Genomic DNA, 67513 nt, shown 5'->3' on the forward strand with positions numbered 1-67513 from the left:
ACTTTTTTATTAAAAACTAAGACATACACACACACAGCCTAGTCCTACACAGGGTCAGGATCACCAATATCACTGTCTTCGCCTCCACATCTTGTCCCACTGGAAGGTCTTCAGGGGCAATAACACACATGAAGCTGTCGTCTCCCATGTTAACAGTGTCTTCTTCTGGAATTTCCTGAAGGACTTACCTGAGGCTGTTTTACAGCCAACTTTTATTTTTATAAATAAGAGGATAACACTGTAAAACAACAATTAAAAGTATAGTAAATACATAAACCAGTATTTTTATACACAGTATAGTAAATACATTATCCCAAATTTTCCAGCTCCATTTTAATCTAATAGGACCACCATCATATATGCAGTTTGTCGTTGACTGAAACGTCGTTAGCGGCACATAACTGTAACTAAAAGAAAAGAATTGGCAACCCTAGATACTACATCTGGTGAAATAATCATCCAAGAATGAAGGGGAAATAAAGACATTCTCAGATAAAGGAAAATTAAGAGAATCTGCAGCAGCAAATCTACAAAAGACTTTTCTTCTCTTGGGTGTTCTAAATTATGTTTGACAGTTGAAGTAAAAAGTAGAACACTGTTTGATGTGGCTCCCCATATATGTAAAAGAAATATTTAAAACAATAATATTGTAAATGAGGAAATGTAAAGAGACTCAAGGAAGGTAGATTTTTCTACACTTCATGCAAACTGGTAAAATGTCAACACCAATAGACTGATAAGTTACATATCTATAAGGTCATGCAACCGCTAAAAAAAAAACTATATGCAGAGATACGCTCAAAATCAAAATGGAATTCTAAAAATTATTAAAGAAGCTCACAGGAAGGCAGAAAAAAAAGAATAAATGAAAAATAGAGAGACAAACAAAAAATTAAATGGCAATCTCAGCTCTAACATATCAATAATTATATTAAATATAAATTATCTAAATAAATCAATTAAAAGATACTTTAACAATGTGGATTTTAAAAAAAAAAACGAAGACAAAAACATGACCAACTATATGCAATGACACCATGCTGAATTTTTAAAAAGCCAACTTCAGAAGGTCACATACTATATGATACCATTTATATAATATTCTAGAAATGACAAAATTAAAGAGATGGAGAATAGATTAGTAGTTGCCAACAGTTCAGGATGGTGAGAGGAAGAAGCAGAGTGTGAAACCAAAGAGATCTTCATGCTGATGGAACAGCTCTGCACCTTGCTTGCAATGGAGATCATACAAATCTACACGTGATAAAACAGCAGATATACAGAACTGTATTTAGAGAGAGAACTATATTATACCAGTCAATTTCCTGGTTTTGATATTGTATTATACTTACATTAAGATGTACATGGGATCTCTTAGTACTATCTTTGTAATCTCCTGGGAATCTATAATGATTTCAAAATAAAAATGGTTTAAAAAGAATAAACTCCATATGCCCCTTCAGAAATGAGATATTCTGCATATGATGGATTTTAGAAAGCTTCCAAAGCTGGAACTTGTCCATGTACTTTAAGATCAAAGTATATAGTATATGTACATGTACTGTATTTGCAATGTTCAAATTGTAATGTCCTATTACAATATCCTTTACTTGTAGCTATCAAATGAAGTATTGTTTTGCCATGTGTTTTATTAAGAAATTTTCTTAAAAGTAATGAACTATTGATACCCATGATAAAGTGTATAAATCACAGACATTACACTGAGATGATAAAGCCAGGTACTAAAGGGATATGATATATGACTTCATTTATATATAACTCTAGAAAAGACAAACCTAATCAATAATGACATAAAGCCGAGCAGTTGTTTCATAGGGCCAGGAAGGCTAACCGGTACGGGCACAAAGGAATATTGGGGTAATGAAAATGTTCCACATTTTTATCAGGTGATGGATACATGGTTGTATCAATTTGTCAAAACTCAGGAATGTAACATGTAAAATGAATGCATTGTTTTGTACATCAGCTTTGCCTTAGTAAAGTTGATTTAAAATCCCTCCACAATAAAACATTAAAAATATAATCAAGCTGGGTGTGGTGGCTCACGCCTGTAATCCTAGCACTCTGGGAGGCCAAGATGGAAGGATCTCTCGAACTCAGGAGTTCAAGACCAGCCTGAGCAAGAGTGAGACCCTGTTTCTACTAAAAAATAGAAAAATTAGCTGGGCACAATGGCGTGGTGCCTGTAATCCCAGTCACTAGGGAGACTGGGGCAGGAGGATCTCTTGAGCCCAGAAGTTTGAGGTTGCAGTAAGCTATGATGATGCCACTGCACTCTAGCCAGGGCAACAGAGCAAGACTCTGCCTCCCAAAATATATGAATAAAAAATATATAATCAAATCATAATTTTATGAAAAAGAAAAGAACAAAAAACTCTTAAGATGTAGTAGAATATATAGTTAACTGTATTTTTTGTCATAAAATATGGTATGCTTGGCCATTTGGGTTTAAGATAGCCGAAAAAGTCAAATCCAATTTTAAGACATACTTAATACAACCACAACAACTTTACTAACATTGACACTTTGTATATAACAAAATAATGGTCATAAATCGTGCACTCCCATATTATTCTCAGAGTCTGATAGGTGGAAGTTTAAAGGCCTATTTGCACTGATAGATCACTTCGCTGACTGTGCAGAAGTATATCCTACCAGAAACCAGAAAGCAGCCACAGCCACACAGACGTAATGAGGGGAAAATGCTTCTTCAATAGAAAGGTTTCCTGATATAATCCACTGAGATTCTGAGACAGACTGAGATCCAGCTACTATCTGGAAAGTTTCTTAGCCATTATGCAAAAGTACAGCGTCACCAACAAATAACCCCAGAGAGAACACTCAACCTAAAAATTTTAAAACCAGTTTCACAATCTTAGTGGCAAATCCTCTGTACTACCTTTGCAATTTTCCTGTAAATCTAAAACTATTTAACATTTAAAGTTTTTTTTTTTTGAATTCTTTGTACTATATTGTTTTCAATATAGTACTTTATCTTTTTTTTATTTTTTTTTTATTTCGGCATATTATGGGGTAAAGTTTATTTAAAAAAAAAACTATTATTTTGCAAAATAAATCACTGATTTTTTTTTTTTTTTTAATGTTGGTGACACTGTGGCCTGAGCAGAAGTTGTGACATTTCTGGAATATGGATCAGTGAAATCTCGATGTCACTGACTTTACATGCCACTTTTCTCTCTCTCTCTTTTTTAATTTTAATAGATTTAGGGGGTACAAGTGGTTTTTTTGTTACATGGATGAATTGTATAGTGGAGAAGGCAGGGCTGTTAGTATACCCAACACCTGAATAGTGCACATGGTACCCAATAGGTAATTTTTGATCCCTTTCCCCTCTCCTACTTTCCCCCTCTCTGATTCTCCAAAGTTCATTAGACTACTCGGTATGACCATGTATACCCAATGTTTAGCTCCCCCTTATAAGTGAATACGTGCAGTATTTGTTTTTCTGTTCTGAGATACTTCACCTAGGATAATGGAGTCCAGTTTCATCCAAGTGGCTGTGAAAGACAGTATTTCTTTTTTTTTTCTTTTCTTCCTTTAACGGGGAAGGTAGATAGTATTTCACTTTTTATGGCTGAATATATACCTCCATGGTATATATTTACCACATTTTCTTTAACCACTCATAAGTTGATGGGTACTTAGGTTATTGGTTCCATATCTTTGCAATTTGTAATTATGAATTGTGCTGTGATAAACATATTAGTGCCTGTGTCTTTTTGATATAGTGACTTCTTTTCTTTTGGATAGAAACCCAGTAGTGGGATTGCTGGATTGAATGGTAGGTCTACTTTTAGTTCTTTGAGGAATCCCCATACTGTTTTCCATAGACATTGTACTAATTTACATTTCCACCAATGGTGTATAAGCATTCCCTATTCACCACATCCACCCTAACATCTATTGCTTTTTTAACTTTTTAATAATGGTCATTCTGACAGGAGTAAAATTGTGGAGGTATCTCACTGTGGTTTTAATTGCATTTCCCTGATGTTTAGTGATGTTTAGTATTTTTTCATATGTTTGTTGGCCATTTGTACATTTTCTTTTGAAAAAATGTATGTTCATGTCTTTTGCTCACACTTCAGTGGGGTTGATTTTTCTTGCTGATTTGTCTGAATTCCCTGTAGATTCTGGACATTCATACTTTGTCAGACATATAGTTTGCAAATATTTTCTCCCATTCTGTAGATTGCCTATTTAGTCTGTGGATTATTTCTTTTGCCATGCAGACTTTTTAGTTTAATTAAGTTCCATTTATTTATTTTTGTTTTCATTGTATTTGTTTTGGGGGGGTCTTAAATTCTTCTTAATGAAAGAAATAAGCAATAAATTCTTTGCCTAGGCCAATGTCCAGAAGAGTTTTTCCTAAGCTTTCTTCTAGAATTTTTATCAGGTCTTATATTTAAGTCTTTAATCCATCTTGATTTTATTTTTGTATATGATGAGAGATAGGGATCCAGTTTCATTTGTCTGCATGTGGCTCTCCAATTTTCCTAGCACCATCCTTTCCCCAGCATATGTTTTTGTCTGTTTTGCCAAAGATCAGTTGGTTGTAGGTATATGGTTTTATTTCTCGGTTCTCTATCCTGTTCTATTAATCTATGTGTCTACTTTTATACCTGTACGATGCTGTTTTGGTTACGATAGCCTTGTAGTATAATTTGAAGTCAGGTAATGTGGTGCCTCCAGATTTGTTCTTTTTGCTTAGGATTGCTTTGGCTATTTGGGCTTTTCTGATTCCACATGAAATTTAGGATTGTTGTTTCTAATTCTATGAAAAAAAATATGGAACACTTCATGAATTTGTGTGTCATCCTTCCTCAGGGACCATGCTAATCTTCTCTAAATCATTCCAATTTTATTAATAGTAAATGTGCTACCAAAGTAAGCACACAAGCCCCTTTTAAGTGATTTTTATTTTTATTTTTTTAATTTTTTTTGCTGCTAGGAATACAGTGTTGAGACACATGCCACTTTTCAATGTTAGATGGTGACCACAACTGCTCACAGATTAATGCTCTAGAGGGATTTAAGATTTAGAAAACCCCAGCCAAAATACATCCCCCAAAAAAGCATTGCTGCTGCTCACAAAAACACCTCCAGATACCAGGAATTACTGAAAAGATAACAAATGTTACTATAAAATGACCATACACTAGCTGGCCAGTAGCAAGGTGCTCTCTGTATAATGACAGAAAATTTTGGAATATTATCTGTGAATACAAGTTGAATAGAAGATGCCAAATCAAGGTGACCTACTTTCTCTAGGAGAACTGGTAGATAGAATTTTCTTTTCACCCTCCTAAGCTTAGTGGGGAGGCACCAAGACAAAATTGGACCAAATAGAAATGATAAATTCTCCAGGAAAGAAATAGACTTGCTACTTCTAACTACCTAAGCAATAAAGAAACAAATATTAAATAATGAGTCTAAGTGAAAACATAAGGCCAGTCACTGGGCAGACTTCCCATATCCAAATGTAGTTTCCTTTAAACTGACTAATTCACCCAGAGAAGGTCTAGAAATATGAAAAAATCTAGGAGGTGTCAAGTTTTCATCCCTGAGGGGTGAAGGTCCCAGAAATTCAGAGAAAAGTACCATCTGGAAAAGGCCCCAGATGTGAGGATAGCAAGAAATTCACTCCACATCCAAACTCACTTGCACAGATAGATCTTGGACTGCCTGGGAAGAATGCCACTCACAGGTTGGCACATTGTTTTAAGTCACTATTTCATAGACCCAGTCCCCAGTTGCCCAGGGGCTCCAACCTAGACACTGTACCTCTACCCTTGCATTATTCAGGACAGGACTCTTTTGTTCACATATAACAGAAAGTCAATTCAAAGTGGCTTTTAAAATAAAAGATATTTATTGGTTCCTGTAACTTAAAAGGTCAAAGTTAGTATGACTTTAGGCATGGCTGGATCAAGGAGTTCAAACAATAACATCAGGCCTCGGGCTGATTCACTCTCTCCCCCACCACGATCCAGCTTTGCTTTCCTCTGTGTTGGCTTTATTCTCTGATAGGTTTTCTCCAAGGGGGCCACTGGAGTCCACAGGCCTATAGTCTACTATCTTGGCAGCCACCATGGAAACACAAAGACTTCATTCTCTCTATTTCTATCAAAGTCCCAGAAAAAGCTTCTTTGGCTCTGATTAGTCCATCCCGGTCATGCAGCCACCTCTGGACCAACAACTGGCCAACACAGTGTAATACTCTCATTGACCAGTGTTCAATAGATTATTTAGCAGGAGCAAAATTACAAGCAGCCTGATATTCGCCAGAAAAACCACATGTGGTTAAAAGCAACAACAGACAAAGAAAACGAAATTTCTGGTTGACTGAGCGTTTTCAGATTGTGTTCTTCCCGAGATAGTAAGTACCAATCCACTAAACTTAATAAGCCTCCCTGAGGAGTCTGAAGTTGCAGAATTAATCCACATGAAAAGCACTTAGAAGAATGTCCGGATCAAAGTAAATACCATAGAACTGTTAGCAACGCCACGGAAAAAGGATCCTGGAAAAGGAGGAAGAACACATCCTAACAGGCAGGGTGGAGGCACAGAATAGTTTAAGCTAAATATTAAGAAGAGTGTAACCTAATTTTGTAACAAACTGGTAAGGCAGGATATATGGGTTAAACTACTCTTTGCTTCTTTGATTCATAGGCTGAGAATCACAAGACTTTCATTCTCATAGTCTGAGAACCACCAATACAAGGGCATTTGAATGTAGAATAAACACCCAGTGCTGGTCACAAGATGGTAGACTTATAGGTACTAAAGTCTACCCTTCTATGCCAATTCTAACCATAGAAACAACAGGGAGTATATTATAAATAAATTAACAACTGTGCTCTAAAACTATAAATGCTCGCTGAAATGGACAGAGAGAACTTGCTAAAAGACAGAGATCATACTAGATTAGATTGAAATGGGAAATTGTAGCCTAGAACACCAGTGGGAATACACAGTAAACCTGTCCCTTAGGAGGAAGCAAGACCATGCCCTGAGGTGTAGTAGCCCCATGGAAGCTCCCCACAGGGAATAGGGAACAATCACACCCTGCACACAAACTTCCCATGTACCTCACAAGCAGCACAACCCACCCACTCCCAGCTCTCAGTGAAAACAAACACAGAGTGTAACCCTGACAGCAGTGGCAGCCCCTTACCCCAGGTGGGCTGTAAAAGCCAAGATGGCAGATAATCTAGTAAATAACATCAACTATAAAGAGATGTGCACAAAAAAAGAACCACCAAAGGGTTGAGAAGTTTCTAACACCATCAGAGAGGAACAAACTCAAAAAATTGGAGGAGACCGGGTGCGGTGGCTGACGCCTGTAATCCTAGCACTCTGGGAGGCCGAGGCGGGCGGATTGCTCAAGGTCAGGAGTTCAAAACCAGCCTGAGCAAGAGTGAGACCCGTCTCTACTATAAATAGAAAGAAATTAATTGGCCAACTAATATATATAGAAAAAATTAGCCGGGCATGGTGGTGCATGCCTGTAGTCCCAGCTACTCGGGAGGCTGAGGCAGGAGGATTGCCTGAGCCCAGGAGTTTGAGGTTGCTGTGAGATAGTCTGACGCCACGGCACTCACTCTAGCCTGGGCAACAAAGCGAGACTCTGACACCAAAAAAAAAAAAAAAAAATTGGAGGAATTTACACCCAATGAAATAAAATTAATAAGGTATCACAATAGGACTTTAAGCATTTTTTGTATCTTCTTCAAAGAGACAAGGGAGTGTAGTACAATCATGAAACAGGAACTGGAAGTTATTAAATGAACCAATGAGAGAAATTAGAAATAAAAAGTGATTAATCGTTGAAATTAAAACTCAATGGTAGGATGGACACAGCTAAAGAGCCAACTTGTGAATTGAAAGACTTGGCCAAGGAATTCTCTGAAAATGCAACACATAGAAATAAGGCTTTGTGAAGTGAGGAAGAAACATAGAGGGATGTGAAGAATAGATTCAGAAGTTCTAACATCTGTCTAAAGGTTCAAAAAGAGAGAGACTAGAGAAATGGAGGAGAGGCACTATTTAAAGAAATAATGTTCTTGCAGTGAATCATGAAGGACTGAACCTCTGCTCCCTTCTTTGCTCTCCTGCCCTCTCCCCCTAACATGCCAGCTGATGGATTAAAAAGGAAGGCATAATTCTACCTACTCAAGAGATTGGAGATGATGCAAGAGTGGATAAGAGATTATGTCTATATTTTAGAATCTGAAAGCAGATGGACAGGTGATAATTAATTCAGCAGACCAGACCAGAAAGTTAAAGGGCAAATGCTTACAGTGTACGAGAGGGCCGATAAACACAGGAACTAGAGTACAGTAGTCTCCTTTATCCATGGCTTTGCTTTCCGGGGTTTCTGTTACCCACTGTCAATTGCAGTCCAAAAAATAAGTGAGTTCAGTATAGTACGATATTTTGAGAAAGAAAGAAACCACATTCACATAACTATTATTACAGTATATCGTTATAAATGCTCTATTTTATTATTAGTCATCGTTGCTAATATCTTACTGTGCCTAACTTGTAAATTAAACTTTATCACAAGCACATATGTACTGTATAGGAAAAAAAACATAGTATAGTCATCCCTCAGTATCCATGGGGAATTGGTTCCAGGACCCCCCCCCCACAGTCTAAGAGAGGTCCCATCTCTCTTCTACCAAAATTCCCAGTTGCTCAAGTCCCTTATATAAAACGGTGTAGTCTTTGTATATAACATAGCACATCCTCCCATATGCCTTAAGCCATCTCTAGATTACCTATAATGTCTAATAAAATGCAAATGCTATGTAAATAGTTCTTATACTGTATTGTTTAGTGAATAATGACGAGGAAAAAAACACCTGTACATGTTCAGTATAGATGCCATTTTTTTTCAAATATTTTCAATCCACAGATGATTGAATCCATCTGTGGGCCCAACTGTATACATAGGGTTCAGTATTTCTGTGGTTTCAAGCATCCACTGGGGGTCCTGGAAGTATCCTCCACCCATAAGGGGGACTCCTGTACAAATAACCCCTAAAGGGAGGGGTACACATGAGGCTGAACACAGTAGGAATGTTGAAAATCTGTCTGAAAAGCAAATGGCCCCCATATTCTTTTATCACCCACTCAGGCTGTTCTCCCTCCTTCTCCCCAACGAAGATGGAAGTTTATCATCTGATAGAGCAGGAGGACTCTGGACTTAGGACATCAGGTGGACATGCCCTATTAAAACTAGAAAAGCTAATGAATGCCAGCACACTGAATGGTGATCCCCCAGTCTTTTTCTCCCAAATACCGTCAAGAATACTGATGGTTGGGCTTCCACACCCCACACAGGAAACTAGAAAGTTGGTCTCTGGAGAAACCAGGCATTCCAATAGAAAAGACCTACAGATAACTGATCACAGAAGGGCCCATACCAAATGACCAGATCTCTGCCCATTACTTTGAGAAACACACCAGTAGTCCCAATTACCTTTTTTAGTGCCTTGCTCTTAAATATGAAGAGAAATTCAAGGATCACCAGACATTTAAAAAGGTAAAGGAACTCATAGAAAACAGGAACAATGCAGAAACAGATTTTTTAAACTATAATTACTATGTTCAGAAATATCAGAGAAGAGGCCAGATGTGGTGGCTCACACCTGTAATCCTAGCATTCTGAGAGGCTGAGGCAGGTGGATCATTTGAGCTCAGGAGTTCAAGACCAGCCTGAGCAAGAGCAAGACCCTGTCTCTACTAAAAATAGAAAGAAATTAGCTGGACAACTAAAAATATATAGAAAAAATTAGCTGTGCTTGGTGGTGCATGCCTGTAGTCCCAGCTACTTGGGAGGCTGAGGCAGGAGGATCGCCTGAGCCCAGGAGTTCGAGGTTGCTGTGAGCGAAGTTGGGCTAGAGTGCTGTGGGTCAGGTCAGCCAGAGAGAAATTTAGGGTGGCAGGAATTTGGTTGCAAAAACTGTTAAGAATATTTATGGCTAATATTAAGCTTCACAACTGATCCTGTCTTTATTTAAAATTTTGTGTTTGTTTATTATGGATTTTTGCATTAATTTCTATTTTTTAAACATTGCAGTAAATCATTATTTATCTTGATTACTGGTTTTTTTGGTGCCTCCTTAAATGTTGCACCTATGGGGAGTGCTTCACTCACCTTGCCCAGTCCCTGCACTTTTAAACCTTCAGGGAAATTATGTTCCGTGGAACAGCTCTGTGCAGATGATAGCTGTCAAGTACAGTTCAGCACAGCGCAGAACAAAAAGGCCATCAGCAGTAAGCAGGATGTTTAAATTCTCTACAAGTCAGTGTAAAAAATATGAACAACATAGAATTACAAGGTAAACATTAGAGCAAACAGAAAGATAAACAGTATGGAACACTTACAGGGTGTTGGCAGGGATCCCAGAGAAAGGGTAGAGTTTTACATGCCCTATGGCCTCCAATGGGCCCCACAAATCAACTGTATTTAAGTTGTCTTCTCCGAGATAGAATAAGAAGTGCAGGACACACTGGGGCTGGACGTCCAATTCAGTTCTGAAAGGAGCCCAAGGGTCAGACGCTGGGCCCCTGAGGAATAGAGATTAGCAGTAAGAGCTGGAGGGAAGAACCAGCATGAACTTCCCAAGGGCTTTACAGAAACGTTGAGCAGAGCCAGGCCCAGAATAAGCAAATGGAAGTAGCTTAGAGATGCCATTCAGTGGGCAGTGGGCCTAGCAGGGCTGTCTTAACACCCAGTTTGCTTAAAATGCAAACTCACAGCAAATAAGAACGTGGGAGGGGCGCATGCCAGCTTCTGCCAGGCAGAGCCTCAGGATACCTGTTCCACCCAAAGATGTTCTGGATGAATCCAAACTCTTATTTTTCCAGTGTCAGCAGGCAAGCGGTGAGTGCTACTAAGGAATCACACCTGTGAACAAACAGGACACTCCATGCTCACCTTCACCTCTGTGCTCAACCACGCCCAGCATTCCCACCCAATCCCCAATCACTCTCCTATTTTCCTCAGAATCTACTCACACCTTCTCCACTCTCCATCTCTGAAATGCCCCTACTAGTCCCTTGACCCTCAGAAGCGAGCTCCTTGCCAACCACTTCACAGAGAAAATACAAGTCATCAGATGGGATGTTTCCCCACACCTAATTTTCAAATTTATCTGCCGCCTCTCTCATTTGTTTCACTTTGTTTCCTATTACAAAGAGTTGTCTCCTATTTAAAACCATGTTTCTCAGCCGGGCATGGTGGTTCACGCCTGTTATCCTAGTACTCTGGGAGGCTGAGGCAGGAGGATTGCTCAAGGTCAGCATTTCGAAACCAGCCTGAGCAAGATCGAGACCCCTGTCTCTACTAAAAATAGAAAGAAATTAGCCGGACAACTAAAAATATATAGAAAAAATTAGCCGGGCATGGTGGCGCATGCCTGTAGTCCCAGCTACTCGGGAGGCTGAGGCAGAAGGTTTGCTTCAGCCCGAGACTTTCAGGTTGCTGTGAGCGAGGCTAATGCCACGGCACTCTAGCCTGGGCAACAGAGCCAGACTCTGTCTCAAAAAAAAAAACAACAAAAAACATGTTTCTCTACCTTTTTTCCATTACTGCCCCTTTATGGGAATGTTAAGACATTCTTTTCCTGATTGCTCCCTGCCCCCACCTCATGAAATTTTAATACCTTAATATATCTGTTTATGTACTCTGGCCCCTTGGCAGGCCACAAACCATCGTAATATCTAATGTGTGGTTGCCCCCTTTGAGAATGCGTGATCTGTCTATGGCGATACCACCCTGAACGTGCCCAGTGTCCTCTGATCTTGGAAGCCAAGCAGGGTGGCCTGGTTAGTACTTGGATGGCAGAGTGCATGATCTAAGGCCAGTTCCTTCACACAATGTCCCCCAGGGTCCTCCCCCTCGTCACTTACACCCTCGGTTTCCAGGATCTCAACCTCTTCCTCTCACTGGCTCAACTGGTCACCATTTCCAGCTGCGGCCCCCTCTCTATGCCCTTCACAGCCTTAGTTCTCGCCAGGCATGCCACAACCAGGTCTGCATTCTGCCCCATCTCTCCACTGAACCCATTTTCCATGATATCACAAACTCTCTGTGCCCATGCACAATTTCACCCAATAATATAATACCATGGAAAAGAACTTTTAGCAGCACTTGCCTAGGAGACAGCAAAACTGAATTCTGTGTTTCACCACAACAGTTTATAACCAGATAAAACTTCTTTTTCCCCAGTTTTATTGAGGTATGACTAACACATAAAAAGTGGATATCAGCTGGGCATGGTGGCTCACGCCTGTAATCCTAGCACTCTGGGAGGCCAAGGTGAGTGGATCGCTCAAGGTCAGGAGTTCAAAACCAGCCTGAGCAAGAGTGAGACCCCATCTCTACTAAAAATAGAAAGAAATTAATTGGCCAACTAAAAATATATAGAAAATATTGGCCGGGCATGGTGGCTCATGCCTGTAGTCCCAGCTACTAGGGAGACTGAGGCAGAAAGATTGCTCGAGCCCAGGAGTTTGAGGTTGCTGTGAGCTAGGCTAATGCCACAGCACTCTAGCCTGGGCAACAGAGTGAGACTCTGTCTCAAAAAAAAAAAAAAGAAAAGTAGATATCTTAGGGTATACAACATGAGGATTTTATATATGTATACATTGTGAAATGATTGCCACAATCAAGCTAATTAACATAACCTCACATGGTTACTTTTTTTTATTATTGTGGTGAGAACACGAGAGCAAATTTCAAATATACATTATTAACTATAGTCACTGCTATGGTTTGGATATGGTATGGTTATTCCCACCAAATTACATGTTGAAACTTGATTCCCAGTGTAGGGGTGCTGGGAGTTGGGAGGTGGGGCCCAGTGGGAGGTATTTGGGTCATGAAGACAGATTCCTCATGAATGGTTTGGTGCTGCTCTGGCCGTAATGAGTGAGTTCTCACTACCTTGAGACTGGACTGGTTCTAATGGGAATGGATTCATTTCCATGACAGTGGGTGGGTGGTTATAAAGCCAGGATGCCCCTCAGGTTTGGTCTCTCTTCACAGGTGCCTGGTTCCCTTTGACCTTCTCTGCCATGTTTTGATGCAGCACAAAAGCCCTCACCGGAAACTATGCAGATGTCTGTGCCATGATTCTTGAACAGTCTGCAGAACTGTGAGCTACATAAACCTCTTTTCTTTATAAATTACCCAGCCTCAGGTATTCCTTTAGAGCAATATAATGTGGACTAAGATAGTCACCATGTTGTATATTAGGTCTCCAGTACTTATTCAGCTTATAACTGATGGTTTATATCATTTGACAAATACCTCCCCTTTTCTCCCAACCCCCAGCTCCCAGTAACCATCATTTTACTGTTACTATGAGTTCAACTCTTTTAAAGATCTCACATATAAGGCAGACCATGCAGTATGTGTCTTCCTGTGACTGGCTTACTTCGTTTAGCACGTGATCCTCAAGGCGAATCCATGCTACTGCAAATGGCAGGATTTCCCTCTGTAGTTAAGGCTGAATATTTCATGTTGTATACAGACATACTTCATTTTATTGTTCTTCATCTGATTATTGCACTTTGCAGATACTGCGTTTTTTACAAATTAAAGGCTTGTGGCAACCCTGCATTGAGCAAGTCTATCAGTGTCATTTTTCCAACAGTATGTTGTCACTTCATGTCTCTGTGTAACGTTTTGGTAGTTCTCAAAATATTTCAAACTTTTTAATTGTTATTATATCTATTCTGGTGATCTGTGACCAACGTTCTTCATGTTACTACTGTAATTGTTTTGGAGCACCATGAACCACACCCATATAAGATGGAAAACTTCATCAGTAAATGTGTGTTCTCACTGCTCCACTAACTGGCCATTCCCCCTCTCTCTCCCCCTCTCCTCGGGCCTCCCTGTTCCCTGAGACACAATAACATTGAAATTAGGCTAATGAACAGCCCTACAATGGCTCTAAGTGTTCAAGTGAAAGAGTTGCATGTCTTTCACTTAAAATCAAAAGGTAAAAATGATAAAGCTTTGTGAGGAAGGCATGTCAAAAGCCGACAGAGGCCAAAACCTAGGCCTCTTGCACCACTTAGCCAAGTTGTAAATGGAAAGGAAAGGTTCTTGAAGGAAATTAACAGTGCTGCTCCAGTGAACACACGAATGATAAGAAAGTGAAACAGCCTTATTGCTGATCTGGAGAAAGTTTTATTGGTCTGGATAGAAGATCAAACCAGCTACAACATTTCCTTAAACAAAAGCCTAATCCAGAGAGAGGTCCTAACTCTCTTCAATTCTATGAAGACTGAGAGAGGTGAGGAAGCTGCAAAAGAAAAATTTGAAGCTAGCAGAGGTTGGTTCGTGAGGTTTAAGGAAAGAAGCTGTCTCCATAACATAAAAGTGCAAGGTGAAGCAGCAAGTGCTGATGTAGAAGCTGCAGCAAGTGCTGATGAAGGTCTAGCTAAGATCATTGACAAAGGTGGCTACACTAAATAACAGATTTTCATGGAAGATGAAACGGCCTTATGTTGGAAGAAAATATCATGTAGGACTTTCATAGCTAGAGAGGAAAAGTCAATGCCTGGCTTCAATGGACAGGCTGACTCTTATTAGGGGTTAATGCAGCTGGTGATTTTAAGTTGAAGCCAATGCTCATTTATCATTCTGAAAATCCTAGGACCCTTAAGAATTATACTAAATATATTTTGCCTGTGTTCTATAAATGAAACAACAAAGCCTGGATGACAGCATATCTGTTTATAGCATGCTTAAATATTTTAAGCCTGCAGCACTAGAAAATGACCCATTAGATTGTGCAGGACAAGGTTTCCACAGCTACACCACAGGACAACAAAAGAAGCAAGTGACTCAAAGAGGAAAGTGCCGGACTTCCTGCAAATAGAGACAGGCGGATACCCAAATTACTAATTGGAAAAATAGATGATATAATTTCTACCATGAGGCTGGGTGTGGTGGCTCACGCCTGTAATCCTAACACTCTGGGAGGCCAAGGTGGGCGGATCACTCAAGGTCAGGAGTTCGAAACTAGCCTGAACAAGAGCGAGACCCTGTCTTTACCATAAATAGAAATTAATTGGCCAACTAATATATATAGAAAAAATTAGCTGGGCATGGTGGCACATGCCTATAGTCCCAGCTACTTGGGAGGCTGAGGCAGAAGGATTGCTTGATCCCAGGAGTTTGAGGTTGCTGTGAGCAAGGCTGATGCCAGGGCACTCACTCTAGCCTGGGCAACAAAGCCAGACTCTGTCTCAAAAAAAAAAACACAAAAAACAAAAAACATTTCTACCATGAAATCAGATTCTATGGTTACATAGTTTAAAATCACAGTTTATAATGTCATGCTTGAGTGTCCAATGTATAGGTTACTCTAGGAACAAATACAAATTTATACAGCCTCATGCCAAACATGGGCTCCAAACACTAATGCAGCAGAGACAATGGAGTTATCATCAACACTGTGCAGTTTGGGCCACATTGGCATAGAAGAAAAGGATGACATTATTCTCATGTCTACAAAGACTCTTTTTTGCTATGAAACGTAAAGTCCACCCCCCCTCACCCACAACCCTTCAGGCATAACCCAGTGGGAGAAGCTTTGATCAAGAAGTTAAATTGTTCTGCAAAGAGAGGTCATGAGAATGTGGGCATTGCCTACTGGCAGCAGGGCACTGGGAGTCAGGAGAAGAAGGCAGAGTTCAACTTTGGTGTGCACGTATGCCAGTGTCATTTCCCTACTGCAAAGGGCGCGGACAAAATCACGCCCTTGGTCCTTCTTGTGGCATACATTAAGGACAAAATGGTAGTTGTAGGAACAAATAAAAATTTAAAAATAAGAGGCTTACTTTTCCCTGTTGAAAATAAGGGGAAAGACTTCTCCCTCATCTTTCTTCTTAGAGCATGTGCTTTGGAAAACTCTGTCTCTTTTCTTTGGAAAACTCTCTCTCTCTCTTTTCTGTCTCTTTGAAATGTGTGTAAATCTTTTAAGAAGCTACACAGCCTCTTGCCAGCTTTATGATCCAGGAATGTCTTTCTCAAGGACCTGGAAGCCAACTCCTTGAAACATAAAGCCCAAGGGAGACAGAGCCTCCATCTCCCAGGTCTGTGTGAAGTTAGGAGCCTAACTCAGATGGGCACTTTGCTGGAATTGCAAAACTATCACCTGGCATAAAGATAAGAGAAGTTTGTTTTTCTTTTTTTTTTTTTGAGACAGAGTCTCACTTTGTTGCCCAGGCTAGAGTGAGTCCCATGGCGTCAGCCTAGCTCACAGCAACCTCAATCTCCAGGGCTCAGCGATCCTCCTGCCTCAGCCTCCCGAGTAGCTGGGACTATAGGCACGCACCACCATGCCCGGCTAATTTTTTGTATATATATTTTTAGTTGGTCAATTAATTTATTTCTATTTTTGGTAGAGACGGGGTCTCGCTCAGGCTGGTTTCGAACTCCTGACCTTGAGCAATCCGCCCGCCTCGGCCTCCCAGAGTGTTTTTCTTTTTATTAAGCCAATTAGTTAACACAGATGGTCATTCCAAGTACCAGGTGAGCCTAGGCTGCACTATGTGTGACAAATGGTACTATTGATATATAAAGTCCTCTTACTTGAGGATTAGTTACTGTTTATCTTGAGAACATGTATGTAATGGGTTCTGTTTGGCTATATAAAAGAAGTGAGATTCTTTCTGACTTTGCAATCTGTTAGCAGCTGCCTGTGATGTATATCATATTTAGGTTTAATGCTTTTTCAACAATTAAACTGTTTCTCTTTCTTTACTACTTTTGTGGGGTTGGGAGATTTTGTTTTTAATTATATTCTCCCAATATAGTGCACGTGCTTAAAAGAAGAAGGAGGAAGAGTCTTAAGGGGTAAGAGCTCTCGGGGAAGCTGGGCCTATAGACGGACATGGGAAAACAGTATGTGGTGAGGAACGCTAGAGGGATTTCCAACAGGAGTGACGCTGCCGTTCAATTGTAAATAATAAAATAAGAGCAGCTAATACATAGAGGGACTGTGTCCTAGGCATTTGTTCTAAGTGTTTAAACATGTTAACTCATTTGGCATTTGCAGTAGCTTGGATTATTTTCTCAATTATTCATTCCCTCTCTCTGTATGTGGCCTCATAGCACACACTACAGTGGGCAGAAAAAGGAATCAAAAAACAGCAGAGAGGCAGGCTGCAGTATGGCTGGTTTTGGAAGTAGGTATGAAACAAACTCTCTTTTCCAGGCAAAACTAACCACAAAAATCATATGTGGAAAAGGCCAGGTCCTGCTATTATGGAGGATGGGCATTCAAGCCATTTTCTTTGGATATTACAGAATAGGGTGACTCCAGAAAACTGAAAGAACTGGAGGCTGGCAAATGGCAGACAGGAAGTTGTGAGCACAGAGGATGTAGGCAGGAGTGGGTGGGAAGCTGTGGCCTTAAGGCCACATGTGGCCCCTCCACCGAATCCCAATTTTATAGAACAAATCCTTTTAATAAAGGGATTTGTTCTGTGAAGTTTGTGCAGTCAAAAGGCCACACTCAAGGATACAGAAGGCTAGGCCGGGCGCTGTGGCTCACGCCTGTAATCCTAGCTCTTGGGAGGCCGAGGCGGGCGGATTGCTCAAGGTCAGGAGTTCAAAACCAGCCTGAGCAAGAGCGAGACCCCGTCTCTACTATAAATAGAAATTAATTGGCCAACTGATATATATATAAAAAATTAGCCGGGCATGGTGGCGCATGCCTGTAGTCCCAGCTACTCGGGAGGCTGAGGCAGAAGGATCACTCAAGCCCAGGAGTTTGAGGTTGCTGTGAGCTAGACTGACGCCACGGCACTCACTCTAGCCTGGACAACAAAGTGAGACTCTGTCGCAAAAAAAAAAAAAAAAAAAAAAAAAGGATACAGAAGGGCTACATGTGGTCCCAGGACAGCAAGTTCCCCACCCCTGGTAGAAGATAAGAGGGGACTGGCACCCAGTAAGGATCAGACACTTCTGGAAGGTCTAGAGGCTGGAAGGTGGGACTGGAACCCCCTCTCGCTTATCCCTTCCAACAAACGGCACACCATTTTGAGGTCTGGCTTAAGAAAGCAGATTAACCTTGCTCTGGTCTAGCCCAGGCTACCAAACACATCCACTGTGAGCCAAATGCTTACAATGACTCGGATCTAGAAGATCTAGACAGGAGCCTGTGCACCAGGCTTCATCTGATTGATTCTTGGATGGGTGATGGAGCCTGAGCCCTGAATCATCCTTCTGATGTTTACAAAGTCCCTACCCAGCACTGGCCCCACTGATGTTCCTGGATTTCCTACCCTGAGACCCATGAAGGACCAGGAAATAGCTTGGGAATAAAAATTACCCTGGAGCCTACTAAAGGAGGGGAAGGGGCTGCACTCACCTGGCAAGCACAACGTTCACGGGAATTGCCCATGTGTGCTAGGTCCCTAAGTGATTCCATACCGCACCCTAACACCCAGACTGCGTTCCCGGGTCGCTAACGTCTCCTGCACCTACTATGGAGATTGAACAAAATGAAGCTTTCTCTGCCCCGCCGCAGGCCTCTTTCCAGATGTCCGGCCCACGATGTCTGGTGTACTTGGGATCCCAATTCCTGAACGTTTTAAATAGTGTTGGGGGGTAACAAGCCTTGAGCTGTTACTCTTCCAGGTTTTAGGAAGGCTGGGGAACCCATAGCCACTTACTGAAAAGACAGGGCTCCAAGGCGACAGCGATCAGGTACTGGGGGACTTAATTCGCTGGGTCTAGCGGAAGGCATCCCTGGTGGCCTAGCGCAGCCTCCCAGAAGCTGGCCTTCCCCAAGTCCCGGCCGGGAAAAGCGGAGGCTCTCCTCTCCATTTGAAAGATGGATTCACCCGCATTTTTCCTAGCTCCCCAAAAGACCTTGGAAAGTGTCCTCATCCTTTTTCGCTCCATCCCGGAGGCTCCTGTTCCCAGGCCTCCCCCAGAGGTCCAGAAAGTCCCGCCGCACCCACCCTCCCCGGCTCACCCTGGCCAGGGTCCCTTTATCTTCTGGCAGCTACACTCCGACCTAGAGGCACAGCCGGTCCCCGCAGCCGGCTCTACCGCTCTGCTCGCAGGTTTGGGCTAGTCTGGGGCGGGGACGTGGGAGCGTCCAAAAGTTGCGAGGAGGGAGGGGCCGAAGACCTATCCTTTAAAGGCCGGAACTGGCCCCGAGGCGCTGGCGGCCCTGGGCGATCCCAGGAGTCGCGCAGGACCCGGCTCCCCTCGCCCAGCCTGCCGGGGCCACCATGGGCCGCTACCGCATCCGCGTGGCCACCGGGGCCTGGCTCTTCTCGGGGTCGCACAACCGCGTGCAGCTGTGGCTGGTCGGGGCGCGCAGGGAGGCGGAGCTGGAGCTGCAGCTGCGGCCGGTGCGAGGAGAGGTCAGCGGGGGATCGGGAGGGGCGGGGGCCCTGGGCCGGACTCCAGAGGTGGACGAGGGGCAGGAGGCTGGGGGCGAGGCGACAACGCGCGCGGACCGGGACTTCATGGAGTTGAGACGTCCGGGGCGAAGAGAGGGTCGGGACTTTGCGTCCAGGGCTGGATTCAACCCACGTCTCCCTTCCCCGACCCTTCCCCTCCCGACGTCCAAGTCCTTCTCCAAATGACCCAGAGGTAAGTACATGACCAGTGGTCACACGAGAAGCTCCTCCAAGCAGGGGCGCGGTGAGGGCGCAGTCAGCGGGACCCACACAGGTGTGATGCTCAGTCGTCCACTCAAGTCACTGCGGCCACGCACTGGGTCCCTGTCCTCCCCTGACATCGGGCATCTGAGACCCACGGGCAGGTTCTGCGGGGGAGGGAACCAGGCCCTGGTAAACTGAGGCTCCACAAAGGAGCGGCTCCGCCCTCAAAACCGCCTCTCCCAGGTCCCCGCTACTAAGTCTGGCCGGTCCGGCCCCCACAGGAGGAGGAGTTTGATCTTGCGGTTCCCGAGGACTTGGGGACCCTGCAGTTCGTGAAGTTGCGCAAACACCACTCGCTGGTGGACGACGCGTGGTTCTGCGACCGCATCACGGTGCAGGGGCCGGGAGCCTGCGCGGAGGCGGCGTTCCCGTGCTACCGCTGGGTGCAGGGCGGGGGCGTCCTGAGCCTGCCCGAGGGCACCGGTGAGCGGCCCCGTCGGGGGAGGGGGCGCAGGGACCAGGGAGCTGCGGGGGGGCGGGGGGGGGCGGGGGGGGGCTGGCGGGGGGTGGGGAGGTTGGTTGGAGGGGACTTAGAGACAGGATGGGCACGTGGCAGGATAAATGTAGGGATCCCAGGGTGCATGACAGGAAGCGGGAAGTTATGATGAACTCCCAGAGTTTTACACAGAGTAAATGAGGTTGCGAGTGAGGCTGGAGACAGAGAATGAGAGATCTGGAAATCCCATCTTCCAAGAAGGTGAGGATAGGGCTGGGAGTTGCAGTGAGGAAGGAAAACTGAGAAGCAAAGTAAAAGCAGAAAGGAGATCTCTATGGGACTCAGGACAGGGGACCACATGGAATGGAAGAGGGGGCTGACTGGTGAACAGGAGGCAGGTGAGGGAAACAAACGACACGACGTTGGAGAGCAGCTGGGGATGACGGAGGACAGCAAATATCGAATGTTCTACCATGGGAAACAAGAGAGATGAATGAAACAACAAAAGAGGACAAGGGTTGTAAGAATGGAAATATGACTTTGACACAGGTGAGTTTAAATGCAGATAAAGCAGGAACAAGTGGCCAGGCGCAGTGGCCCACGCCTGTAATCCCAGCACTCTGAGAGGCCAAGGCCAGTGGATCGCTCAAGGTCAGGAGTTCAAAACCAGCCTGAGCAAGACCCCGTCTCTACTAAAAATAGAAATAAATTAATTAGCCAACTAAAAATATATAGAAAAAATTAGCCAGGCATGGTGGCACATGCCTGTAGTCCCAGCTACTCGGGAGGCTGAGGCAGAAGGATTGTTTGAGCCTGGATTGTGAGGTTGCTATGAGCTAAGCTGACACCATGGCACTCTAGCCTGGGTGACAGAGTGAGACTCTGACTCAAAAAAAAAAAAAAAAAAAAATCAGGAACAAGTTAATAAAGACAACTTAGTAGGCCCGAGAAAGGTGAAGTCAGGTTTAAAAAGCAAATGCAAAATCTTTTGAGGACAGGCAAAGGTGTGCCAGGTGATGCTTAAGAAATGTGAAATTAAAGCAATAAAGTAATAAGGTATGGGCATACAGGTGACTAAGATTTTATCACCTTAATTAAGGTGATTTTTTTTTCCAACCATAGATATTGATGAAATAAGGTCAGGTAGGGGAAGATGAGTTAAGGAACAAGAAAAGGTGGCAAGCAACCATGACATTTCTGTCTACAAGCAAAAGATGAGGGCTGAAGTAAGTGAAATCAGGAGTGCAAGGTTAGTGAAAATGGGATAAATGTGTCTGGGGATCAACCACACGAGGCACAGCCAGAGACGAAAGCAGCAGTGCATGCCTGAAAACAAGGAGCATGACTACAAAAAGGAAGAGGAGGACAGGCAGGGATGAGCCCAGGACCAGACACAGCGGTGTGGCCAATCATCTTAATGTCTCCCCAGCCCGCCTGGCAGGAGACAATGCCTTGGATGTGTTCCAGAAGCATCGAGAGAAGGAACTAAAGGAAAGACAACAGATCTACCGGTGACCACCCACCCTTAGGCCTCCCATTTCTCCCACCCCTTCCTAACCCTGCCCCCATCACTGACCTCAACATCCTCCCTGAAGGCTTGTCCCCAACTTCTAGCTGGGCCACCTGGAAGGAAGGGTTACCGCTGACCATCGCTGCAGACTGTGAGGATGACCTACCTCCAAATATGAGATTCCATGAGGAGAAGAGGCGGGACTTTGAATGGACACTGAAGGCAGGGTGAGAAAAAGCTGTGAGCTGGGACTCAGAGTGGAATGAGGGCCGGGAGATCCAAGAATGCTGGTATATGCTGAGGGGCTGAAGGATCAATCAGCTGATGAGTTCAAACCTCAATACCTGTCCTAGGGCCCTGGAGATGGTCCTCAAACGTGTTTACACCCTCCTGAGCTCCTGGAACCGCCTAGAAGACTTTGATCAGATCTTCTGGGGCCAGAAGAGTACCCTGGCTGGTCAGTGTTCCCCCAGGTCCCCATAACTCCTTAATAGCCCCTTTTGATGACCTGTCCACCAAACTCCACAGGCCCTCATAACTTCTTGCAATAAGAGAGCTTCTCATGTCTGGTCATCTTGGAGAGGCCTGAAGAATTAAAACACAGGGGCTGGGTACAGTGTGGGTCATTTGCCTGGATGGGGACCCCAGCTGTGGTAAACACCCCCTCCCCCACAGAGAAGGTTCACCAGCGCTGGCAGGACGATGAGCTTTTTGGCTACCAGTTCCTCAACGGTGCCAACCCCATGCTGTTGAGACGCTCCACCTCTCTGCCCTCCAGGCTGGTGCTGCCCTCGGGGACAGAGGAGCTTCGGGCCCAGCTGGAGAAAGAACTCCAGGTATCTCCCCCTGCCTGGCATTGTTCTCTCCTTAGTAGTGTGGTAAGAAGAACTCGTGAGGGAGAAAAACCAAAGCTGAGTCAGAGGAAGGGAGGCTGCAGTAATCCACTGTCCCTTGCTGCAAAGTCTTACGCGGGAAAAATCTAGAAATGATAAAATACATAGGGGAAAAACTATGAGGAGCTCCTAGCATGAAGGGGGGAAATAGGGTGGATCCCGAGGGCACAGACAGGGGCCAGAGATGTTAGCAGGAACAATGACATCCCCTGGCTGTCGGTGTTCTGGACTCCAGAATTCACAGGCAGGCATAAAAGTGAAGAATGTGCCATCAGGTGGGGACAATCAGGGAGGTTTTCTATAAAAGGGGAGCTGGGTTTGGAAGAGATGAACTGTACGTGAGCAGGGCGAGCCTACGTGGGATGGGTGTGTGTGCTGTATTTGGTGGCAGTGGTAGTTAGGAGAAGCTCTGGAACATTTGGCAGCAGAGGTGAGGGTTGAGCAGGGATGAAAGGGCATTTGCTGGGCTGAAGGGAGCCAGACCATTAGGGGATGACCAGGAAGGGGCCTAGCCATCTTGACAAAGGGTCAGTTTACGATGCCTACGGTGCAAACCGGATTCAGCAGGCCTGGTTCTAAACCCAGATCTGCTGCCACATATCCATGCATAGGACATCTACCCTCACTCAGCTGTTCCTTCACTTTAAAATGAGAGGCACTGGATCAGGTGTGCTAGTTCTGCCAATAGGACTCTGGTACTGATGTGAGACAATGGCCATAAGCTTAACTAAATGTCTTGTCCTTTGCCCTGGCCCTCTGGAGGTAGAATTCTACCCATGGGAACATTTTTCCTTTCCCCAGAACGGTTCCCTGTTTGAGGCTGACTTCATCCTGCTGGATGGAATCCCAGCCAACGTGATCCGAGGAGAGCAGCAGTACCTGGCTGCCCCCCTCGTCATGCTGAAGATGGAGCCCAGTGGGAAGCTGCTACCCTTGCTCATCCAGGTGAGGCGCCCTGGGCATCCCCTCCCAACACCGCGCTCCATCCACATCACCCTCTGGTCAGGGACCCAGCCTCATGACTCTTGGCTCCCAAACCCATTCTTCACTCAGTGAGACCTGTCCTCATGTCGCTGTGTTGCTTGTACCCTGGTCTCCCCTGACTCACCCAACTGGAAGTACTTGTTCAAGAGTCATAATGGCCTCTCGGAGTTCTCATCCTGTACACAGTGGTTCTCAAACTAGTGTGCATCAGAATCACCTGAAGTGCTTATTAAAACACTGGGTCCCACAACCAGACATTCTGATTCAGTATGTCTAGGGTGGGGACTGGGAATCTGCATTTCATATAAGGGCCAGAGTAATGCTGCCACTACTAGTTTCAGGACCATACTTCGAGAATCACTATTGAATCTCTCAGTGGCCTGTAACTCTGAACACCCACTATCTCTTGAATATCTGTTCTCTCACTATGCTTCACAGTCAGTTGCTGAGCACTGTTAATAATCTTACACATCTCCTTCACATTCCACCACCACCTGAGCTCTGACCCCCATCACGTTTCTTCAAACCACGGTTAGGACCTCCTCACTGGACCCCCTGCTTCCAACTCTCCTGCATGCAACCCAACCATCACAGCACTACAGCTAGTAAGAGGGAGGGTGCAAGGGGTCTCATTCCTCCTATTAGATTATAACCTCCTGGAAGCCAATAATCTTACTTAGTCATCTGTGTTTCCCCAAGAATGCTGACCACAATGTCCTGCGTTGAGTGGGAGTTCAATAAGTGACTAATTTCTTTTTCTCCCAGATTCAGCCTCCCAAGCCTAGCTCCCAAACCCCAACACTGTTCCTGCCCTCAGATCCCCCACTTGCCTGGCTCCTGGCAAAGTCCTGGGTCCGAAATTCAGATTTCCAGCTGCACCAGCTCCAGTATCATTTGCTGAACACTCATCTGGTGGCTGAGGTCATTGCCGTCGCCACCATGAGGTGCCTCCCAGGACTGCACCCTGTCTTCAAGGTAAAAGCTCTACCAAGTCCCATCTCTCTCAGACCCCCGACAGAAAAACAGCCCAATATCAGATGGTATCGCAGCAGCAAAAAAAAAACTTTATAGCAATTTGTGAGTGAAAAGGGGGAGAAAAGAAGACTGTATCAATATCTTGAGACTTTTAGTTGTTGACTCATCTAACCATTTCTCAGGACACATTATAAGGGAGCCCTCTGAAATTCTCAGAGATCTGACAATTGAGCAATGGGCTTGCAGTACAGCTGGGATATTGTTCGTAAAACAAAAGCTTTAGGCCTGCCTTATTAGATTTAGTATTTAGCCAGGAAAACAAATGGCTCCCATAAGAACAAACCAGAGAACAATATCTGGAACTAGAGTTTGAAATCACAAGAGACAGCCTACAAACAGTATACTATTGATGGAGAATGTTCTACCCCAACTGAGGAGTCAGCTAAGTAGGAACAGATCAAAAGGCAAGGAGAGGCTGGGTGCTGTGGCTCATTCCTGTAATCCTAGCACTCTGGGAGGCCAAGGCAGTGGATCGCTCAAGGTCAGGAGTTCGAAACCAGCCTGAGCAAGAGCAAGACCCAGTCTCTACTATAAATAGAAAGAAATTAATTGGCCAAGTAAAAATATATAGAAAAAATTAGCCGGGCATGGTGGTGCATGCCTGTAGTTCCAGCTACTCAGGAGGCTGAGGCAGGATTGCTTGAGCCCAGGAGTTTGAGGTTGCTGTGAGCTAGGCTGATGCCATTGGCACTCTAGCCTGGGCAACAGAGTGAGACTCTGGCTCAAAAAAAAAAAAAAAAAAAAGGCAAGGAGAACAGCACAGCAGGCTACTCATATCTGCCTGAGAGTGAGGTGGACAAAGAGTGAGGTGGACCAAGAGTGAGGTGGACCATGTACATTACATGGTGGTGCCAAGAATGAAAGGAAAAAAATAAAGACTTGGTGAGGGGAGGAAGAAGTAGCTTCAGTGTGCCTGGGTGCAAAACGGGAGAGAGAAAAGTCTGAACTTCTGCAACACCTGGAAGTGGGTGGGTGTTTTCTACTGACCAAGAAATATTGTAATTCTATAAAACATTGAGTTCAGTATCTATTACTAGGCAGAAGGCTGCAAAATAAAACTTGTGCTTGCTTAAATATGTTCTCAAGATCTTGATGACACTCTACATATAGGGAACATGGCCGAAGGGGCACAAAAATGATACAAGCTTATGAACCAGAGTAATTATCAGAAACAGTAAAGTTAGAAGAAGCCTGTTTAGGAGCAAAAATGAAGTATTCAGTTTTAGGTATATGGAGTTTGAAGTGTTGGCAAGGTACACAATTGAGTACTTGATAAGAAGAATAACTGAATTGTTTCAGCTGGGAGCCCCCATCCAGGCCTGACCAGTATAGCCGTGACCCTTTGGAATTACCCCTTTGGTAACACAGATAAGATGGAGACCAGTCTGATTAATAGAATCTTGGATTTTAGTTCTCTCATGATGCCTCCTGCATCCCCAACTTCTGCTCTGCTTGAATAGCTGAAGCCTCTTCACACTTACAACTCCTCTCACAAGTGCAGCCCCTCCCTGTCTCTACTCACCACAGCAGCCTCATCCCATCAAAGAGCTGAGTCGTTATCGGACACACAGGAGGGTTAAGCCTGCAAATGTCATAGTAGCTACCTCTGCGGGCTCTGGATTTGGACTTCTAGGGTCTGAATCCTGAATCCTGGCCTTGGTACTTACCAGATGTCATCATCTTTAAGTGAGGATAGCAGGATCTCCATCGTGGGGTTGTTAAAGGTTATGATATGTAATAGTGTGACACATGCTAAATGCTACAAAAAACATTATTTTTTGCATTTATTGTTATTAGGGGTTGTCCTCAGGCATCTTCCCTCCTCACGTGGACTTTGGGCTTTCTAAGACATGCAGCATCTTTCATGAATTTTTTTGGATTTGAGACTAATGTGAGCTGCTTTGAAATCTTAACACCAAAAGTATCACTTGGGTCGTTCCCTGTGTCCAACATCAACAATTCAGATACATACCCAAATTGCATGAAACCTGCATATTAACTATGTGGAATGTAAGACAAATAGTCTAAGATAAAAAGAAATGCATGGGAGGATCAGGTGGCCTTTTTCAATAGCTAAGGGAAAGCAGGAGGGGGGTCTGACAGTGCCTAATTAGGGCTGGGGGCAGATTTGACAACAGCCTCTCTGCTGCTTAAGCAGGTAGCTCAATATAGCTCCTCTAATTCCGACAGAAAGTACCCTCCCTAAAAAAACCCGACAGTGAAACTAAAGGATGGAGGTGCCGCTTTGATACTGAGAGGCTAGTTTAAGCTATGAGGATATGAATGATAGAGGAAATATAGAAGAAAATCAAAAGGAGCTGATTCTTAAGATACCTACACTTGAATTGGAAATAATAGAACCGTAATAGCCACTATTTGAGGACTTTTGTGTGTACTAAATACCCTTCACACATCACTCACATAAGCATCACCATAGCCCCTAAGATAAGAGATCCTATTATTGCCCCCTGTTGACAGATGAGGAGATTGCAGGTTAGAGGCCATTAACTTGGCCAAGTACCAAAGTGAGTGATGAAGTTAAGCTTGAAATCCTGGTCAGTGTGGCTCCAGGGACCAACTCACAGGGGAGCTGGAGAACATGAGAGGGAGTGACCAGAGAAGAAGGGGATCAGCCTGTCAAGGCAGCAGCAGGGCAGAAAGCATCAAGAGGAGAGAAGGCACCATGCTGGGTGTCTGGCCCTACAAGGAAAGGACCCAAGCATAGCCTCCATTAACCTCCCCTCCCATCTCCTCTACCCCAGCTCCTGATCCCCCATATCCGCTACACCATGGAAATTAATACGCGGGCACGGACCCAACTCATCTCAGATGGAGGAATATTTGATAAGGTGAGGAGGAAATGAGGTGTGGAGCCCCCTAATCTTCCAGCTCTCTATGATCTTCTGCCACCTTCAAGATCCCAAACCAACCAATGTGAATGTCCTGACCCTCAGACCCACGAGCCCTGTCCCTTTTTTAGCCATGATCTTAATCTCACCTCCAATCACCTTTTCTAGTAAGCTGTGGTCCTCCACACGTGCTTCTATCCCTCAAGACCTGTCAACTCTCTTGTCCCAGGCAGTGAGCACAGGTGGAGGGGGCCATGTGCAGCTGCTCCGTCGGGCAATGGCTCAGCTGACCTACTGCTCCCTCTGTCCTCCTGACGACCTGGCAGACCGCGGCCTGCTGGGCATCCCAAGTGCTCACTATGCCCATGATGCTTTGCGGCTCTGGGAGATCACTGCCCGGTGGGTGAGAGGGAGCTGAGAAACAGAGGGGTGTGAGGAGAAGGGCTCTGGCCTGAGGTCAGCATGGGGCAAAAGCACAGTGCAAATGAGGAGGTGCAGCCAGGAGGAGCCGACAGCTCAACCCTGGGGAGAGAGGAGGAAGGGTGAGGACAGAGTGGGCGGGCTCTGAGAGGGAAGAGACTGGTATGGGGCAGAGAACACAGGTGAGGAGAGCTGTGGCGGGGAGACTGGGGCTTTGGAAACTCAGGATGTTGCTAGGAAGCATGGCCAGCAACCCTGTGTAGGGAATTCCTAGAACTACTGACCCTCATCTCCTTCCATTAGACACTCGTGTGTTTAAAGCACAGAGGATGTCCCCAAAGGCAAGTGTTCTGAGGTTCCTCTCCAGACACTGTAGAAGCAGCAGGACAGATGCCACAGAGAGAGGAACAGAGGTAAGAGGCTGGGGCCTTCTACTCTCAGAGAGCTCAGCTCCCTTCTCCTCTGGGCAGGTACGTGGAGGGGATCATCCACCCCTTCTACCAAAAAGATGACGTCGTGAGGGGGGACCCTGAGCTGCAGGCCTGGTGTCGGGACATCACAGAGGTGGGGCTGTGCCAGGCCCAGGACCGAGGTAAGGTCCATCCCAGAGACAGGAGATCCTGGGAGACTCTGCCAGGGCCCCTTCCCAGCCCTGCCCCTCTCGGGCCAGGACCCCAACCCTTCATCACACACCCCTCCCTCCGCATGGGAAAGCATCTGAACCCCAATCACACCTCCTGAGACTCAGGACAATTCTAGACACCCAAGGATTGTCCTCCTCAGAGACCCTGGTCATCAACCCCTATGCCAAACCTAGTCACATATGCCCCTAACCTGACACATCATGGGGCCCAGCCAAGCCAGAACTACAGCCAGTGAGGGTTTCTGCCCAGTGTCTCCTTCTCTTCATAAGGATATAAATGGGAAGATGTTTCCCACTGAAGCCTATGATGACCCACCTTGTGTTCCCTCCCTCTCCTGCCTGCTACTGTCCAGCACATACAAAGGGTCTAGGACAGGGGTCCCCAAACTTTTTAAACAGGGGGCCAGTTCACTGTCCCTCAGACTGTTGGAGGGCCAGACTACAGTTTTAAAAAAACTATAAACAAATTTCTATGCACACTGCACATATCTTGTTTTGAAGTAAAAAAACAAACAGGCAAAAACACCCACATGTGGCCCACGGGCCGCAGTTTGAGGACGCCTGGTCTAGGCATACTGCATGCTTGCCACAGTACAAGGTCATTTTAGACGCAAACTCAATACTAACCATGCTTTGGCTCAAACCCAAACTCAGGCCCCTGATCCTTGGGGCTCAGGTTTCTTTTGCCAGTCCAGCCCCCTCCTGACCTCCCCCATCTCCCAGCCAGAATCTAGCCACTAACTTTTGTCACTCCTCACCCCCCACATTTTAACCTCTGGGGAAGAAACCACCTTTCTTGAGCCCTTCCTAGGCTCATCCTCCTCTAACAAAGGCCTACCTGGACTGTTCTGAATCGTTCTCCAGTCCCTCCCCCTCCCTCTTCAGACCAACACCTCTGCCTTTGTGGGATGATACAAACACTGACTGGGGACATTACAGCCAATCCTGGGAAAGCAGATTGGAAAAAGGAAACACCTGCACCCTGGAGGGAGCCTCTCCCTGGGGAATCTGTAGGTGCACCAGCCCCACCCTTCCAGGACCAAACGTTATACTTCTCAGTACTGTACTTTAGGCTCCACATGTCCCAAAAGACATGTCCCTTCTTTCTCTCCCTGGCCAGTATCTATGTTTTGAAACATAGATACTGTTAGTCAGTTTGGGTTGCTATAACAAAGTACCATAGAATGCATGGCTTATAAACAACAGAAATTTATTCCTCACAGTACTGGAGGCTGGAAGTCCAAGATCAGGGTGCCAGCAGGTCAGGGTTCTGGTGAAGGCTCTGTTCCAGGTTGCAGACAGCCAACTTCTTCTCCTTATCTCATCACATGGCAGAAAGAGAGCAGTCTAGCTCTCTGGCCTCTTCTCATAAAGGCACTAATCCCATCTATGAAGGCTCCACCCTCATGACCTACCTCCCAGAGGCTCCACCTCCTAATCCCAACACTTTGGGGATTAGATTTCAACACAAGAATTTTGGAGGGACATATATTCAGTTCATAACACAAATTAACTTTAACCTCCACTATGTGCCTCTCATTCTTCCCTCCCTCTTATTCTCCCTCAGTTCTCATAGCTTACCTTTGCTTTATTTTTCCAACAGACTTTTTAGAGAAAGTATGCTAAAATTAAAAAGAGCATGGAATTAGCAGTCAGGAACCCAAGTTCAAGGTTGGCCTCTGCCTTTTCACAACTATGCAATCCTGACAAGCATTTCAATATTTCTGGTCTTTGATTTTCTTAATCTATAAAATGGGAGTACTTATATTTGTTCCACTTAACAAATACAATTATTGGGACTCTGAGCCCCCAAATCCACTATAAAATGAGTGGCCTGAAATAATCCTTATGGGAAGCTCCTCTTTGCTGTGACATGGAAATCCATAACTTCTATATAACACAGAGATTTATAATTGCCTGTCTGAGAATAGGGGGCAGCATTCCTAAATTCTTAACCACTTTTTGAGGCAGAGGCTATTTGATCACTCGGAACTTTTCAGCCCCCAAGCCTTCCATAACAACTAAGTGTGAGCACTTATTGATACCAGCTGATCTTGATACATTACCTCATTTATAATGTAGGTATCATCTACATTTTACAGATGAAAAACAGGTTCAGAGAGGTTAATTAGCCTAAGTTAACCAAGCTGTAAGTGACTGAGCAGGATTGAAACCCATGTCTGATGCAAATATATCTAAATAAATGAACACTTATGAATTCTAAAATATGGACATCCAAGATATCAGCCTTTATTTCTCTCCTCATATGCTATAGCCTCTAAATCCTGTTCCTTTCCCACCCAGGTTTCCCTATCTCCTTCCAGTCCCAGGCTCAACTCTGCCATTTCCTTACCATGTGTGTCTTCGCATGCACTGCCCAGCATGGGGCCATCAACCAGGGCCAGGTATGGACAGCTGAAAGCCCAGGTTCCTGAAGGCAAGTGTCTGGACCCTGGCAGACCTGAGGGAGAGATGGGAATTCAAACCTTATGTACCAGGGTCCTAGGGTTGCAGTTTCTTCCCCAGCTGGACTGGTATGCCTGGGTCCCTAATGCCCCATGCACAATGCGGATGCCCCCACCCACCACCAAGGAAGATGTGACAATGGCCACAGTGATGGGGTCACTACCAGATGTCCGGCAGGCCTGTCTTCAAATGACCATCACATGGCACCTGGGTCGCCGCCAGCCAGACATGGTAAGAGGGGACTCTAGGGAAAGGGAAATAACAGTTGGAAAGAAAACATCAGAGTGAGGTGCTGGGCTTTAGGTGCTTCTGTCTTCAGACTAAAAATTGACTGATCCTTTGTTCTGTCTCAGGTACCTCTGGGGCATCACAAAGAAAAATATTTCTCAGGCCCCAAGGCCAAAGCTGTGCTAAAGCAATTCCAAACAGATCTGGAAAACCTGGAAAAGGAGATTAAAGCCCGGAATGAGCAAGTTGACCTGCCTTATGAATACCTGATGCCCAGCCGCATAGAGAACAGTATCACTATCTGAGCCCTAAGGTGCCCCCACCTGGAAGACTTCACATCAGCTTTAGCACTGACATTTCCATCTTGAATGTCATGCTTTCCTAAGTCTCTGCTGCTAAGGTTCTATTTCTTCCCCATCCATATCCCACTAGCCTAAAGGCAGTAAACTTTTTCTGCAAAGGTCAGATAATATTAATATTTTAGGCTTCATAGGCCACAGTCTCTGTCACAACTACTCACCTGTGGTAGCATGAAGGCAGCCACGGGCAACATGTAAACAAATGAGTACAACTGTGTTCCAATAAAGTTTTATCTATAGACACTGTGATATGAGCTTCACATGTCAAAAAATATTCTTTTACTTTATTCAACCATTTAAAAATGAAAAAGTGCCTTGTTTGAGGGACATGCACAGGCTACAGGCTGGATTTGGCCTTTTAGCCTGCACTAGCCTGAGGCCCTGACCCTACTTCCAAAACATCCAAGATCATGCATGAGTAGGGGAGGGAAATTTCAGCTAATTCTCTGTTCCCAGGAACTAAACTTCATGCTTGGTGGCCAAGTTAGAAATTCCTGACTCTGTTCCCTAGCAATTTTCCCTCCACCTCCTTCCTCCTATTCACACATGTACCCCAAAAGTACATGTGAATAAGAATGGTGTTTCTAGGGCAGAATAAAAACCTTTGCCCCAAAATAGCTTTCTTCTCCAGACAGTCGCAAACAAGAGATACAAAATTCATGTTTCAAGGCCACTTTCCCAGCCCCTTTAATACTCTGGGATTTCTATGTGTTTCCCAGGTTCCAATCTCTTTCACAACCCTTTAAGAACAATATGCATAAAATAAATGGAAAAAATACCACAAAGTTATTCTAGCCAATGACCTTGAGTCCTTGTTTGGTTCTGAGGTCTCAGGGTCAAAATGATTCCTCTCAATTATGCTGAGGTCACTGTTCTCACTAGAATGGGTACAACTTGCTCCGTGCAAAACTGTGTTCTTCAAACATCCCTATTTCCCCAAATAACTATTACAAATCTGCCTCTCACCAGTGAAGTATGAGAACTTTTTTGGGGAGGGGATGATCTATTCATATTTTTAAATTTTGTATTCAAAGGACTTATATAGTATCAGTTTCCTTGGTTTGCAGCAGGGAAGCAAAGTGACATTTTTGTGTACTTATTCCTTTCTTCAGTATATTTAACAGGACTACTCGCTTTCACAACTGGCTTATCGAGTCAGCTTTCCCTGGACTTTTCCTAATTTCATATTGTTCCTGGATTTGGCATCTAGAATTATACAGTATTCCAAGTGTGATGATAAAATGTTACTTAAGCATTGCCAAAGCCAAGAACCCTCGCTAGTTTTAAAACGTTCTAGTCACAACAGCATGCTTGGCCTCGGGAAGGAGCGCCTACCTCCTTTTTTACTGTGTAAGAACATCTGTTTTAAAAGGGAGAAGTAGAGAACAGATAGAAGCGCGCTCTCTACGTATAAACCTTTATGTCTCACTTACCATTACCCCATCACAGGATACCACCCGAGACTAAGTATCTGACGGAGGAATCAGATGGTTCCAATCCTCTGATCCTAAGAGCCCCATCGTCCAAGTTATCAAGCGCTCCGCCAGGGTTACAGACTTTTCCTCCAGGCCCCGTTACAGCGAATTCCTCGTCACGTGACTCGCCAAGCTTGGTCACGTGATATACCAGCTCCTTCCATTTCAATCGGGAGTCGGGGGAACACCAGGAAACTGGAGTCCTTTTCCAATACTCACGCCCCAGCTACATAGGTCAGTAAGGGCTTTCAAACAGCTGCTTTAGTTCCAGATACCGTCTTCTCCCGCAGAAGTCCCGAGAGGACTCCGAGGTGCCTGGCGTTCCCCGCCGCCGTCCCCTCCACCCCCAAGCATGATGGTTGGGGCCGGAGGCCACTCCCTCTCCGCGGCCCTCCCGGCGCATCCAGGGCTTCCTCTCACCGCCTTTCCTCCGGCTCACCCCTAGAGGATCCCCGATCTCCCTTCTCCATGGCGTCGCTCCTGTGCTGTGGGCCGAAGCTGGCCGCCTGCGGCATAGTGCTCAGCGCCTGGGGAGTGATCATGTTGGTGAGGGGCCCCTCCGGCGAGAACCCGAGAGGGCCTGAGGGGCTCCGGGGTTGGAAGGCTAGGAAACTCCGGGCCTTAGAAGGCAGCAGGCAGGATGGAGCTGGTTGGTCTGCTGGCCGCTGGAGAACAAGACAGAACTGAGATTGAAAAATGGGAACTGGAGCGGGGTGGGGGAGTGAAGTCTGGGACGGGAGGAGCCGGGGTTGGTAAGTGTGGAAACCCCTCAAGGTAAGAAAAAGAAGAGCTGGGTTTCTGAGAGACAGATGCTTGAGTTGAATGGAAGATATGGGGGGAAGGGGAGTGCTTGTAACCGAAATGGACGGCTGGGCCTCGTTTGTCCAGGTCTTTATCCTACCCCCACTTCAAGAAGAAATACTATGAAGAAATGCCGGTTCTTCCTCATCTCTTCCGCGCTGTCCCGTGATAATGACGCCTCTGGGGAGGAGGATAACTTGGGTTCCTGGGAAAGACGGGTTGCTCACTATTCTGACATTGCTCGAGCCATTCTCAATGTCACCACCTCAATCCCTATTCCAGGTGGCCGAGTACGAATCCAGCAACAACCACCCCTAGTCCTACCTTCTTCTGGTTAATCCCAGGCCCAGGTGTTGTGGCAACATTAGAAATGGGAGGGGTTTAGGGCGTGACCAGGAGGTCAGGTGCCTGAGTTCAACAACCTTGCCATTCCCATTTTTCAGATAATGCTCGGAATATTTTTCAACGTCCATTCCGCTGTGTTAATAGAGGATGTTCCCTTCACGGAGAAAGATTTTGAGTAAGTAGTCAGGTGGGGGAAGTGGGGCTGGGCGCAGACTTGTGTCCGGGAGGCTGGGTGTTTGGGGCACCGAGGTTAGGGAACTGACACGGGAGAACTGCTTTCTTCAGAATGTAGTTAGTAGCAGTCTTGGGAACCAGACTCCCAGGAACCAGTCTTGGGAACTCATCAGCCATCCTAAACCCACCACTTTAGGTGTGGCCTCTTTGGGTATTTTACTTCTCTGTACCTCAGTCCACCTCTGCAAAACAGATATTATATAACTCATCACATAGGGTGGTCAAAAAGATTGAATAATACACGTAAAAACGATTAGATTGGTGTGTCTGGCACATGGTCAGTGCTCACAAAGCTTTGGCTGCTATTAATGTTTGACGCTTCTCTGTCTAATCCCCATCTCCAGGAATGGCCCCCAGAACATATACAACCTTTACGAGCAAGTCAGCTACAACTGTTTCATCGCCGCCGGACTTTACCTCCTCCTTGGAGGCTTCTCTTTCTGCCAAGTTCGGCTCAATAAGCGCAAGGAATACATGGTGCGCTAGAGCGTGGTCCCGTTTCCCCTCTCCAGAGCCTTCCTCTATTTAAAGACTCCTTACACCCCCTCACCTGGGTCGCGTCCCACCCATCCTAGCCCCCTCTGAGGGACTGGGTTTCCCTGGCGAGAAACTGAATCCCTTGTTCCCCCTCGGGCCCCAGTGGAGGTGGCTGGGACTGGCCATTGACTGTCTCTCCAGCTCCCTCGCTTTGTCTTGTACCACAATAAAGAAAATCTGCTCTTGTAAGCCTTGTCTGTGCTTGGGTGAGGGGGCGAGCACTGGGCTGTGGCTGGAGGGCGGCCTCAACTGGAGTCCAAACCCCTAGACGGAAGTGCAGTGAAGCCAGCCGGAAGTGAGGCGGCGGCTTCCACCGCTCCTTCCCTTGGAGCGCCTAGGCGGTCTACGACCGCGATCGATGAGACGGGGAGCGGCCGAGTATGAGCCAATCAGCTGCGGGGAGGGAGGGACTTCCTGCGTGGGGGCCGGAGCTTCAGTCGTCCAGCTCTCCGTGGTCCCGGCTCGCGTGGTGGCGGCGGCGGCGGCGTCTCCGTGAGGAGGCGCGCGGGGCCATGACGTCAGCGTCCACAAAGGTTCGTCCTCCCTCGCGGACAGCGCTCCCTGGCGGCCACGGGAGGGCGGGTCCCCCCCACTTGGCTCTGGGCTCTTCCGCCCCGGGCGGGGGGCGGGCGGGAGCCGAGCCTGGGGTGGGGCTAGGGGCTCCGGGCGGGACGGCGCGGGGGTGTGCGCCTGCCCCCCGTAACGCTGCCCCGCCCCCAGGTCGGAGAGATCTTCTCCGCGGCAGGCGCCGCCTTCACCAAGCTCGGGGAGCTGACGATGCAGCTGCATCCTGTGGCCGACTCTTCCCCTGCTGGGTACGTGAGCCCGGACGGGGACGTGGACACTGAGAGCGAAAGCATGGACTCGGTCACAGACATGGACCCTCTCTAAGACAGGGGCACTTGTTAGTTTCTCTTTGTGCCTGGCACAGCGCAGAGGAGGTGTTAATAAATGATTGTTAAATGAAGGGATGAATGACAGATAAAAATACAGACTGAGGCCCATAACCCGGACTCATGGTTCACAGTTGTACTCCGCTGCGAACCAGCAAACCACAAACCACCACCACCACCACTCACCCCAGCTCATATGGAACTCCCGCGGGCTCTGTGCAGTGTTGAGGGGTTGTTTGTCAGGCCCCTACTTGTTGAATCGTGTGCTGTTTACAGCATCAACTTCACGTTGATGGAGGAAAGGGATGTTCTAAAATAGAGGATGTTTTGATTTCATGTGGTTGGGGATCCTCAGGGTTCCCGCAGGGCCTTAAGAGCGTTTTTTGTTTTTTTTTAAGGAGGACCTCTTTATGCATCCATGGAAGGGGCCCCCGAGATTGGGAGGAGGAGGCTGGTAGGCTGTGGAATGCATAGCCTGTGGGCTGGCTCCACACCTCTCCTCCTCCCATTTTTGCTATCCCCCCTCTCCCCTTCTGACAGTGCGAAGTGGACGGAGACGGAGATAGAGATGCTGAGGGCTGCTGTGAAGCGATTTGGGGACGATCTTAATCACATCAGCTGTGTCATCAAGGAACGGACAGTGTGAGGGAGGGTGGCTGGCAGAGAAAGGGGGGTGGGTCGCTTTCTTCCTCCTTACCCAGTTCCGTCTTCCTCAGAACTCTTTTCCAACTTATCTTCCCTACTTTGTTACTAGTTTTGTTAGAATCCCCTTGAGGACTGAAAGAATAGAATTGTCACAACCGATCAGAAGTTCCTAAAATGCTGATGTAATCAGGACCTTACAAGAATTTGATTTTTGGTTGCCTGAGATAACTCAATTATTATATTTGATAATGGGAGTTTCTTGATTATTTATATAGATCTTTTGAGACCTTACTGCAGTATTCCCGGGGATACTGTGATTCTGAACTAGTTGATCAGGATCCACTAATCAGTCCCAATCTACCTGTAAATCACCAAGCCTTACCTGGTGGCCTGCAACATCCATATATCTTTCTGAGAAGAGAATTAGAGGACAGGCCTTTCCTACTATTCAGTTCAGGGGACTCCACTCTTCACACTCCATCCACCCTGAGTGACTGCAGAGCTTCAGAAAAATGAGAACCCTACCAATGGGTTGGGGCCCTGACCTGGATTCATAGGAAGGGGCTCCCAGAATTCCTTCAGAGTGGCCCATTACCCCTTCCCATCCCCTCCCTTCTTCCCTCAGTCTCTCTGATGACTAATTCCTAACCTGCTTTCTCTTCTCTTCAGGGCTCAGATAAAGGCCACTGTGAAACGCAAGGTATATGAAGACTCTGGCATCCCCCTTCCAGCTGAGTCACCCAAGAAAGGGCCCAAGAAGGTGGCATCTGGTGTCTTGTCACCTCCTCCAGCTGCCCCTCCACCCAGCAGCTCCAGTGTCCCTGAGGCCGGGGGTCCCCCCGTAAAGAAACAGAAGGCTGGTGAGGGCTGTGGAGTTGCTACCTAAGGCTTAAGGTCCCATCTGAGGTTCAGTGAGAGAATTGGGCCTGGGTGAAATAAAGACAAATCTCTCTTCCTGTCCCTGTGGAGGTCCCCAGAGAGGGGCAGAGGGGTGGGGGAGATGAAGCTTTGGGAAGCCGGGGGTGGGGGCAGTCAGGGGAACCTAGAACCTAGCTTATGCCCTCCTCCCAGATGTGACACTCAGTGCTCTGAACGACTCTGACGCCAACAGTGACCTGGTGGATATTGAAGGGCTGGGAGAAACTCCTCCAGCCAAGAAACTCAACTTCGACCAGGGTAGGAGTCCTCCTCCTCCTACACCAGCCAAAGGGGTTAGGGAGGAAGTGCTCACCTTAATGGTAAGGGAGGATCTCAGCAGGAGTCCCTCCCCTCCCCTATGCAGAGGCTTTGGAAGAGAGGGTGCTCTCAGACACAGTGCAGGGGATTGGGTCAGTAAGTAGCAGGGTGCTTTGAGGAGGTGGGTGTTGTCTTGGAAGCATGCTTGGGGCTCCCTCCATCTCGGCCCATTTTACTTCCTGTTCCAGACAGCCTGACCCTGGATTCTGGCCTTCTCATGACCTCCGCTGATCCTCCTCTACTCTCCCGCTGAGCCTGCCACCTCTGACCTCTTTCACTGTTCACCCTGGACCTGTGGATTGCCTGGGACTCTGAGCAAGGCCTGCACAAGAGAGGGCCAAAAAGCTGCTGGGGCTGTCCACTTTGCTGTTCCTGTATAAGCGTCTGCCCCCAACCCCTTTGTCCTCCATCTGATGGACATTTTTATACAGAAAACAATAAAGATTTCCCTCTCAGCTTGGTGCTGTCTGCTAAACATTATTAAGAGAGAGCTGTTCTCTGTTCTCTCCTCAGCCCTGAGTAGCTCTCGCCACCCTGCCTGGAGCAGCACAGCCAATATTGGCAGATTGGCTTCCCAGTGCCAATATTTCTGTGCTGCTAGAGCCAGGGAAGCTGGGTGTGGGCAACAAAGACTCCACTTTGCTCTCTGGTGGCAGAACTTACTCCCAAGGTCTCTGGCCGACAGTATTCCTGAGACTGCCCTGGGGATTTTAGAGGGGCTGTTTCCAGTGCTTTCACACCCCATCCCCTTCTTCCCCACTCAAAGAAGTTTGTCACAAGGCCCCAGGTGTTTTTTGTTTTGCTTCTCCAGGATGGCCTCCCAGGGCCAAGCCTCAGCGGTGCCTCCCCCACCCTCGCTCTAACACCACAGTGTGGTTTGGACGTGGCCACAGTGCCGTACAAACCACAGTGTGCTGCTGGGGCGGGAGCAGGACTGGGCTGGGTTGAGAGGAAGACAGCACAAGACGGTGGTGGGAAGATCCCACCACCACCACCAAGAGCAGGGAGATAGAGAAGGCTTACAAGGCAAACATGGCCCCAAATCAGTTGGGGAAAACCAGGAACCAGGGACAGGAACCTCAGTCCTGGAGCAGCAACTGGAAGGGGATGAGCTCACGGTGTAGTAAGATTGGACCATCTTCCCTCTGTAGGAACTCAGCTCAGGAGGTCCCTAGGGTGGGGTCAGGCAGAAGAAATAGGGAGTGACTGTAGGGGACCAACAAACTGCCTCCCGACTCAGCAAGGGCAGAGACCCAAGGCTTCCTGTGTCCGTTCCTCCCCTCCCTGGGTCAGAACCCAAGAGAAAAGCAAGAAGAGACAGAGGGCCAAGGACAGCAGGGTTGGGAGTTGGCAGTCCAGAGGTGGTGAGGCCGGAACACGGTTGGGAGAGGGGGGCCGGAAGTCGCCCTGGGCCCTGGGCCTGCCACAAGATGGAGGCCAAAGGCAGGAAATGGAGGCCAGGGAGAAAGGGGAGCAGCAGGGCCCAGGAAGAGGGCCATCTGGACCTGGGGGCCAGTACTCAACCCCCAGTGCCGTTCCCACTGCCCACGGGCCCTCAGGACCCAAGCCCCACCCTCACAACAACCTCCATCAGCCCATCACCAGGCCCAGGCAGGCGGGCCCACCCCAGAGAGCCACGTTTAAGCTGAGACAAATATGCCTCTCCCCACCCCCCACCCTAGGCCTTCACTCAGCCTTTTTCTCCTGTCCAGGACTTGATATTTAAATAGCACCCCCCAGAAAGCAAAATCCAAGGGCCAAAATCCCTTCTGCAAATCAAAATAACACCCTCTAACACCCAAAAGTTATCCTCCTATATCCCATCCCACCTTTTACCGCTCCCCCTTCCGACACACCCCCCAAAACTCTTAGCAATCAAAATGATCTAAGGTGGTGTATATAAGCAGTCATTTTAGGCCCCCAAGGATGCCAGACCCCCTCCTCCGAGACCCCTATCTGTCCTACATCAAACCCTGCCAAGGCCTCCTGCTCCTCACTTCACCCTCCTTAGCCCCCAGAACAGCTGCCCCCAGCTCCCACCCTCGGCAGAGCCTTTGTGGGGGTGAAAGAGAAATCAAACACACTCCTAACGGCTGGGGATGTTGAGGGCTCTCTGGTCTCAGCCTTTGGTTTCCATCTGGGGGCTGTAGTTTAGGGGTATAAGAGAAAGCCTCTCCAATCATCCCCCCAATTCCAAGACTGACAAAGCCCAACCCCACCCCAGCAAGCACCTCCAAACCTCCCCCCAACCGCCACGTCTCTCCTGAAAACAGGGGACACTTTCCTCCCCACTTACCTCAGCTACTCTCCCCTGAGATCCTGGTCCCCTATTTTGAAAGGAGCAAAATTTGGGGTGCATCCCTCACATTTGGGGTGCAGGAGAAAGGAGCTGCCCCAGTCGCATCGCTGGCCTCCTTCCTCTCGGCTGGCTCAGGGACTGGGGAGTGCCCTGGGGAGGAGGGACCCCCACAAGAGGGCTCAGGAGGGGGTTCCTCCACTCCCAGTCAGAATTGGGGACACCCCCCCAAAACCCGTCCCAGCCCATCCGTCTCCAACTCGGCGGGAGAGGCAGCTGCAATGCCCCAGTCAGATTCCCCCAACACTACATTCCTCACCCCATCTAGAGGGGTCCCAGGGTCCCCAAAAAATCCCCAAAAAATCTAGGGTGTTGGGAGGACGGTCCTGGACTAGCTCCCCAAATTTGGGGTCCTCAGATACCCCCGTTTTTTCAGGAAAATTCCGTCTTTTGCCTGCCTCCCGCCAGCCCTGCTCTGTCCCGATGCCAATTTTGGAAGTCACTCCCTCCTTCCTCCTCCCCGTCTCTGCAGGCCCCCCCGCTCGGGGGCTAGGGTCCAGGACACCTGGCTTCCAGACGGGGGGGGCACTCCTCAAAGGGCTAGGGGCCAGGAGGTCAAGCTCATTGCCCCTGTCTTAAGGAAGCAGGAAAGCCCGATCCTCCCTTCCCCTCCCCCCCGGCTGGTCTCGGTGGTGGTTTAGGAAAGCCTGGAGGATTGGAATCTGCCATTGCTGTTGCACAGGCAGTTTTTTTTCCTTGGGTTGGGGGGGTGGGCGGTGGGAGGGAGAGAGGGGAGGAGAGCCGAAGAGAGCAGGGACCCAGGCGCGAAGAGCTGGCCTGGCTTACCCTCTAGCCCCTGCTGCCGTTGGGAACCCCTCCCCCCTCATCTCACCCACACTCCCAGTCCTCTGCTTTCTGTTTGAGGCTCTTGTCCTAGAAAATCAGGGTACAGGGATCACCTCCTTGTACCTCACTGCCACCCCTCCTTGCCACAGTTCTAGCATCACTACCCTGGTCAGGGGTGTCCACTTTGCCAAGAGACACCCCATTTTCCTCTGCCTTCCCCCAAACTGCTGTGTGCTCCTTTAAGAAATTGGGGTTCAGAGTCTGAAACTGCCTTTTCTCCCTCAGATCTATCTAGGCCACATAGTAATAAGAGGAGATACCACCCCTTCCAGGCTTCTCCCTTTAAGTCCTGGACTTATTTGGGGGTTCAATAAAGAAAAATCTCTAAAATCTGGGGTGAGAGGGAGCTATAAGCCAAAGACATCCCAAACCAGAATTGTGCTCTAAAGTAAGTGAAGTCCCAAATCAGTCTCACCTTATGCTCCATCCCTCGGCTTCACCAAAAGTACCCAAAAAGTGACAAAACACCCCCAAAATAAGGACACCCCAAAATTTTAGTCCCCTACCCCGGGGGCCTTCACCTTGTTTCTCACCCTAGAAAAAGCTTCTTGGCTAGCCATGCATACACAGGAATATCCCCCCATCAAAGTGAGCTTCCACAAGATTCAAATATAAAACTTTGCTTCCACCTCCTGGGACCCCCCCCAATCACAGAAAGCCGTTAAGCTTGCTCACAGCTTCCTACTATGTTCCATCTCAAACTAATTTTAAAACTCCAAACTGAATTTCATGTCCCCCCAAATCTAATCTGAGCCTTAAAATGTATATAGTACCCCCAAACAGGCTGTGCCCCAAAACCAGCATGAGCACTTTGGCTCTCCTGATAGTCCATGATGACAGAGATGAGCACAATCTCCAAATTGTGGGCATCAGAACCTCTAGAATCAATGTAGCTTCAAAATCAGCCTTGTGCCTCACCAAAGGCCCTCAAGGCTGAATGCAGCCCCCAGTGCTCCTAACAATCGAATGAACTCACACCCCATAATAAATGGGCACCTGGCAACTGACCAGCTAACACGCCATCCTGATACCGAAGGGAAACCCTAGTCTAGTTCCTACCTCCAAAATGGGCAGAGACCAAAGTAACTCTCACATCTCAAAGCCCCTTCACCACCGTGAATGCTGAGTCGTCTCCCAGTCTCTCAGCTGCTCTTGCATGCACTCAAATGAAGACAGGCAGGGGAGGGCTCAGACCTGCATATCCAGCTCCAGGGACAACGGTCAGTCATTCCTGGGCCACTGTACACTCTCCTGGGCCCAAACCCCAGGAACTCCTGCTTCGCAGCTGGAGTCAGCTCCAGCCCCCTTCTCCAGATGAGACTTGCCTCCCCCCAAAGTCTCCCCAAACAAAATATGGGGGTGTGACCCACGCATATCTCTCAGATGGGGGACTTAAAATTAGGGTTGTCAGGCCTCTCCTGACCCCTCCTCCCTATTTTCCTTGCTGTTTACTCCATCCAGTTTTCATGTTCATGTTCAATAAAAATTCACTTTCAAAGACATCTGGATAGTAGTTTCTACCTTGATTAGAAAAGAAAGCCCTGTGCTCCCAGGCTCAGGCCCCGCTTCTTGTCCCACCCACTCCCCTCGCTCCCAAAGCCTGTGGACGTCTCGCCTCAGGTAGGGGCCCCGCCTGAGGGGAATGTCCCCTCGGTCCCCTCTGCCCAACCCTAGTTCCCTCTTAGGAGACAGAGGTGCAAAATAAACCGGCACAAAAGGGAGGAGGCCGAAGGTTTCAGCAGCCCAGACCGAACCGATCCTGCGCGGGGGTCTGAGGGCACCCCCAGCAGGGTGGAGGCGGCGGGCGAGGCGAGGCTAGCGCTCGCCCGCCCCCTCGTGGAGGCAGCCGCGCATTGCCGAGCCTTGCCTGCTTGCCGCGCTGGACCCCGGCGCCCCGCCAGCCTCCAAGCGTAGCCGACGGGCGGGTGCCCAGTGAGCTGGGATTGGGGGAGAGCGAGCGGGCTCGGGGCGGGAGTCCGTCTTTCTGGATCCCTAAAAGGATTCAAAAGAGAGTCAGGAGCGAGAGGCCGGACGCCTAGGTCTCCTTCGCGTCTCTCGCCTCCCCCACCTCGGGGCTTTCCCCACCTCCTCGAGGGGAAGCAGCTGGCGTAGCCGTCCGGTCGCAGGACAATGGAAGGAAACGAACTAGAAATCATATCCGCCCTCTCCCTACCCTGCCCGGCCATAGCACACACCCCCCACCCCCGTTTTGTAGGCCCCGCTGGAGGAGCCTGTCACCACACCGCATGCTCCGGCCGTCTGAGATCCCACGGGAGCCCACCACGCCCCCCCAAACCTGGTGCCTCCTGGGGCTCCCCTTCTCTCCCTTAACACAGTGCATTAGGTCGGGGAGTTTGGACATCTTCACTTTCTCCTGCGACAGGCTCCGGGCACCCGCTTCCAAAAGCGAGCACGCCGATGTTCGCTGGCCCAGGCCCTCCGACGACTCAGGCTGCCCGTATTTCCAACCTTGACGTCCCTGACCTCCCCCCAACTCCACGGCCCCCGTCCCTGTTTCCACTTCCAGTGGCCCGAGACCCCGCGCGTCACGACCACCCCGCGTTCCTGAGGTCCCGCCCTCGAGACCGGGCCCCCGCCCTGGGCTCGCCATCTGGAGAGCGAGGGAGGAAGGAAGGATACAGACCCAGGCGTCCACCCCACCTCCACCCCCGCCCCCGACATCCCGGCCAGATAAAGGAGCCCGAGGCCGAGAGGGGAGAGAGACCCCGCCCCCTTAAGAAGAGCGGCCGCAGCCCCTGCAGGACGGGGGTAAGGACGGGAGGCCAGGGAGCCGGACTCCTGGGTCCTCGAAAGGGCTGGGGCTTGTTGGTGGTAGGAAGACTCGAGTCCCAGACGTTGGGCTCAACTCGGGATGGGGGACTAGGTAGGAAGAGCAGAATTCCATCGTTCGGGGAAGAGAGGTTCGACTGGGATTTGGAGGGCGATGGACCGCTGGTCGCGTGGGGTCTCCAGGCAGGGTCGGATACCTGAGACTTGCGCGCGGCGGAGCAGGGGGCCGAGGGGTGCAGGTGGGCGCTAGGGGTCGGACTAGGGGCGCTGGGCGCCTGGCTCTCCGCGCTTCCCTGCGAACAACGCAGCAGTGTGGGAACTGGCCCCCACTGCCGTGCGATCTGGCCGAGGGAAGAGAGCGACTGTTAGTTGAGGGCAGAATGGACAAGAGGAATTAAGAGTAAGGCTGCGTGTGCCGGGGCCGGGGCTGGAGGCCCTGGCTCTACCTGCACCTCGGGAGGAAAAGGCAAACAGGGAAGGGAAGCGCCTTAGGACAGCCTGGTCCCGAGCCCTATCCATGGCATCTGCAGGCCTGCGTCGCCATGGGTTCCACCGCTACCCCGGAGGGAGCGCTGGGCTACGTCCGCGAGTTCACTCGCCACTCCTCCGACGTGCTGGGCAATCTGAATGAGCTGCGCCTGCGCGGGATCCTCACTGACGTCACGCTGCTAGTTGGCGGGCAACCCCTCAGAGCGCACAAGGCAGTTCTCATCGCCTGCAGGTTCGAGGGGTGGGGCCTCTGGGGGTGGGGCGGGACCAAATGGAAAGGGGCGGGGCCATGGGCCGCTGAGTGGGAATCCTAAGCGACGCCTTTCAAAAGCAGGAGGCGGAGCGTCCTGGAATTAGGGGCGGGGTGATAGTGAGGAGGCGGGGATTTTAAAGTGGCCGGTGTCTACCTTGGTTCCCCAGCCCCTACCGTGACCTATCTGACCTTTCTCCAGTGGCTTCTTCTATTCAATTTTTCGGGGCCGTGCGGGAGTGGGGGTAGACGTGCTCTCTCTGCCCGGGGGCCCCGAAGCCAGAGGCTTCACTACTCTTTTGGACTTCATGTACACTTCGCGCCTGCGCCTCTCTCCGGCCACTGCACCAGCCGTCCTTGCAGCTGCCACCTACTTGCAGATGGAACACGTGGTCCAAGCATGCCACCGCTTCATCCAGGCCAGGTGAGGGAACCCAGGCTCATGTTCTCCGTGGGTGGGGTGATGCCCCAGGTGTCAAGGGCAAAGGCGGAGACTAGGAAATGGCACTAATGTCCATCACACTTTTCCCAGCTATGAACCTCTGGGCATCTCCCTGCAACCCCTGGAAGCAGAACCCCCCATTCCCCCAACGGCTCCTCCACCAGGCAGTCCCAGGTGCTCCGAAGGACACCCAGACCCACCTACTGAGTCTCGAAGCTGCAGTCAAGGCCCCTCCAGTCCGGCCAGCCCAGACCCCAAGGCCTGCAACTGGAAAAAGTACAAGTACATCGTGCTGAACTCTCAGGCCTCCCAAGCAGGAAGCCTGGTGGGGGAAAAGAGTTCTGGTCAACCTTGCTCCCAAGCCAGGCTCCCCAGTGGAGATGAGGCCTCCAGCAGCAGCAGCAGCAGCGAAGAAGGACTCATTCCTGGTCCCCAGAGCAGGTACAGAATCTGGAACCCTAAGAATGTGTAGGGGCTGGCCTCAGCTAGGAGGCAGAGCCATTGGGCCTTGCAGGCCAGGAGGCAGGGAGATAGGGATGGGTTTCAGAGACACGAGTCCACCTTAGGGAGTTGGCCAGAGAACAGGCTTATTCAGTGGGATGGAACTTTGGCAGCACAATGGATGTGGCTCATTGGTCAATGTGGCTCACTGCCAGAGGCTAGGCCTTTGGCTCCAAGTTCTCTAGTGGAGAATCCCCCCCATATAATCTCCTAACCCTTATCTCTGGCCCTTACCATCTGCCTAGGCTCTCTGTGACTGCTGCCACTGTACAGTTAAAATGTGGGGCTCCAGCCAATACCCCCCATCTCCTCACACCCCACACTCAAGAGACCACTGGGTCACCCTCTGGGCAAGCTCGTCCACCACCAGGTAAGAGCCCCTGTTTCTTCACTTTTCTCCTGTGGCTGCTGCAGGCCAGTTTGGGCCAAAGGACCTCAGGAAAGACCATTCCAATAGTTCCTGAACTTTACTACAAGTTAGAATCACCTAGGAAGCGTGTGAAACTCCCATTGCCCTGGTCACACCCCCTAGATCAGAATGTCTGGAAGTGGGACCAGGCAGCAATAGTTCTTAAAGCCCCGGGTGCTTCCAATGAGCAGTAAAGCTTGGAAATTTCTGGCCTATCCTGATCCATGGCTGAGTGGTCAGCCCAGGGCTTGCCAGGGCCTGTCAAGGCTGTTATCCAGAGTGGTGCAAGATGGGAGGAGAAACAGAGACCTTCACCCACTGGCAGGGGCCTCCACCTGCCACCATCACTATGGAAGAGAATCAGGGATCAGACAGATGTGGAGTTAGATCTTGGTTCATCTTCTTACTAAACCTTCAGCAAGTCCAAAGAGTCTCAGAAGCCTTTATAGTGAATTGCAGAAAAGAAAACCCACTGCTGGGCCAGGCGCGGTGGCTCACACCTGTAATCCTGGCACTCTGGGAGGCCGAGGTGGGAGGATCACTTGAGCTCAGGAGTTCAAGACCAGCCTGAGCAAGAGCAAGACCCCATCTCTACTAAAAATAGAAAAAAAAAATTAGCCGGGTGTGGTGGTGCTTCCCTGTAGTCCCAGCTACTGGGGAGGCTGAGACAGGAGGATCCCTTGAGCCCAGGAGTTTGAGGTTGCTGTGAGCTAGGCTGATGCCACAGCACTGGAGCTTGGGCAACAGAGTGAGACTCTGTCTCAAAAAACAAACAAAAAAACCCAAAAATTAAACCTACTACTGTGTGATTTGAGGATTAACTGGTACCTAGGAAGCCCTCGTTAAATAACTGTGATTGTCATTACCCACCCCCCTTCCTAGGAAGTGAATTTTTCAGCTGCCAGAACTGTGAGGCTGCGGCAGGGTGCTCATCGGGGCTGGACCCCTTGGCCGAGGACAAGCCCTATAAGTGTCAGCTCTGCCGGTCTGCCTTCCGATACAAGGGCAACCTGGCCAGTCACCGCACGGTGCACACAGGTAGGGGAGGAGAGGGCCCTGACCTTGCTCCTACAACTGTCCTTGGGCAAAGTCCCTGACCTCCCGTCCTCCCGGTCTCCAGGGGAAAAGCCCTACCACTGCTCCATCTGCGGCGCCCGTTTTAACCGGCCCGCTAACCTGAAAACGCACAGCCGCATCCATTCCGGAGAAAAGCCCTATAAGTGTGAGACGTGCGGCTCGCGCTTTGTACAGGTACCCGGCCAGCCTCCGAGCGGGTTCAAAGACAAATCTGCAAGAGGGCGGGGCGGGCCAATAGGGAGGGTTTTGTCCCTCCCGGGGGCGTGGTCTGAAGTCTCCTCCCCTCCCAGGTAGCACACCTGCGGGCGCACGTGCTGATCCACACTGGGGAGAAGCCCTATCCTTGCCCCACCTGCGGGACTCGCTTCCGCCACCTACAGACCCTCAAGAGCCACGTTCGCATCCACACGGGAGAGAAGCCTTACCACGTGGGTACCGGCCTGGCCTGGCCTAAAAGCTTAGAATTACCTCCCCTTTACCTAGGGGCGGAGCTCTGAGGGGAGCAGGATCCCCTCGTTGTCCCTAGATCTCTCGGCATGGGTGGTGGCCAGGAAGAGTCTGTGTCAATAAAGGGCAGAGGCTTGGGGTAGGGATGGACAGGTGTAGCAGTTGTGCTCTGGGCTGGGCACTGTTTTCCAGACAGAGAGAGGCTAAGGGGTGGGAAAACCTCTGCTAAATAGGCGGGCCCTAGCTCCTGGGCCGCCCTCAGGGCCCAAGAGCTAATTCTCAGTGGACAGCTGGACAGTTCCCTCTTGCTTGACACCTAAAAGGTGGTTGTGGATAGAAAGGGCCCTGATAGGCTGTCCTCCCACAGTGTGACCCCTGCGGCCTGCATTTCCGGCACAAGAGTCAACTGCGGCTGCATCTGCGCCAGAAACACGGAGCTGCTACCAACACCAAAGTGCACTACCACATTCTCGGGGGGCCCTAGCTCCCGGGGGCCAGGAAAAGCTGCAGGCTCAGGCCTGGCTTCCCTGTCAGGCTTGGGCATGGGGGTGTGCAAGCCCACTCTGGTATCAGAAACTGCTGCCACCTTAATTTCTCTCTGGGGAGAGCAGGGGTGGCAGGTCCCAGCTAGATCTGCCTCTGTTTTGCTGGTCAAAACCTCTTCCCCACAATCCAGATTGTTTCTGAGGAGAGAGCTAGCTAGGGGATGGGGGAGGAGAGAGACTGGAGACCTGGTTTCCTTAAAGGAACAGCTGTCCACCCACGGCCCCCATTGCATTCAGTTTATCTGTAAATATAATTTATTGAAGCCTTTGGGTGGCACCAGGGCCTTCATTCTATTGCATTTCCCAGTTTCCTCTTCCACAAGTGTGTTCAAAAGTGACCCGAAACACAGAAAGTGAGGTCACAGCTCTGCTGGCAGAGAATATGAGCACTTGGCTCTCTCCTTTGGCTTGAGTGTATTATATTATTGTCATAATTTTATCTTTAGAATTGTTTTTTCTCCTGTTTGCTTGTTGGCTTGTGTAAAATGGAGAAAGGGGTTCTCTGTGCTCTGTCCCTCCAATTCTAGGTCTAGAACCTTTATTTGTCTTAGGGCAGTTCGGGGAACTTGTTGGATTGTGGAATTAGGTCTGGAAGCCTCTCTGGTGTTTGGATGTTGTAGGTTCTCTAGCAGGCTAGAACTGGATAAAGCCATTTCTCTTGTCTTAAAGGGTGATAGTAAGCTTTTTGGTGAGCCTTAAATGGAGGTAATAAATGCCACCTGTAGGCTGTGGGTGTAGGGGCTGGATTCTGCATCACTGCAAGTGGAGCCTGGTGGTCTCCTGAAAGATGGTCCAGAATATAAACTGTCCCATTAATGTGGTCACCTGGGTTTGGCTCTGCTGTACCCATCTGTAATGGTACAGGCTTGAGTTGAGCCCATAATCCTCCCACTAGGGCCTGTTATTAGCACTAAGTTGATCACTCCATTGGGCAGAGATCGGAAATTCTTTATCAGAGATGATGTGACCTTTTCTGACTCTGCCCAATCTCTATGAATGTTGCAATCTAGGGGACAATTATGAAACTCTACCTTGTTTAGATGGCAAAGAGCTGTGACCCATCCTTTACTGCAGAGGCATCTGGGTTCGAATGTTCCTTGGGGTTCTCTCTACCTGAGACAAGCCCCTTCTTTCCTTACTGGGTTTTTGGACATCTTCTGGCAAGTGTCCAGATGCCAGAAACTTCTTTGCCTCTAGAGGTCACAGTGCTTGGTAACTTTCTTACTTTAGGAAATCTGGGTCTGTGACCCAGTCTTCCCATCACTGCATTCCTGTCTGGGACCAGTGAATGCATTAGAACCGTCCACAAAAAAAAAAAGAAAAGGGGCTGAGTTTCATTCTGGGTTTGCTGTAGTCTGGGATTATGATTGGGATTGTCATTGGGTTCAGGGATTTAAAAGATTGATTGGCTGATGGGCCAAAGGCCTGTTCTAGTTGACCAAGTTTCTAGGTAGGATTAAGATGTTGGTTGAAGGGTACAGTTTCTGGTGTAGGCCAGGTAGGAAGAAAGTTAGAATGAGGTTGCCTCTAGGCTGGGTAGAATCTCTGGAATGTTAGATGATACTATGAAGCCTTGATTTATACTCCTGCCACTTGTTGCCCTGGGGCCTATTTGATTATGGGACATGGGTGGAGGGTAAAAAGCACTTTTGAATTTGTGGAGTGGAACTTCACTTATCTTGTCAGTACTAGTGGCTGTCACTTGGGGACTAGGGAGAAAGCTATCCTCTCTTTCCCTTTCACTCCCCATTGCAGAATTGAAGGAGGGAGAAGGCAGAGGAGAGATGTTAGAAGGAACCATGATTTCTATTTAGCAGACTGGAAGGGCAGGTGGACAATGCCTGGGAGTTAAGACGTTATCTCTTTTAGGATCAGATCCTTGGAATAAAGAAGCCTCTCTGTGCCACCTGCTGTGTCTTGGGTTCTTGCAGGGGGGCGTATCTGGGGGCTGGAAAAGGGGTTTCTTCCCTCCTGGATAACATCTTAGATTCTGTGCCCATTGCCCTGTCCCATCCCATGAGACATTTTAAATGGTCCTGTTCTCCCTTTCCCTGCCCTTGCCTTCCGGCTCATTGTGTAGGAACCAGTGACTTCATGAAGTTTCTCCGGAGCCACCTGCATCCTGCTGCTCTGAAGTCACTTCCTGCCTGAGGTGTGGAGGTGGTAGGGAGAAACCAGGAAGCCACTAATAATACCAAGAGGCTGGGACCTTAATGCATGGGACATGCCTCCATCACCAAGGAAAATGGATAGGACTTGGGTCCCATGAGGACAACAGGGGCTAGAGGTGCCAGTGACAAGACCATGTGGTTAGAGCCAACATGCCAACTCCATCCATATCTTGGAACCTATCCAGTGTCAACTGCGTGTCTCTCTCACCCTTTCTCCTGTCCTGTGTGTGCTGGGTGCACAGCTCTGTTTTACCCCATGGGCCAATTCTGATGTTACTTCTCTGGGTCCTAAGTTCCTCATCTGTGAAAATGTCAGTTAATGTGGTCTCTGCAGTTCCCACCAACATTTAGTTTGTGGTTGTCTCAGTCCATTTTCTTGTTGCTTATTACAGAATACCTGAAACTGGGTAATTTATAAAGAAAAGGAATTTATTTCTTACAGTTATGGAGGCTGGGAAGTCGAGGTCAAGGGGCCGCATCTGGTGAGAGTCTTCTTGCTGGTGGAGGCTCTCTGTGACACAGGATATCCACGGCAAGGGGACTAGCTCAGGTCCCTCTTCCCCTTTTTATAAAGCCACTAGTTCCCTTCTCATAATAGCCCATTAATCCACGAATGGCAGAGCCCTCATGATCCAATCACCTTTTGAGGGCCTCACCTCTCAATACTGCCACACTGGGGATTAAGTTTCAACATGAGTTTTTGGAGGAAACATTCAAGACAGCATTCTGCCTCTGGGCCCACAAAACTCATGTCCTTCTCGCATACAAATACATTCATTCCATCCCCATAGTCCCAAAGTCTTAACTCATTCCAGCATCAACTCAAAAGTACAAAGTCTCATCTGTGAGCCTGTAAAATCAAAACAAATTATCTACTTCCAACAGACATCGGTGGGAAAAAACATTGTGTACACATTTGCATTCCAAAAGGGAGAAAAGAAATAGGCAAGAAGACAGGGGTAACAGGCCCCAAGCAAGTCCAAAACCCAGCAGGGCAGACAGTACATCTTAAAGCAGGAGAATAATCATTTTTGGCTCCACATGACACCTCCTGGACACACTGGGGCAGAGGTAGGGCACCAAGGCTCAGGCAGCCCTGCCCTTGTGGCAGCTCTTATGTGAGGGTTGGAGTCTGGTGCCTGAAGCTTTCCCAGGTGGGTGTTGCATGCTGCCTGTGACTCCCCAGTTCCGGAGTCCCAGTGGTGGTCTTGCTCCCACAGGTCCACTAGGCATTGCCCTAGTGGGGACTCTGCAGCGGTCTTGCTTCCACAGCTCCAATGGGCATTGCCCTGGCAAGCACTCTCTGCAGCAGCTCCAACCCACATTTCTGCTCCGTGTTGCCATGGTAGGGGCTCTCCATGGTGGCAGCACTACCCCCGTGACAAGTCTCTGCCTGGGCCCGCAGGCTTTTGATGACATCCTTTGAAATCTGGGTGGAGGCTGCCAAGCTTCAGAGTTCTTTGCTTTCTGCAAGCCTGCAGAATTAGTACCACATGGACACTGCCAAGGTCTATCATTTGTACCTTCTGGAGCCGGGGCACAAGCCTCACATGGGGTCACTTGAGCCACTACCGGGCTGGGGTAGCTGCAGAGTGCTGCACTGGGGTGCAGGGTGTAGTCTTGAGGAAGTTCTGGGCTGCAAGCCCTTGGAGAGTGCTCCAGGCCTGTCCCCTGAAACCATTCTGCCCTCCAAAGCCTCTGGGCCTGTGATGGGAGGGGCAGCCTCAAAGATCTCTGAAATGACTTCGGGGTCCTCGGTTTTCCATTTTCTTTAAGAATAGCACCTGGCTCCCTTTTAGCCAGGTTAATCTTTTTAGCAAGTGATGGCTTGGCCTCACCCTTGGATTCCTTTCCTGAAAACGCTCTTTCATTTTCTACCACTTGGGCAGGCTGAAAATTTTCCACATTTTTCCTCTCTGTTTCCGTTTTCTCTACCAGTTCACCATAAGCAGTTAGAAGTAACCACACAGCAGCCTCAGCACTTTGCTGCTTAGAAATTTCTTCTGCCAGATACCCTAATTCATCACTCTGAAGTTCAGCCTTCCCCAAAGCCCTCTGGCATGGACACAGTTCAGCCAAGTTCTTTGCCAGTTTATAACAAGGATGGCCTTTACTCCAGTTTCCAATACCTTGTCGCTCAGTTCCATCTGAGAGCTTGTCAGAACGGCCTTTACTGTCCATGTGAGCATTCTGGTCATGGCCACTTAACCAATCTCTAAGGAATTAAAGCTTTTCCCTAGTCTTCTTGTCTTCTAAGCCCTCATCAGCATCTAGGCTTTTTCTAGCTTGCTCCTCCAAATTCTTCCAGCCTCTGCCCATTACCCAGTTCCAGAGCTGCTTGCACATTTTCAGATGTTTGTTGCCAGTAACACCTCACTTCTCGGTACCAGTTTTCTGTCTCAGTCCATTTCTCTGTTGCTTACAACAGAATACCCGAAACTGGGTAATTTATAAATAAAAGGAATTTATTTCTTACAGTTATGGAGGCCAAGAAGTCCAGGGTCAAGGGGCTGCATCTGGCGAGAGTCTGCTTGCAGGTGGGGGCTCTCCCAAGGCAGCACAGGGTATCGCATGGTGAGGGGCTGAGCGTGCTAATGTTCTAGCTCAGGTCTCTTCCTCTTCTCATAAAGACACCAGTCCCACTCCCATGGTAACCCATTAATCCATTAACCCATGAATCCATTGAGCAGCACAGAGCCCTAATGATCCTATCACTCTTAAAGGCCCCACCTCTCAATGCTGCTACATTGGGGATTAAGTTTCAACATGAGTTTTTGAAGGGGACATTCAAAACAGCAGTGGTTTTGTTTCTCAATCTTTTAAAACCTATGACCTGGATTAGATTTTAAAAAAAAAAAAACAAAAACTAAACTAAAACCTCCTTTCACCTCCCATTACAGTTTATCCCCTGTTGAAAATAAGACCAGCTAATATTAGTTATCTCCTGCTACATGTCAGACCCTAAACTAAGCATTTCAGTGCATAGATTTTCTAACTTAACCCCCCTGGCAACCCTAAAAAAGTAGGTACTGTTATTATCCCCTATGTGCAGATGTGGAAAACAACTGAGAGCTTCAATATCTTGACCCCTGAAGTTAATAAGTAATGAAGTTAAGATTGGAACTGTGATCTAATTCTAAAGACTGAGCTCTTAACCGCTATATAATACAGCCACACTAATTTCTGCATCTTTGGCATATTCCCCACTGGCCAACATTTGACTCTATCTGCCAAAAATATATATATATATATATATATATATATATATATATATATATATATATACATATGTGTATGTGTGAGTGTGTGTGTGTATATATATATATGGTTTCTTGGTATGATTTTTATTTACGACATATAGAATTATAAGTCTCAATATGCTTTTTATGACTACGCAGCCTCCCTCCCCACTCCCATCTTCTTTCCCCACTAGTCTGGGTGTGAGCCTTTGAGTCCAAGGTTTTAAGGTCAGGGTCCTGGAGAGCTTGACTTATAATGAAGGTACAGGAAACCCAAGCCATTAGTGCTATGGGGCCTGGGGAGGAGGATCAGGGAATGCTTGCTCGGGGTCTGAGGACTGGCTGGGTAGGAGAGGCTGACTGCTCCAGTAGCCAGAGCCATAGTTTGTCTTCAGTCTATTCCATCGTTAGATCAAAAAAGGTGGTTAGGAAGTGGTTGTTACTAGAGGGCAGAGGAAAAGGTTCCAGCCCCACTGAGGAAGAGGTAGGTGGTGCTGGTGGGGCCCTGTATGAGCTCACAGCCGCCCTTCCTCTCCCCAGTTATTTTTGGCCTCTGTGACCTGCAGGTTTCCTGTTAGAAACTGAAGTGACAGGAACGAGTTCCTATTGCAGAAATGAAAGCCAGGAGGCCACCAACCCATTCTCCTTCTCTCTTCCTTTGGCCTAAGAACCTCTCAAGTATCCAAGCGCTCCGCCAGGTTATTTCGTTTAAGCCGCATCTCATGACCCCTCCTTCGCTGCCCCACGGCCTTGCAACTCCTGGACGCCTCACTGAGCGAGTAATTACTTTCCCCTCCAGAAGCAGTGTACCCACCACCAACCCTTCCGTGTGGATCTGGGTGCTGAAATGTGGTCGAGTCGGCCTGCAAGGTGACTAGGAGACCCTGGCAGCTGCCCGGGTGGCCCCTGCATCACGTGGGGCCCTACCTAATGCCTCTCCTTACGCATGCGCCCCACTCACTGCCCCCCGTCCAGAACAAAGCGTAAATCCCGCCCTGCCCTCTGGCTCCGCCCCCCGCTCAGGAATCCCGCGTCCTCATTGGTGAGCTCTGGACGTGCCTGTTAGCCGGCGTGGCCACGGGCTGACACCCCCAGTGATAAAATAGATAATGCACACCCGGACTGGTGCGCCCGCGGGGTGTGGCCCGAGCCCAGGTACGCTCCCCGGCTCCTAGCCGGACCTTGGAGCCGGGCGATCCCGCCCAGCCCCGACTCCGCGGCCAGCCGGCGGAGCCACGCCCCCCGCGCGCCTGCCTGGGCCGCGCCGGCCTGCTCGCCGGTGCTACGTCGCCCCCGGGGGAGCGCGGGCGCCTCTCCCGCCCGTCAGTGTCTCCTCGCCACCAGCCTCTGCGCCGGGCCGCCCGCGGCGTGGCTGGGTGGGCAGAAGCCGAGTGCCCGGAGCCCGGCGGCCGCGGGGGCGCTCAGTGGAGCAGCCCTGTCGCCGCCCCCATGGCGAGCAGGGCCGAGCCCCCCGACGGGGGCTGGGGGTGGATGGTGGTGCTCTCGGCGTTCTTCCAGTCGGCGCTGGTGTTCGGGGTGCTCCGCTCCTTTGGCGTCTTCTTCGTGGAGTTCGTGGCGGCGTTCGGGGAGCAGGCGGCGCGCGTCTCCTGGATCGCCTCCATCGGAATCGCGGTGCAGCAGTTTGGGAGTGAGTGCTGCCCCTGGATGCCGCGTCCTGCGACCCTCGGAAAGGAGAGGGGATGCGGGCGCAGGAAAGGGCAAGAGCGGGGGGCAGGGCTGTGCTAGGGGGTGACGACGGAGATCTTCCCGAAGAACCCCTTCCACTTCCCCAGGCCCGGTAGGCAGTGCCCTGAGCACGAAGTTCGGGCCGAGGCCCGTGGTGATGACCGGAGGCCTCTTGGCTGCGCTGGGGATGCTGCTCGCCTCCTTTGCTACCTCTTTGACCCACCTATACCTGAGTATTGGGCTGCTCTCAGGTGAGACCCTGGATGAGAGCTGGAGAGTCAAATGCTTAGATCTTTGGCGTCTTGATTTTCAACTTCCTCCTGCTCTTTCCTAAAGGCTTAGGAAGAAGCTGAGGGAAAGTTTGGCTAGCACTCCTGCCCCGAGGGAATTTTTAAGAGGGATGATTAAATTGATAAACGTGGTGACGAATTAGGAAATTCTAAGATGGTGAAACCAGATATACAAGCCCAGGGCTAGTGGGACTGGAGTGTAAAAGGAAGGATTACTGTAAAATTGTGCTAGGTACTGTGGCTGTGAAATAAATATCGTTATCCTATTGACAGTCAAACAAAGGCTTTAAAAGCTTACACAACTTGGCAAGTGAAGGTCACACAGCTAGAAATGGTAGAGCCAGGGTATAACTCCAAAGCTCTGTGCTAGTTGCTTTACAAACATTCTCTCTAATCCTCCACAGTCCCAAAAAGTATATGACCCCGATTTTGCAGATGATTTTGCAGATCAGGAGATTGAGGCTAGGAGAGTAAGTAAAACACACAAGGTCACACAGATAGAAAGTGTCAGAGCCAGGATTGTAACCCAGGTCTGCAGGACTACAAAGCAAGTGCTACCTTCTGCTGCTGGGCAGTTGGGATTACTGGATGCCATGAGCTCCCTAAGAGTCCCCAACTCCCGTTTCTTCCTTTTTGACAGGTTCTGGCTGGGCCTTGACCTTCGCTCCAACCCTGGCCTGCTTGTCCTGTTACTTCTCTCGGCATCGATCCCTGGCCACCGGGATGGCACTGACAGGCGTGGGCCTCTCCTCCTTTGCATTTGCCCCCCTTTTCCAGTGGCTGCTCAGCTACTATGCCTGGCGGGGGGCCTTACTGCTGGTGTCTGCCCTCTCCCTCCACCTGGTGGCCTGTGGTGCTCTCCTCCGCCCACTCTGCCTGGCTGAGGACGCTGCTGTGGGTGGCCCTTGGGCCCAACTCACCTCCCTCCTCCATCATGGCCCCTTCCTCCGTTACACTGCTGCCCTCACCCTGATCAACACTGGCTACTTTATTCCTTATGTCCACCTAGTGGCCCATCTCCAGGACCTGGGTTGGGACCCACTACCCGCTGCCTTCCTCCTCTCAGTGGCTGCTATTTCTGATCTCGTGGGGCGTGTGGCCTCTGGGTGGCTGGGAGATGCAGTCCCAGGGCCTGTGGCACGACTCCTGATGCTCTGGACCACCTTGACTGGGGTGTCACTAGCCCTGTTCCCTGTAGCTCAGTCTCCCACAGCCCTGGTGGCTCTGACTGTGGCCTACGGCTTCACATCAGGGGCCCTGACCCCAGTGGCCTTCTCCGTGCTACCTGAGCTGGTAGGGACTGGAAGGATTTACTGTGGCCTGGGACTGCTGCAGATGGTAGAGAGCCTCGGGGGACTGCTGGGGGCTCCTCTGTCAGGTAAAGGAAATGGGGTTACCAGGTGGGCCAGGGCTTCAATGTTGCACAATTGGGGGAGGGAACTGTTCCCCTTACAGAAGATGTGAATATTGCCCTCTGGTATGGTAAAGTACACACTCTGCATGGCCAATCATAGCAGCCATGAAATGGGTCCATGGGGCAGAGAACTTGGGGCTGGGAAGGTCTGAGTGGAAGACAAAGAGGAGCTAAGTGGAACTCTTGGCAGGGTGCCTACAGCTTGGGTTTTCTGAGGACCTGGCTGAACCTGGCCAGACATAGTGTCTTCCCTTTCCTTTGGCTCACTGGGCCCCAGCCCAGGTGTCTGGGCCTCCTGGTCAAAGTTCTACAGGCTCAAGGTGCCAGAACTTTCAGACCTTTAACGTTTTTCTTTCACCCATTAACTGAAGGTGTAGAAGGGTCACAGTTGCCAGAAAGAAAAGCACAGGTGCTTGACTCCTTCTGGATCTCCAGCTCCCTGAGGGCTTGTTTGGAGGTCCTTACTGAAGGCAGGAAGGTAGTTGAAATTACCTTTTGAGACCCCTTTGGGAAACCAGAGTTCTCATGTTCATCCAACCCTACCTTGGGAGCTCTATCTCCTTCAAGACGATGGGTATATTCCCTCCACCCAAAAATGTGACTGAGCCATCAGCCCCAGCAAACAGATCACTCATGTGTATTATTTTTCCCTCTTGAACCTAGGCTACCTCCGGGATGTGACAGGCAACTACACAGCTTCATTTGTGGTGGCTGGGGCCTGCCTTCTTGCAGGGAGTGGAGTTCTCATCACTCTGCCCCACTTCTTCTCCTGCGCCTGCTTCTCAGCTACCACATCAAGGCCCCAGGAACTTGTAACAGAGGCGCTGGCTACCAAAGTCCCCCTGCCCAAGGAGGGACTGGGAGAAGACTGAACTCCACAAAGAGGCAGTCATGCCCAGAAAGCCAGAGCTTGACAGCTCCAGGTCTGCCCCATTTTGGCATCCCTAGAACCATAGTGCCTTACGATTCTTAATCTGCTTGCCCCCAGAGCAGGCCTGGGGCTCCTGCAGTGTGTGTGCCAATCCTTTGTATTTTGTTTATTTCTCCTCCTTTGCACCTTTTCTTGTTTATATGCTTTTTTCTTTTATTTTTTCCTCCAACCTTTTCTAAAAGATCTAGGAGTTTTGAAGGGTCCAAGAGTTCCTGCTCCACAACTATGAAAATCAAAGACCAAGACTTATCACATTTTACATACAATCTCTAGTATTGCCTCCTAAGTTTCTTCTGTGAAGACAGATGTTTGGGAAACAAGAACATCAGATGTTTGGGAAACAAGAAACAAGAATTGTCCCCTTGAGATAAAACTGAATAAGAAAATAATCATAACCTCAAAAAGAGCTGGGGCCCATATGCTTGGCTTGGCTGGCTGGAGTCATGACTAGGAGTAGGGAGGGGGTATCCAGACGCTCTGGTGACCTAAAGCATTTTAAGCCTGGACTCTGCTCCCTGGGCCACAGTACCTCCCACCCACCCACCAACTTCCTCTTCCCCAATCCTTATGACTTAGAAAAGAAATGGAAAGAATGGTGAGAATATGGGGTATATGTGAAGGGGAGAAAGCTGATAAATCTGAAGTCTGGGCCTAGGATTCTTATATTTCTCTCAGGCCAATAGAAGGAGATTGACATGCAGGAGAGAGAATGAGAGGTGTGTGTACTAGGGTAAGGAAAATGAGGATGGGGCAGATAGCACCCATGAGCACCTTCTACCCACAGCAACAAACAAACTGACTGGCAGATAACTTCTCAAAGATTGCCCGTTATGGCAAGGACTTGGGCAAAGAGCAATGGATTGGCTGGAAGGACAGGTACCCTTCCTCACCCTCAGGGCTTACTGGGATCCTGTTCCTGGCAGCCAGCCTTTTCTGATATTTTTTTGATACTGAAGCAGAATGTTTTGAGGGTCCTAGACTGGCTGACAGTTGGAGCTCTCAGGAAAACTGGATAAGAATTCTTTATTGGGGCAAGGACTCAAACAAGGAAATGATCAACAAGTGGCGTCCAGAGTGGAGCGAGGGCCTGCTGGGGAGAGCAGGGCAACCTGGGGGACTGGGACTGGGAGCAGCTCCCCCATCTCAGGAGGAGGAGTGGCTGGAGGTGAGGCTGGACGGCAGGAGGGCAGCGCCCTGGGCAGCCCCATGTAGATGAAGCTGCCGGCGAGGATGAAGGAGCCGCACACGAGGAAAGAGGCAGTGAAGTCTCCTGTCTCATCCCTGAGGAAGCCTGAGGATGGGCGAAGGAATGTAGAGGCCTGGGACCCAAGTGGCAGAGGACAGCTGTAATCGGATCTGCGGGCTCAGGCCCTTACCTGACAAGGGGGGACCCAGCAGCCCCCCGAGGCTCATCAGCATCATCACCAGCCCGGTGGCCTGCACCACACCTCCGAGGCCCACCAGCCCTGGGAGCACGCCGAAAACCAGCGGGGCGTAACTCCCGGCGCTCAGCCCGTAGGCCCCAGCCGCGGCCAGCAGGGGGCCCCCCCAGCCCCCCTCGCTCCCCGCCACAGGCACCAGTCCCACCACTAGCAGCCCCAGCCCTGTCAGAGCCCCGAACACGGCCAGCAGCCGCGGGAGGGGCACCCAGCCCTGGTCCGCCAGCCACCCGCAGACCAGCCGGGCGCCCGCATCGCCCACCGCAGCCACCGCCACCACCAGCGCTGCGCCGTACCCCCCCAGGCCCCGGTCTAAAGCGTGGGGGGCCAAGTGCACGTAGGGAACGAAGTACCCGCCCCCAACCAGGGCGGTGCCCAGAGCGAAGACCGAGAAGGCCCGATGTGTGAAGAGACCCAGGCCGAGGGCGGCTAGGGGGCCGCGGGGTGGGGCCGGGGGGTCGCCAGGGAGGGTCAGAGGTCGCAGCAGGGCGCCACAGGGGGTGAGGTGCAGGGTGAGGGCGCCAAGGAGGAGGAGGGCGCCCCGCCAGCCGAAAGTATCGAGGAGGAATTGCAAGGCGGGCGCCAGGAGCAGCGAGGAGGCCCCGTTGCCCGTGAGCGCCAACCCCACGGCCAAGACTCGACGGCGGGAGAAGTAACGCGACAGGGTGCCGAGGGCGGGAGCGAACGCCAGGGCCCAGCCGGAGCCTGCGAATGAACAGGGCGCGAGGAGGGTGGGTACCGGGGATGCCCGCCTGCTTCCCGCGGAGCCTCCGCCGCGTTCTCTCCTCCAGCCCGCAGCAAGCTCCCCTCCCCCTTCTCCCCTGAAGACCCCGCGCCCACGCCCCTCACCTGCGAGGAGGCCCAGGCCGAGGTAGACATGCGCCAGACTGCGGGCGAAAGCCGAGCAGACGAAGCCCAGCGAGGTGAGGACGCCCCCAACCATCACCACCGGGCGCGCCCCCCAGCGTGTGCTCAGGGCGCTGCCCACTGGGCCTAGGAGGGGGCTCAGTTAACGGAAGACACCCCCCTTGTCCCCAAACGCTGACATCTCCCATCAGCTGCTCGCCTGGCTCAAAACTCCACCCTCGGGCCAACAGGTCCTCCCCTTGACCTCAAGATCCACTTTTTTCTGGAACTTGGCTCCAAAGGTCGCCCCTCCTCAGGGGGTCTGGTATCAGGTGGGCCTCCCGCCACCGCATTCAAGGCCTCGCCACCCGGTTCCCGCCTCCCGCCTGGGGCCCCCCTCACTGGCTGCCTGCTGTACGGCCAGGGCCAGGGCGCTGACCCACGCGGTCTCCTGGGCGCTTCGGTCAAAGTGCTCGGCGAGGTCAGGGAGGGCAAGGCCCAAGGAGCGCAGCAGCCCGTAGGAGAGCCCGTTCACTGCGAAGCCTGTGGCTGCCACCACCCAGCCCCAGCCCCCGTCCGGGGGTCCGGCGGGCCTGGGGGTCATCGCCGTCCGGCTGCGGTGGGGAAACACCTGTGAGCGAGGGCTCCGCGTCCTTGCCTCCGCTAGGGAGCTGACAGCCCTGAGATCCAGCCTCTGGCCGCTTGCCCAGGGTGGGCACGGCACCGGGCACGGTGGTGCGGGGGCGGAGGGAGCGGGCCTGGGGACAGAATCCTGGGTCCGCGTGAGGGACCGGGACGGGGCCTGCCGGATGCCCCAGGCCGGGGGCTCCCCCTCCCACAAGCCTGCTAGTCCCCTTACCCGACCTCTCTGGGCGATGGGGGGAGGGGAAGGGCGAGCAATGGTTCGGCCGGTTTCGCGCCGCTTCCCAGGCGGACGGGCCCGGGAGGGCAGCGAGTGCAGAGATGGAGCCCAACTTGGACGAGTTCTCTCTGTAAACAGAGATCACCACAGGGGCCCGAGCCACCTGGGACACCAGGGATACGGAGGGCGGGGGCGAGCTGAGACAGTCAGCCAATCCGCGGAGCCTCGGATGAGGCCAGACGCCAGTCCCACGGGGATTAAATTATATACACACACGCACACCCTCCAGCCGCTAGGAAGGGAGCGGCCGGGAATGAAGGCCGCAGGGCCCAGCCCGGCTCGCTCCCACACACCTGCCGCCTGCTGCGCACGGAAGAGTCGCGTGGATTGCAATCCCCAGCAAGCCCGGGCTCCCTGCTGATGCTTGGAAATTGGGGACAGTCCCCAAAGCCAGAGGGGGTGAGTGGTTTTGTTCTCAGGAACGTTGCTGAGGACCAGGTAAATCTCGGAGATCAAATCACAGACCTCTACTGGGTGCCTGCTCCGTGCACAACAACAACATGCCCTGAAGGACTGAGAGAAGGAACAGGACTCCCTTAATACGAAGACCTGTGGCGTGCCCCGCACTCTTTATCCGTGTTATCGTTTCATCCTTACAATAACCCTGTGAAGAAGGTGTCACCCACGTTTTGTAGATGCAGTAACTGAAGCTCAGGAAAAATAATGGTGGAAATATTTGAATTTAGGTCTGTCCAGCTGCAATCCTTACAGGGAGAACAATCCCTAGGACTGAAATAGAATCTGCCACAATTGAGGGAAACGTCCTGGAGACTGTTTGATGCAAAATTTCCCTGGAAAGGCCAGAACCTTTGCAGAGCCAGAGAGTTTATGATTCTATAATAAAATAGGGGTCACTGGGAATAGAAAGGATCCTTGAGATCAGAATCTCTAAAAACTCAGGTTAGAATTTTAAAAGCAAAGTAAGAAATCAGAGAATTGAACCCAGTTGTTGATTTCTTGAAAATCTTTATAGAAACGATCCTTTTTTTTTTTTTTTTCTTACAGCTTTACACTGCTTTACCTCACCTGTTTGCATCCAGACAAGTGTTCTTTGGTTTAATGATTAAACAACATCATAGAAAATTCAGCAACTTAGTGTGGAGCATGCATCAGCTGACAGCCACATGATGGCAGTGTTTCCTAATTGTTGAGAAGAAAAGCAAGCCAACTTCTTAAGTAGTCAAATTGTAAATCTAAAAAACAGCATGACCTTTGGTGGCTCTGTATTGCCTGTAGGAGGAAATATCAAATTTCTCTACTTTATGTTTAGGGCCTTTCACAATAATCAAAGATAGACTAGGCAACCTTTCCACTCCGTCTCCCTCCCGTCCCTATTGCACCCTCCCATCTGCCATCAGCTTCTCACCTGCTCTGTGGACATGCCAAGCTTATTCTCTCTCATGGATTTTTGCATATGTCATGCTTTCTGCTTGAAACATACTGGTTGGGGTGCAGGAATCCATGAAGACTTAAGGTCCTGCCCGATGCTCTGGCACACGCCTATAGTGCCTGGTACCCAGGAGGCTGAGACAGGAGGATCGCTTGAGCCCAGGAGTTGAAATCCAGCCTGGGCAACACAGCAAGACCCCCTGGTTTTTAAATATATATATGTTAATATATGTCCTGATACATACACCTTAGGAAAGTGGCCCCACTGGTTTCCCCAGCCCGGAGTACTTCCGTGAAAGCAACCAGGGAGGTGGAGCCAGCATGTCCTCAGCTACCTGGGAGAGCAGGGAGCCCTCTTCCTGAGAAGGCTGGTGAGAGCTCTGCTCCAAGCTGAATGAGGCCAACTGAAACATCACTTTCTCCCTGCAGTGAAGGAGAAGTGCAGGGCGGTCAAAAAGGAGACTGGACCCTCTGGGTCTGAGAGTCGTACCCAGTGATACTGAGCACCTTTGCAGGATACTTATGAACCCAGAAGGGCATCCCAGAGCCCAGAGACTGGGGTGATTAGTTATGAAAGGCCACATTCTTTTTCTACCTCTTATTCCCTATGTTCTTAGCCAAAATTGTTCATGGAGTTAATATAGCATAAAGAATGGGAGAATGAACTCCCAAGCTAGACTTCCTGGGTTTGAATGCCAGCTCTACCACTTATTAACTATATGATTGTGAGCAAGATACTCTGTGCCTCTATTTCCTCATCTTTAAAATGGGGTCAATAATAATAGCTACCTGATGGGTTGTTACGAGAATTAAATGAGTCACTTTGTATACATGTTTAAGTAAGTGCCCGAATATGACATGTTAGGCCCCATTGCTGCCACTGTTGTGACTCGAGGAATCTGGAGGACCATACTACACTGCCACCCCTTACCTACCTGGCTCCTACTAGCACCTCAAGCTTGAGGAACCATTGTTGGTCTAGTGAGTTCACAGTGAAACCACACAGGTTATAAAATGTGAATGACAATAAATAGATTTAATGGAAGTTCTTGTATTTTTCTTGTGGTGAGTGCTTTCTTCAGTATTTTCCAAAATTCATGAGAAAATGCTGGATCTCCCTATCTTAATTTTTGTTTGTTTGTTTTCGAGACAGAGTCCCACTCTGTTGCCCAGGCTAGAGTGAGTGCTGTGGCGTCGGCCTAGCTCACAGCAACCTCAAACTCCTGGGCTCAAGCGATCCTCTTGCCTCAGCCTCCCAGAGTGCTAGGATTACAGGTGTGAGCCACCACCCCGGGCCCCTATCTTGACTCTAAAAACAAAAGAGAAGAAAGGAGTCAAAATAAGTTTTATTCATTTAATCCTTCATATAAAATATTTATAGACATCTACATGCCAAGTGCTATGCTGAAGGCTAAGGATACAAATATGAATAAGATACAGTCTCTCCTCCCTCAGCTCTTATCATCAGATCAGAGGAACAGCCACAGAAAGAAAAGAAATCTCTGCACAAGGAGAGGGACACATACACCCTAGAGTGGTGCATGGGAGGAACTGGCTCATTTTGCTGAGGCCTGCTAGGAAGCTTCACAGAAGAGGATCCCCTTGAGCTGGGTCTTGAAGGATGAGTAGGAGTTTGCCAGATGGGTGTGTGGGCAGGGGCATTCCAGGCAAAGGGAGCAACTTGTGGAAAATCACAAAGGCATGAACCAGCTTGGCACATTGTTTATTGTTTGGAGAGCTGTAAATAGCCACTATGTAGAGAACAGAGAGTGTGTAGGAGAGTACCGTAGGATGAAGTTGCTAGGCCAGAGGGTCCCTTCTGAAAGGCCTTGAAGGCCAGGCTAAGCAATTTAGATGTTTTTCCAAAGACTGATACTTTCCAAAAATTTCCACTGCAGTGGCATTTTCACTAATACTGGAAGTTGAACACAGAGGGGAGAGGACTCAATGTACAGTCAGAGAGGTAAGGAGACTATGGGGTTAAAGGCCTTTTGCAGGTAGGAAATTCCTTTGAAATGTCTTGTTTTATGTTGAAAGTTCATGTGGAATCTTGTATGCTACTTTTTTTTTTTTTTTTTAATGGTGCTGGGAAAACTGGATACTACTTTTTTTTTTTTTTTTTTTTGAGACAGAGTCTCGCTTTGTTGTCCAGGCTAGAGTGAGTGCCGTGGCGTCAGCCTAGCTCACAGCAACCTCAAACTCCTGGGCTCGAGTGATCCTTCTGCCTCAGCCTCCCGAGTAGCTGGGACTACAGGCATGCGCCACCATGCCCGGCTAATTTTTTATATATATATATATCAGTTGGCCAATTAATTTCTTTCTATTTATGGTAGAGACGGGGTCTCGCTCTTGCTCAGGCTGGTTTTGAACTCCTGACCTTGAGCAATCCGCCCGCCTCGGCCTCCCAAGAGCTAGGATTACAGGCGTGAGCCACAGCGCCCGGCCTATGTATGCTACTTTTTATAACAATCTTTGATACATGTTTTCGTAGGAAAGCAATGCTTTAAATTACTAGATAAATTGTTTAACTTTTCCCCCTCAAGTCTTCAAGAAAAAAATGTAACTCTCCAGGAAGGCATACATATTTATTCCAAGGTGGTGTTGTCCCTGGCACATTGCCACGAGGGGTAGTGGGAGCCACTGGTGGCACAGCACGGCCTCCTCTGGGAATTCGTCCCCGACCATGCCAGCTCCTAATCTGCCTGTGTGAACCCCCATCAGAGCACCTCTCAGTCTGCAATGAAATCACCCATTTTCATCTTCTGTGATTCATCCTGCATGTTGCCTTTGTACCGTGAGGCCCTGGAGGTGGGACCTTGCATTATTGAGCTCTGGATCTTTCATGCCCAAAGATGCCAAAGGTGAGTGATGGAATCACTGAATGAGAGAAACAGTAAACAACGGAATCATTGAATGAGTGGACTCAGTACCTGGTGCTCCCCAAGATGTAGCAATATCACAAGAGGGAGTCACTGATGGACCAAACTAATAATGCATGACCGCGTGGAGAAAGCCCTAGAAGCAGATGCTGAGCCAGATAGTGCCTTTAAGGAGATCATGCAGAGGGTCAAGCACTGTACAAGATTTGCTTTGGCCACCACGGGATTTGGGAGTGTGTCTGTGCTCGTGAACTCTAGAATTGCTCTGGGGCTTTCTTGTGGGAGCCCCTGCCGGAGGTTCTTGGGGCCTCTGGAGCCAAACCTCAGGAAATCCCTGAACCAAGCCCAGCTATTCCCCCCCCCCCCCACATACCCACAGGGCTCCCTCTGCAGAAAGCAGAAGGGAAGGAAGAGGGCAGGTGATGATGGAGGCGGTGTTACCCACGGGAAACATTGCTCTATTTGAGGTTCTCAAAAATACAGGGCTTTCCAGTGTTTGGTCAGCCAATCTTGGGCTTCTAAGACCAAATAGAGCTGCCTCTAACTCCTCACACCTTCCCCAATTCCTCCCCTTCCCCAATTCACACAGAGTCCAGGCCATGGCAAGTGAGCATCCATCTCATAACCTAGACCTGGGGCCTAGGACAGTGGAAAAACAAAGGCCAGGGTTTGTGGCTCAGGACCAGGGGAGCACATGCACTGAGATGTCTGAAATGGGGGTGGGTGATGAAGCAAGAGGGCCGGGGAGCTCATCTTGTGTTGGGAAGAAGTATGCTTGGGTGTCCGCATCAGTTGAATGAGCAGAGAACAGAGCTGAGTCCCCTGAGCCTTATTTTGGGACTGGGACTGGGGTAAGGACTTTGCTCAGTCTGGGGCTATAGGAAGGCTGGTGACAGGTTTCGTGCAGACAAGATGGAGCTGAGGCTGGGGCCAAGGCCTGGGATGGGATGGAAGCCCTACCCCACGTTTCTCCTCTCTTACTCCTTCTGCCGAATCTGTCTTCAGTGCCTCTTCCCTGCTCTCTGTCACCACCACCTTCTCATCCCCCTGAGAACCTGATTCCCCATTCCTGGATGTCTCCTACCAGCCCAGTCTCCTGGACAGGGGTTCAGGGACAGTGGGGGAAGTGCATAGCTCAAGGCTTTGAGCCTGGTATGTGTGTCTTAATATCCAAGTGTGTCTTATCTGGCATACTCTGGTCTGGGACTTTAGCCAACATCTATGTCAAAGTTCTTAGTTGTAAGCCATGAGCTTACTAACTCTGACTTATTTAAGGAAAGAAATGATTTATTGCAGGATACTGGGTAGCTCACAAAATTACCAAGACGGCTACAGAACTAGATCTGGCAGGAGCACAGATTGCCACAAGCCTAAATGGGTTGCTAAAGCCGCTGCTGTCACCATGGGACACTAGATGTCACTGCTGGCAGCCATCTACAACCAGCTGGCCTAGAAACAGCTGCTGCCGCTCAGAAATGTTCTCTGTTTCTGTGCTTCACAAGCTCCCAAACCCAAGTCCAGAGCTGTGGTCCTGACCTCCTGCACCTGGGTCACGTGCTCTCATCCCAGCTGGCAGGGGCACCAGAAAGGGAGCACCTGTTGTTTCCAGTGTCTACAGGCAGATGTGTTCTGCCTCCCATCAAAAACAATAAGGTGGGGAATTTCTCAAAGGAAGAGGTTTAGGCCCAAAGTGTCCTAAAACCTCTTTTAGCCCAACTGAAACAGATTAATAGAATAGGTATGAATTCAAATTGGACCTGGTGAATTTTTTCTTTTTCTTTTTCTTCCATGGGTCTAAAATGGACGGCAGGACTGGTGAATTATGAATAGCATAGTTCTTGAGTCCCAACTCCAGCAGTTTCTAGGCATCTAGAAAAAGGGGCAAATACTTCAAAGGCTTGTTGGTGACACTTCAGTGGAGTAAAGCTTGGAAAGGACCCAACTCAGCTCCAGGCTCGTGGTAGGCATTCTACAAAAGCAGGTTCCCTTTCATTTCATTTCATTTCATCTCATTTTCTGGCCACAGGTAGTTACCTCCAGTTCATCTCCACTCTAGTACAATCTCTATTCCAAGTCGCTGTGTTCCTCCTGTCTTGATTTGAGATAGGGAGTCAGACCAGAAGGGGCCAGAAGGTCAGGACTCAGCCTCTTAGTGGGCCTGGCTGACAACCCCTACGTCTGCCCTTAGGGCTGCAGCAGCTGCCTGGCCAGAACCCCTGCTGAGTAAGTTCAACCAGGACCTGAAGCCAAGGTGGGAGGGGACAGAGAGTCAGATAACAGGTTTTCCTGCAGCCCTAGGGAGGTAAACTTGAGTTCTTGGAGGATGTAAGGTATGCTAGGCAGAGTTTTCGGGGAGTAAGTAAGCAGACAGTTCCTGTTTCCTTTCTCCAAGGCAGAAATGCCTGTGT

General features: G+C 49.3%; 6 protein-coding genes, 1 long non-coding RNA gene and 1 pseudogene across 11 annotated transcripts; 5 read left to right on the plus strand and 3 right to left on the minus strand.

The window, feature by feature from the left end:
• Positions 1-4824: 4824 nt before the first annotated feature.
• On the minus strand, positions 4825-4925 carry LOC142862268 (uncharacterized; annotated as a pseudogene).
• Positions 4926-19265: 14340 nt separating this feature from the next.
• ALOX12 (arachidonate 12-lipoxygenase, 12S type) lies at positions 19266-31826 on the plus strand. The gene is made up of 14 exons (XM_020280861.2): positions 19266-19455; positions 19980-20181; positions 21624-21705; positions 21809-21931; positions 22058-22161; positions 22380-22540; positions 23399-23542; positions 24347-24556; positions 27379-27465; positions 27695-27864; positions 28356-28477; positions 30833-30933; positions 31055-31225; positions 31348-31826. Exons 1-14 carry the CDS (start codon positions 19321-19323, stop codon positions 31525-31527), a joined length of 1992 nt encoding a protein of 663 aa, XP_020136450.1. The 5' UTR covers positions 19266-19320; the 3' UTR covers positions 31528-31826.
• LOC105878115 (uncharacterized) lies at positions 29722-33279 on the minus strand. Its single transcript, XR_001157211.3, has 5 exons — positions 33015-33279; positions 31158-31238; positions 30882-30989; positions 30110-30150; positions 29722-29843 (listed from the first exon to the last, which is right to left on the minus strand). It is a non-coding gene; the product is annotated as an uncharacterized LOC105878115 (long non-coding RNA).
• A 156-nt stretch (positions 33280-33435) lies between these two features.
• RNASEK (ribonuclease K) lies at positions 33436-35162 on the plus strand. The gene is made up of 3 exons (XM_012777296.2): positions 33436-33602; positions 34301-34377; positions 34781-35162. The coding sequence occupies exons 1-3, from the start codon at positions 33525-33527 to the stop codon at positions 34920-34922; spliced, it is 297 nt and encodes a 98-aa protein (XP_012632750.1). The 5' UTR covers positions 33436-33524; the 3' UTR covers positions 34923-35162.
• A 213-nt stretch (positions 35163-35375) lies between these two features.
• Positions 35376-38202, plus strand: BACC1 (BPTF associated chromatin complex component 1). 5 transcript variants are annotated; one of them, XM_012777263.3, is made up of 6 exons: positions 35376-35506; positions 35694-35788; positions 36407-36508; positions 37181-37371; positions 37583-37687; positions 37936-38202. In XM_012777263.3, exons 1-6 carry the CDS (start codon positions 35486-35488, stop codon positions 37998-38000), a joined length of 579 nt encoding a protein of 192 aa, XP_012632717.2. In that variant the 5' UTR covers positions 35376-35485; the 3' UTR covers positions 38001-38202. The 5 variants fall into 5 exon arrangements, with proteins under 5 accessions (XP_012632717.2, XP_075850219.1, XP_075850220.1 ...); XM_075994104.1 differs by having other exon boundaries at positions 37940-38202; XM_075994105.1 differs by lacking the exon at positions 37583-37687.
• Positions 38203-43668: 5466 nt separating this feature from the next.
• On the plus strand, positions 43669-53307 carry BCL6B (BCL6B transcription repressor). The gene is made up of 9 exons (XM_012777179.2): positions 43669-43718; positions 44270-44460; positions 44681-44902; positions 45011-45361; positions 45667-45791; positions 46713-46868; positions 46951-47081; positions 47198-47335; positions 47722-53307. The coding sequence occupies exons 2-9, from the start codon at positions 44282-44284 to the stop codon at positions 47836-47838; spliced, it is 1419 nt and encodes a 472-aa protein (XP_012632633.2). The 5' UTR covers positions 43669-43718; positions 44270-44281; the 3' UTR covers positions 47839-53307.
• Positions 53308-54373: 1066 nt separating this feature from the next.
• SLC16A13 (solute carrier family 16 member 13) lies at positions 54374-57896 on the plus strand. The gene is made up of 4 exons (XM_012777227.3): positions 54374-54957; positions 55103-55246; positions 55926-56663; positions 57363-57896. Exons 1-4 carry the CDS (start codon positions 54759-54761, stop codon positions 57569-57571), a joined length of 1290 nt encoding a protein of 429 aa, XP_012632681.2. The 5' UTR covers positions 54374-54758; the 3' UTR covers positions 57572-57896.
• Positions 57897-58200: 304 nt separating this feature from the next.
• On the minus strand, positions 58201-60548 carry SLC16A11 (solute carrier family 16 member 11). Its single transcript, XM_012777210.2, has 4 exons — positions 60318-60548; positions 59919-60062; positions 59007-59774; positions 58201-58921 (listed from the first exon to the last, which is right to left on the minus strand). Exons 1-4 carry the CDS (start codon positions 60517-60519, stop codon positions 58686-58688), a joined length of 1350 nt encoding a protein of 449 aa, XP_012632664.2. The 5' UTR covers positions 60520-60548; the 3' UTR covers positions 58201-58685.
• Positions 60549-67513: the final 6965 nt, after the last annotated feature.

This window comes from Microcebus murinus, chromosome 18 (genome assembly GCF_040939455.1).
Source record: "Microcebus murinus isolate Inina chromosome 18, M.murinus_Inina_mat1.0, whole genome shotgun sequence".
Lineage (NCBI taxonomy): Eukaryota > Metazoa > Chordata > Mammalia > Primates > Cheirogaleidae > Microcebus > Microcebus murinus.

Bases quoted from the DNA above. Each gene is read 5' to 3' on its own strand.
- SLC16A11 (XM_012777210.2), bottom strand. From the start codon at position 60,519: ATGACCCCCAGGCCCGCCGGACCCCCGGACGGGGGCTGGGGCTGGGTG. The intron at 60,063-60,317 runs GTGAGGGGGGCC...GCCCCCTCCTAG, and splicing joins GGCCGTACAGCAGGCAGCCA to GCCCAGTGGGCAGCGCCCTG. The intron at 58,922-59,006 runs GTAAGGGCCTGA...GCCCATCCTCAG, and splicing joins GCTGGGTCCCCCCTTGTCAG to GCTTCCTCAGGGATGAGACA.
- BACC1 (XM_012777263.3), top strand. From the start codon at position 35,486: ATGACGTCAGCGTCCACAAAG. The intron at 35,789-36,406 runs GTACGTGAGCCC...CCCTTCTGACAG, and splicing joins GCCGACTCTTCCCCTGCTGG to TGCGAAGTGGACGGAGACGG. The intron at 37,372-37,582 runs GTGAGGGCTGTG...CCCTCCTCCCAG, and splicing joins CGTAAAGAAACAGAAGGCTG to ATGTGACACTCAGTGCTCTG.
- SLC16A13 (XM_012777227.3), top strand. From the start codon at position 54,759: ATGGCGAGCAGGGCCGAGCCCCCCGACGGGGGCTGGGGGTGGATGGTG. The intron at 55,247-55,925 runs GTGAGACCCTGG...CCTTTTTGACAG, and splicing joins GAGTATTGGGCTGCTCTCAG to GTTCTGGCTGGGCCTTGACC. The intron at 56,664-57,362 runs GTAAAGGAAATG...TCTTGAACCTAG, and splicing joins GCTGGGGGCTCCTCTGTCAG to GCTACCTCCGGGATGTGACA.
- BCL6B (XM_012777179.2), top strand. From the start codon at position 44,282: ATGGGTTCCACCGCTACCCCGGAGGGAGCGCTGGGCTACGTCCGCGAG. The intron at 44,461-44,680 runs GTTCGAGGGGTG...ACCTTTCTCCAG, and splicing joins GCAGTTCTCATCGCCTGCAG to TGGCTTCTTCTATTCAATTT. The intron at 46,869-46,950 runs GTAGGGGAGGAG...CCCGGTCTCCAG, and splicing joins TCACCGCACGGTGCACACAG to GGGAAAAGCCCTACCACTGC.
- ALOX12 (XM_020280861.2), top strand. From the start codon at position 19,321: ATGGGCCGCTACCGCATCCGCGTGGCCACCGGGGCCTGGCTCTTCTCG. The intron at 21,932-22,057 runs GTGAGAAAAAGC...TACCTGTCCTAG, and splicing joins GAATGGACACTGAAGGCAGG to GGCCCTGGAGATGGTCCTCA. The intron at 23,543-24,346 runs GTGAGGCGCCCT...TTTTTCTCCCAG, and splicing joins TGCTACCCTTGCTCATCCAG to ATTCAGCCTCCCAAGCCTAG.
- RNASEK (XM_012777296.2), top strand. From the start codon at position 33,525: ATGGCGTCGCTCCTGTGCTGTGGGCCGAAGCTGGCCGCCTGCGGCATA. The intron at 33,603-34,300 runs GTGAGGGGCCCC...CCCATTTTTCAG, and splicing joins CCTGGGGAGTGATCATGTTG to ATAATGCTCGGAATATTTTT. The intron at 34,378-34,780 runs GTAAGTAGTCAG...CCCCATCTCCAG, and splicing joins TTCACGGAGAAAGATTTTGA to GAATGGCCCCCAGAACATAT.